The sequence below is a fragment of the Zingiber officinale genome, chromosome 9A (genome assembly GCF_018446385.1).
Source record: "Zingiber officinale cultivar Zhangliang chromosome 9A, Zo_v1.1, whole genome shotgun sequence".
NCBI lineage: Eukaryota > Viridiplantae > Streptophyta > Magnoliopsida > Zingiberales > Zingiberaceae > Zingiber > Zingiber officinale.
This window is the reverse complement of record NC_056002.1, coordinates 33999160-34060107: the sequence shown is the minus strand read 5'-3', so window position 1 is coordinate 34060107 and position 60948 is coordinate 33999160. Positions and strand designations below refer to the sequence as shown.

Sequence of the window (60948 nt, the reverse complement as noted above, 5' to 3'; positions counted from 1 at the left end):
AATTACAACTGAACACCTAAAATTATAAAGTTGGGAAATGAACGTTAAGTAAACAATTTAGATATTCCATCTCGACCTAATATCTTTGCATAGACATTCATGTATGATAAGCTGCTCCTTTGTCATTTACGAAGTGTTTTTGTTCAATATTTCATACTCCTTCAACTTCAAGCGACGATTCTTAGCTTCAGATTTGGACAATGCAGCTTTTGCCTTAATCTCCTCTACTTCGAGTTGTTTTTGTTTCAAATCAACTTCGGACTTCTTCACGCTTGTGTACTCAGTGAACTTTGTGATAATATTGTTGTAGTTTAGTGTCAGATCCTCCATGGTCGATTTTACTTTGTCTTTTCCCTTTCTTTTTGCTGCCTTCTGCCCCATTAGACGAGTATCTTCATAATCCAAGTCTATACTCACATCTTGGTTGGAGGAGGTGATGCTTGCTCCTGACTCTGAGGCCTCGTCTTCTTTGTCTCCACAAAGTGATCAGCGGACTGTGGAGTAAACATTGGGCGGTCTTTGACAATTCTCCACACATGTTCGAGATTGAATGCAACACCATTATTTTCGGATAAATATTTTTCGTACACAAACCTCAATATATCTTCATCACTGTGACCACTTCGATATGAACTATAAATACTATTGTAATTTGCGTTGAATCGATATACCTTCTTTTGGATTGTATTGTGCCAATGTGACCGTATAACATTTGTACTTCTGGTGTTTGAACTTAGGGGAAGATTCTCATTGTAGTAGCTTGCAACCCGTCCCCAAAAAGCATCCGCCTTTTGATCATTGTCGATTATTGGATCATCACTGATAGTGACAAAACTTCTCACTAAGACCTCGTCTTCAACCTTTGTCCAACTTGAACGCTTTTTTGTACCCTCAGCATTTGAAACCGCCTTTTCTAAATTAACCACCTCAATTGGGGATTCACGGTCGGAAAGTTGAGTCTCCGGGACAAAAATCAGAGTTGCAGGTTCATTCGACATCGAAGGAGTGAAAGACATACCAGTTGTGTGCGGGGTACCATATCCATGAACAGCCGACGGCGTGAAATACGGATGACTCATGTTTTACCAATATTCGGCTGGAAGCGGTTGATATGGACCTCGAGGGCCATAATTCAGATGATTCATAGAATTTCCAAAATCTTAGAAATTTTGAAGATTTTATGGAGGAAATGACATATTGGGAAATGAATGTGGGTATAGATAATTTGATGAAATTTGTGGATTTGGGGAAGATGAATATTCTTGCGAGTTGTTTGTTGAATTCAAGAAATTTGTAAAAAATGCCCTATTATTTTCATCCATCTCGGATAGAAAATAAGATGGTAGGAACTTGAAAAAAATATATGGGGAGAGAATTTAGAGAGTAGAATTGAAAGAGTAGTGAGTTGGAATGAAAATATGTGTGCATATTGATGGTTATTTATAGATGAAATTTTGAATTAGCTATTAACTAGTCGTTAAAAAGTAACCGTTAAATAACTAGCCGTTATTTAATTTTTAATTTAAAAATTTATATTTAAAAAATCTGTTATTTAAAAGAATCGTGGTGTAAAAATAAACATTTTTAAAAAAGTGTTACATTTTTAAAAAAATTAAAAACTAAAAAACGTGATCCCTGGCTTAAAAAAAAAAAGTTTGCACATGGGATGGGCCCGCCCTGGCCCACCCCATGAACAAGTGTTTTAACACCATGTCAGCGTCCACAACGCACCGTTAATGTATAGTAACATTATAACGCGACGTTAAACGTCGCGTTGTGGATGCTCTAAGAGATATGGAGTTGATGTCTTGTACTTCACTATTCGTCAATGGGTAGTACAAAATTAGAGTTGACTTTTTTGAGATTGTAGTTGACTTTCTGGGTTTTCAAACTGATGAGCGATGACCAAGGAGAGGACTTCTGGACATTATGAATATGAACATGATCTCGGTTTAAACTTTAATTAGAGCTGTTAATGTACCATTAAATCTGTTAATTATGATTAAACTCGGTTTAAACTCCAATATGATTAGAATATATTATGAAGTTTAGATATACTATTACGATCAAGCTTCGAAGACAACTAATTATTTTCTCATAAATTCATGAAATAATTTTTAAAAAGCTTTTTTTATTTGAAAGAAAAAAAAGCGAAACAATCAAAAAGAACAAAGAGATTGCAATCTTAATTTCAGGATAAAAACACTTACAATCTCACGACAACATTGTGATCGTAAAGTTTTCATTAAACACGCCAAGCTTTAAATAATTAAAATTTTGGATTAAACAAGTGACACGCATTAATTGATCAATAAGACCTTATTTACTTGTAATTAAGCGTCGCATCATATCAACCGGAAGTAGTTAAAACCGTTGGACTCCCGCCGTCTTCATGGACAACAATCCGTTGCTTCCTTCAGAAGCGCCGGGCGGGTGAAAAGCAGGAACCCGAGGGCGCGGCCAGTGACGGCGACGATGAAGACTCCGCCGTTGAAGGACATGACGGCGAGCATGAGGAGGTAGGCGGTGCCGACGCGGAGGGCGTGGAGGATGGTGTGGCCGAGCCCCGCCGTGACGCCGCCGCCGCCGCCGCCGCATACTTTTCCGGCCGGCGGAGGGTGGAAGAGGCGGAGGGTGTCGAGCCACTCGACAAGGAGGCCGAGGAGGAAGACGGTGATGAGCGCGAGGGCGTACATGCCGCCGTGCGTGCCGGGCCAGCCGGCGAACAGGATCTCGGAGTTCTTCCCCCAGAAGAAGGTCATGGCCGTGTAGTGCGTCGTGGTGCTGTTCATGGTCATCCCGCCGCCGCCCATTCCGCCGCCACCGTGATCCATGGACGCCGATGAGTTCCGAGAGATCGAGCGAGGACGTTAGAGTTGTGGCAGTTAAATTGCACCGGCGGGTGGTTGAAGAGGAAAACAGAGGAAGCCAAGAGATTGGATGAGGACGTCCTTGGTTTGCTTTTATTGAGTGGATTTTTTTTAATGAAAAAATAAACACCCCGTTGGCCGCCGTTATTCTTTTCTAGAAACAATATTTATTTTTTAAAAAATATTAAAACGCCCTATTATATTTGCTAGCTCAAAAAAACCTTTATTTTAATATTATCAAGTAGCTATGACCATAATTACTAAGTAAATTCATTCCCAGCCCCTTCACTAATCTATCTCAGAATCAACACGAACAAAATTATCATACATGAAACTATAGAGGAGTGATGTTTAAGAAGAAAAAAACACAGATGTACAAGATTATAAATGAATTGACTTATCCAAAACAAAGTTGTGTCCTTTAAAAATTTATCTTGTGTTCGACATTGCATGGCAAGCTCATCCTCTCTCACCTCAAAATGATCCTGTTCCATAGGAAAATTCTAATTTAATGAGGTCTTTCTATACCATTAAATAGATTGATCCAGCCCTCACGGGTTGGCCATTGACGTAATTAATATTTGTATGAATGTTTATTCTAATAGGTTTTAAGGTTAATTTTCAACAAGTACAAAATACATATTGAGTGTCTAATAACCTCCCCCATATAAAGTGTCGTTGTGTTAGGACAAATACTCTTAGGATTTATCTGTCTGTATTTTACCATGGGACTGACGATAGTGAGTTACTTGGGATGAGCAATATCAACTTTTGCTCCAAATACATTGATCCAAAGGCATCATTTTCTAGGAGTCCAAACTATATCATAGTATAAATCCTCTCCCTTATTTGTTGGGGTCAGTTTTCTCTTTTTCTTATTCATACTCCAATTCATAATTTTGATTCTAACCAAAGAAGATATTATTATGTAAAAAACCTATTTATCAATTTTGTTAAAGATGATACATATATGTTGAAAAAAATTCAGAAGACACCTTTAAGATAGTATAATATATACTTAGATGACTAATAAATATTACAGTTAGATAATGTGAAACTATAACAAATATTCGTATCAAATAAAAAAGACTGGATTAGTAATAATAAAATAAAATAAAATTTATTTAAATATAAATAATAATATACTAAGAGATAAAATTTAATGACATAAAAAAATCTATATAATCGATTTCACCTAGTATGATAAAATTTGAATGTTATTGTTGGAGTTAAAATTACTCAAATTTAATCAAAATTGATTTATAAGAGCCACTAAATCATGCATAATGCATGAAAGAGAGGTAGATTTTATTTTTAAGTGAATTAGTAACTTAAAATTTCATAGAATATGTATGAGTTACATAATCAAATTCATTAAAAAAAAGGTTTATCAAAATTGTAGGTTCTCAAGTTTGGAAAAGACAACTCTTTGTCATCCATCACGACCCCTAATTTAATTAAGAATATATTCGATGAGATAGGACTATGTGCTGCATGAATAATGTGTGCCCAACCCAAACTAATGTGACGTCAAACAGAATTTAAATTTCACAAAAACTGTTTGTTGGATGACTCAGAGGGCCTTTAATGAACTAAAATATTTTAGATTTTATTTATGGAGTTGAGCAAGTTAAGTTAGGAAGCCATGCAAATTGGATGAGTTATAGTTTGATCAGTCTTTAATGACCAATGGCATACCAGAGCTCATCATATTTTAGAAATTGAAACTGAACATGATTTAAAACAAGTTTCAACAACAAAAAGATACACCATAAACTTACTTTGATCATCTTGTTGATCATCTGGTTATAACTATGAATACAACGAACTTAGAGCATTAGGGCATTGAATTACATATACAAGTATCAGAATATCAACAAGCATGCCCTTCCATATTTTGAGAACACATCATGTAACAAGTAGTTCCTTTATAACCCAATAGATATCCTTCTTAGAGGTATCCCCTTCATCCCTTCCAAGAATACCGTCGACATACAGTACACTGAACGACCAGAAGCAGAGAACAAGACCAAAAAATGGATAGCACAAATGTTGAAAGTAATAGTTTAGTATCAGGCTGGGTAGAGTTTTAACCTCTATATACAGATAAGTTGGCATCGAAGATATTGCCTCAAAACTTGGTAGCAAAAAGTGCAGGTGTTGGAGAAATGACAATATCGCCATATGCCTCTTCTTGTTGTACATCTACGAACCCATAAGTCTTTAAAACCTACCGACAGAGATCTCAGAATAAGCACAAAGATGAAAGAATAAGGTTATGGAACACATTGATCATATCTGAACTGATCTAAGGATGTTCATTTTTTTTTTCTGGTCATGAATTTGAATACTATAATAAAGTATGGTCAGTATATGAAACCACTGCTAGTTATTGCAATCAGAACTGTGATGAATAAGAGTATATGGAACCCACACTAAACAATATCACTAATATACACTTTTAACTTGTTGGATGTCCATCTCACTCATTGATAGAACGCAATAGACATAAATAGATGAAAACATATCAAGTCATGTGGTCAATGAATCCACTGAATTATGTGAGAATGGATCTGTGTTTGAACAACAATGATTAGTTTTATTTTCCAATGAACCAATATGCAACTATCAAACGCACTTAAGGTAGAAATTTATACTTGCGCCTAATAAATTGAGTTAAAGAATTAATTACTGAAACAAAGATTAAACACTTAAAATGGCTAAGCACTTCTTATAAGTAAAACAAGTAGAAACTATTGGAACCGAAAGAATTTAATGTAGGATTTTGTTTGCAACCTTGCAATCCCAACATAAACCACATTAAAAACAAAGATATAGAATACTTATAGCTTGAAAGAAAAACTGGTAAGGGGTATACTAATCCAAAGATCCCTTCTTAAGAAATTACATCCCATGCGCTCTCCATAAAAAACTAACCTTGTCAATCAGGAGATGATACTAGATTGTTTTTGCCAATGTGATATTTGAAAGAGAATGTTTTAGAAGGTAACATTAACTATGAAAATAGTTAGTCATCATGGCCTCCTTTAACCCGGGTAACTTCATCACTAAAAGGCTATATCTTATACTCTAATGGAAGAATTAACAATGTTCTTGAATCATGTTAATGAAAAAGAAAAAATGCTCTCAGAATATATAATTACCAAACTTTCAAAGAACATTTGCGCGCATCGTCTTCTTGTTTTTCCTTCTAAGATATCATTTAAACTTAAAACTCCATGTTCTTTATCTTGACTCTGAGATGGTGATTGATTTTTAAGAAATTGTGCCACAGCCCTACACCATGAAGAAACTTTAATAACATAAGCATTGCTTTTCCATTTGTTTTAATAAAGAAAATATACATAGTATAAATCAAATTTCTCTTACCTAGTCCGCGCCGATAAAGTTCCAGCTTCATTTTCTTTATAACCTGCATGAGGAAAACTATTTTAAGATTTGAACTTCTGTGTAACAAAGAACGCAAAGGGAAAAAACATACTTATCTTACCTGATGATTGGATACTTGCATCAAGAAAATCAAAATCCTAAACAAATCAAGATCAAAGATTCAAGACAAGGTATATAGAGGTGCTTATTAGCAACAATCTTAAGAAAAGTAAAACATGGAAAGTAGTGTCATTGATATCCTTCTACTACGGAACTTACTTCCTCTCCAGATAGCAACACACTTGGAATTGTGGGCATGCTATTTTGAAGTGGTTCCTCCTCCAAAGAGAATAAACTAGCACCAGTTGCATAACTAGTTGCTTCAGTCCTAGCAAAACTTTCAACTGTGGGCAATATCTCTGTATCAAAAGTCTTATCAAAGTCACGAGTTGAACCTTCTATTGTGGTGTTAAAGGGAGTCATATCTACTCCTCCATAGGGTGATTGTATTGTTTCATTTATAGTTGCTCCAGTATGCATATCAAATCGAGGATTCTCAGGTATTAGATTCAACTCAACCTGTTGTTCTGGTTCAATATCAGTATGCATATCAAATCGAGAATTCTCAGGTATTGCATTCATCTTGTCCTGTTGTTCTGGTTCCATATTTCTGTCACAATGTCGCTCAATCTCCCCATCCAAATTATTTTGTTGCTCAGGCTCTTTTTGCAGATCCTTTGAGGTAACATGAGATAATTCATTTGCAAGCTCTGATGAAACTTCCATATGGCTAGAATTGTTGCTGTGAAGAGGAAAGGATCTAGAAAAAACCTCCTGGAGATAACTACACATCCCTGCATATATGTTTGACTTCAACTAAGGATCATATTATAACTCAAAATTGTAAAAATGACAACAACCAAAAAACTAACCGGATAACAATGGTTCATGTAATACTTTATCATTGAGGCGGTTACTATGGTACTTATAAAGATATAGCGCTGAACATGGAAGCTTCCTCCTCTTGCAAACAAATTTAGTAGTGTCTTCAAGTTGTTTTTTCATATCCCTAAAAAAACAGATTGTATGATGTATAAAACCAAATTGTCACAAGTAACATAAATATCTTCAAAAAGTGGAATCTGGAAGAAAAATTTAAGATAATTAATCTTTGTAGCACAATTTCATGCAACATGATCCTCATATTAAAGAGAAGAGAAAACATCTAAATTTATAATTTTTAGTAGAATTAAAAAATCCACAAAGTTAACTTTCTTGTAGCATTGCCCTAATGGAAAATTTGTTTATCAAGTGACAGTGATTAAGTTAGATTAGTTAGTTGATACAACGATCAAACCACAAAAGTTCTTCTGTAAAAAAATTTAGTGATACTTACGCATTTGCCAATACAATTTTCTCATCATATGAATGTATTTTCATTCTTCTCTTTCGTTTGAGTTCTCTGACAGGAGGTGAAGGTTGAAGCTCCAGCTCCAAGTAAGGCAAGACTTGACCTACCAAACAGCCAACAAACATAAAGAATAAGATGAATCACAGATAATACTATCATACATTGATGAAAATGACTCATTTTTAAGTTGATCAACCCTGAAATAATTGGAAAATATATATCAGAAAATAAAAAAAATCTAACCAGAAGATATCTCCCTGTTAGCAATGTTGGAATCAAATGTAGACATTGGTGATTTGGCATGAGATGTTGAAGGCAAAGGTTCCTCTCCAGAAACCAAAATATCTTCAAGTATTGGATCAAGACTATGCTTTCTCTTTGCTACTGATGTAGAATGATCATGTAATTCAACACCATTACTAGTATTATCCAACTCTAACTGGTTCTCAGGCTCCAAGTTATTTTGACGCATAACCTCAATTTCTTGAAATTCTTGAATATTATTGTTCACATCAAAAGTTTGAAAAGAATCATTGCCGTGATTATTTGAAACAGGGCCATCAAAAGATGCAGAATTTAGAGCTGGGCTGACAATAGCATCCAGACCACCATCAAATGGCGGCAATACACTGCATCAAAGTGTACTATTAGAAGAAGTGCACTAAAGTGTTTCAGTAAGAAACTTGACATAAGGCCTTACTCTTCTTCCATGGGCTCAGCATCATTTCTAATTTCTGGCTGTATTGATGAGTTTGTGCTGTTATCCTAAGTCATGGAATCCATATAAAAGCTTAAATATTTAGATTACTGGAATTATAAAAATATTGATACATGTAAAACATAAGATATTTGAGACCTTATCAATGAAGAAAGCTACATATTGATCTTGCCCTACTGAAGCTTCACCTAGTATAATAAAGCCATTGTTAGCAAACTCCTATCTCACACATCACCTTTTTTTAAATCAAAAAAATTTACTGACCTGCCAAAGTTATTTGCTCATAATCTTTTTGGTGATTGTCTAGGCCACTGTATCAAAATATGGGAACAAGGTAAACAATTATAAAGAGCTAACAACCACTTGAATTCCCTATACAATCTAATGTGAAAAATTACATACTCAGTAGGATTGATTGAATCATCCAACTCCAATGCATCAAGGTCAAATGTCTCAGGTAATGTTATAGACTCAAATGGAGCTTTATCTGCATTTGCTGGTAAATTGACTTGTATCGAAGCAACGGTCACCCTTATATTAGTCAACATTCTGTTACAGTCCTGGAACAAATAATTCACCTTCCACGAGTATATTCTGACAAGGCCAACCAGAAGATGCCCTGACAGTCTCAGAGCAATTGGAGCTCGTGGATACATAATCTCCTCTACCAAAGCACACAACAAGTTAAAAATAAGCATCACAAAACTGAAGTATAAGATCAGGCCATCCTATTGAAGGAAAATGACAATCTTTTCCTGAAGCAAAATTTTACAACAATGTTTTTTTTTAAAAAAAAAACAAAGAAAAAGAATCAGTAAAAAGAAAGTAAAACCAATGAATCCTTCATCAAATACCACGTTATAACCAACTCAAACATACATTTCTGATCCAACGTAAACATTCCATCAAATTAAAAGAAAACATAGAGCGTGAATCATACACCTTAAACCTGCTCTCGAGACAGCAGCAGGGTCATTTATCCATACAGACATTTTTTTGACGATATTGTAAATAAAGAACTCAGCTTCAGTGAAATCTAACCAAAACACACATAAAAATATAATTTTTCCATTGTATATAAGAACAAAAAAAAATAATAATGACCGCAAAAGATTCTTGTTATTTAAGGATTCATTTATTCAACTCGACAGGCGTCGAATGGGCAGCGACCGCGAAAGGAAACTCCGTAATAGACATCCAAAAGATGTAGATTCGAAGAAACCCATCGAGACTAAACAACCAAATCTAACCTAAACAATCGAGAAGGAGAGCCGTACGGGGTCCGATGACGATAAAAATCTTAGAGGATGGAATGACATGGAGATGAACCTGCAGAAGACCGGATGTCGACCCCGTCAACCTGAGTCTTCTTCATCTTCTGTAGGTGGGCAGCAATCCACACCATTCCAAGAGGACTCTTCTTCGCCAGCAACGAGTGAGAGTAGAACATCTTTGTTCTTCTTCAGCAAAGGATGAGGTTGGGATGGGCGGAGGCAGCGACGGGCGTCTGAGATTTAGCGTTCCCGTTCGATCGGGAGGAATGGGAAAGGATTAGGGTTTTCGGCGCGCCAAAATCGTAAGCGCGCCAAAACAAAATTAAATAAAAGTGTCCCAAAAAAGTTTTACTTTTACACCCCCACAATTTTCTCTATTTTTAAATTTTAGCTTCGTAATTTGATATATTACAATTCACTTAGATGCCTAAATCGGGCTAACGGCACATACGTGGCCAAGGGGAGGGAGCTCTTTTGATTTGTTTATGGAGCCGCTCTTTCAATTTATTTTTTATTAAAATGTTTTTATAATATTTTATTAAAAAAATGGAATCAAATAAGTTGTCGAGAATTTTTTTCTTTTTTTTTATAGTTAAGAGATCATAAGAGCTCTTGAAAAATTCCCATAATTATGAATATTTCAAGTCATGATTTGGACAGTGTCCAGTTCGAGCTAGGTGGTTTGTTTGATATTTAAGAAGATACTTATTTAATTTCATTTGTCTCTTTTTGACCCTTGTAATTTACTAATTTCAATTTAGTCCTTATAATTTACTCATGCATTTTACTAATTTAACATTTAAGTGAACTAGAATGGTTAAGATGAGATAAATACAAATGAAAGGGGGTCAAAACTTCGAACTTATTACAAACGTGTCATATAAATGAAAGATTTCCAGTGCATTCGACTAAATCATCATCTACACTAAGCTCGCGAAGTTGCTACTGTCTTTCTACGAGATCATTTCTAGCTCCTTTGAACAGGCCACCTTAGCGCGATCCCGATCGAGCTTAAATATCACATAGAGGGGGCTGTAAAATAAGCTACACAAGCCGAAAGGAATGATAGTCATCACCAGAAGACCCTTTGATAGTGCTAATGCACCTTGAGCGGAGCCGCCTGATGTCTCGAATGATTTTGGATCATAACCATAAATCTTCTCGGTAAGGTAACCTACTGCTGGTGCTGCAAATGAGGCGAACGATCCCTCGAATGCTCGATCAAATGCATAAATCATTGTGCGGTGCTTGGGTGGGACAACCTCTGCAAACATGGGGTTGTTGGCGCAAGAGGCACACCAGCTAATGCATAAGCCCATGAAGAACAGTGTGACGGCAAAAGCATTCCAGTTTTCTACAGACTGCTCGATTCGAGTAAGAAGAATCCAAGAAAAAGGAATGCCCATGAAGGCACTGAATTGAGCGCACATAACTCGGCCCGAGTCAGGGTAGTACTTGGAGATGCTGTCAGCTATGTATCCCCCTAGGAAGGAACCCAAAGCACATCCGACGGCGAAAAAGCTGTTTAACGCAGCTGAGCTGTTATTGTCGAATCCTTCAAGATAAGATTAAAAAAAAAGTATCATGTGAACAGAGAATTCATAAGTGAAGATCAGATAATTTGTTAGAATTCTGAAGGATTCTAGTGCACTGTATTCTGCTCGATCGTACCTATCAATTCAAACCACATTGTGAAGAAAACCATGGCTGTCCATGGTAATGAACCAACAATGCCTTGAAGGACAATGATCTGAAATGTATGCACTCTCATCACAGATTTCATTGCTAACCAGGAATTACTCCAGATCGAAGATACAGTTACGGTACCTTTCGGAACCAGGATGGCCCTGGAAAATATGCATTTTTTAGTAAGTTAATTTGCAAACTAGCAGAGAAAGCTGACATTTTCTTATGCAGCATCGAAGATAATCACTCGGTCGATACAGTAATCAAGAATCCATGCTACAATAAGCACCATCAGCACGTCTCAGGAATTAGGCATTAGAACAAAGAAGATTTCTTAAATTTTTTGGTTGAAACACAATTTGCATAAATAGAAGCGTAAGCAAAAGTTGGAAATGTTGTCGGCATGATCTATCCATCTATATCCGTTCCTAAGTCTTGATGCATATTTAGTCAAATATTATAACTGTAAATTTGGATGTCAAGCAAAAGAACTAAACCAAATGTCCTTCCGGAATCAGAAACTGAATCCGGAGATATGAGTATGAAGGTAAGATTGCAATAGAAATTAACCCTATGAAGAAAAGTAGATCCATTGTCAATGATAATTGGGTTTTTGATGATGAGTACGAAAAAGCTTTAAAGCCTTATATAGAACTCAAAAAGATTTCCCGTCAAGCTATGGATTTTTTAGTAATAGCAAAACCGTGTAGGCGCCGTTCTCAAATCTGACAGTGCCTCAATGATCCAGAGTCTCAGTCAATTTGCATAAAAATGGCCTCCTGAGGTTTCACCTCGCAATAACATTTTTCTAAATTACTTGTCAGCTTTTTTATTATAAAAAACTAGGACTGAAAGGATCAAAATGAATTAGCTTAGTTCACGGTAGGCAGTTCATATCGTTGAATTCAAAAGTTATCATTCCATGCTAGGTCTTAACAAGAATCAAAAATTAATTAGTGAAACTTTGCAGAACACCTTACGAGTTCCAAGTTAAATGAAGGATTACTTGGATTTTATCAAGCAACAATGGCCAACTGGGAACTGAGAAAATGCAGAAAGAATCAAGAAGAATTAGAAAAGCAGACTGATGAAACTGAATAGGTCAAAATTGTATCTTACCTTTCAGTGTCATCATCAGCACCATGAGCAGCCAAAGGATCTTTCCTAGGTTCAACAACAAACAGATATACCAGAGCTCCAATCAGCAAGCTCACTGATGCCATCATGATGAAAGCAAAACGCCATCCTGGTATTCCCCAATACTCGTGTCCAGCCATAATTGTAGCCAGAACACCACCTCCGATACCCCCTACTGCACCTACAAGGCTTAACAAGCCAAATCCAGTACCACGCACACCGTCCATATAACTATCTGCGATGAATGATTGCAGTGCAGGTATGACAATGGCCAACCCAAACCCATTTATTGCCCTCCAAAATGCAGCCTGCTCAAAACGCTGGCTCAAACCAACTGCAGCTGTGGACAAAGCCCAGAAGGCAGTACCCATTGCCAAAACAACAGGGCGGTCATGATAAAGGACTAGCACGCCTGCCACAGGACATGCTATTGACTGAACAAACTTTAGTATGAAAGTAAGGTATCCGAGCTCAATAGGACCAGCATTGAAGGCCTGACTAACTTCTTTATAAACTGCTGGTAATAGACTCTCATCGGCACGCTCCATAATAGAAGCAAGGTTGATGAGAATGAGAGACACAGAGAATCCAAATATCCTCCTTGACCTGTTTTAATAAACAATAATGTTAAGCTTTGGGTAACAATTAAACTTCCAATCTGTATTTGTTTTCTGACATGAAAATTATTCTAGTGCATATGCAGTTCATAAAAGAAGACAATGGCATGGTAGCTGACTTATTGTTGTCTAGAGCAAAAATGATCCTCCAGAAGGAAATGTTACAACTTTATAACCATAAAAGAAAACTTACTGATAGAAAGAAAATGGAAAATTTTGAAAAATAGTCCTTGATCATGTGTGGGATAATGCTTATAAAAGAGCAGTCATATATAAACAACAAGACTCTCAATTAGATGACTGAACAGCTACCCCGAGTCAATTTCGAGCACTCGGGGCCAGAAGTGATCCGAGTGCTTGGAATCCCACTCAGTCGTCACCTGGACTCGGGGTGTGCAACGTATCAGAACTGTGTATATATAACACACTAAAATAGTATAGGATGGTATTTGATGAAAGACACATAAATGTCTAAGGTAAATAAAGCTCAAATGAATCCCAATCATATGGTGTTTAGTAAACTAAAACTGAGTAATTATCTGTTAGGAGCACGGCTCAAAATTTCGTTCTCTGCCGGCGGAACGGGCGAAACTTACCATTCCGCACGCACACTGAAACCGGCACCAGGCCTGCGACGATTTCATCGTCGCAGGCACCGGAGGCGTCGCGACGTGACATTTCTGGCAGCACCGAGAGCATTGTTGGACGCTTCCAGTGGCGCCGAAAGAGTCGCGGGACACCTTCGGTGCCGCCGGAGATGTCGCCGGACTCTTCCGGCTCAGTCGGAGGCATCCGCAGGTCGCGAGCGCGTCGCGGTAGTCGATGCGTCGTAGTCGCGGGTGCGCGTGTCATGGGTGTGGCGTTACTGTAGAAAATTAACCCTAATTAAATCAAACAATTCCCACCTAACTGTGATATTTTAAAGAGACTTTCATAAACCTTAATTAAATTATCCTAATAAAATATAAAAAATATATTTAAATTTTTTAAAAAATTAATAAATTTTATTAAATAATATTCTGAAATTATTTGTACTGTTTTAAATTTTATTTTAAAATTCTAAAAAAATTATAAAAATTCTAATAAATCAAATTTATATTCTTATATATTGTTTAATTATTTTGTATTTTTTTACTATTTTAATGTTTAATTGATATTCTAAATTTTTTTACTATTTCAAATTTATATTATTTAAATTATTAAATAAATAAATAGTTAATTTATCTGATTATATATAAAATAGTATTTTGTATTAATTTATATAATTATAATTATTTAATCTGGAGATTGAAGAACTATAAAGGTTATTTAAGCAAAATATGACAAGAACCCTTGAATTTGATTCACGTCACTCCTTTTAGTATTAGTAATATAACATATTATAATATTATGATGTATCAATTTTAATTTTAGTTATTGATAGATAATTTTTTTTTAAAAAAACTATATTTAATTATTTTTTCTAACAATATGAAGTTGTTTAATAATGGTGAACTTATATAAAATCAATATATAACTTATTTTTAAATTATACACAATAAATATATTTATCTAATAATTACTATATATAAATAAAAAATACCAAAACCATATCGGCACGGCACAATACGATACCGAAACCGTATCGTTCCGGTCTGGGACCGAAACCTCAGCACGGGTGAAGATTTTAAACCTTGATTAGGAGTGTAGAATAAAGGGAGAAATATTATCCAGAAGCAAAATTTCTAAAAAAAATTATTATCCAGAAATATTATCCAGAAGCAAAATTTCTAAAAAAAATTATACAAGAGAGTTTCAATTGCCAAGTAGAATAAAGGGCAACCCGGTGCACGAAGCTCCCGCCATGTGGGGTCCCGGGGAAGGATCCATTGTACGCAGTCTCACCCTACTTTTTACAAGAGACTGTTTCTAGAATTCGAACCCGTGACCTTTTGGTCACATGACAACAACTTTACCATTACGTCAAGGCTCCCCTTCAATTGCTAAGTAGAATAGATGAACCAAAATATATGGCTTCAGAAAATCCTTAGCTTTCAGCTAGGGTTCAATTAACGGGGGTTTAAAGAGTCTCAAGTAGTGCAAATTTTATTACAATTCAACCTTCAAAGATATTTCAAGAAATTTAATAGCAGATAATATCATTGTCAATATAGTGATTAGAAGAAAAAAACAACATAGATTCTTGTTGGAAAGTGGAAACTAGTAAGAGAATAAAACTTAGATTCTTTGTTGGGAAGTGGAAACTGTTACAATATATAGTTTAGTCCTAAATGAGATGTTTTTTAACCAAGTTATGGTTTATGGTCCTATATATAATGTAAGTAGTATTCTTTTCATTGAACAATACTACGTTATTCTTCACTTGGATCACACAGTTCATTTCATCAGTTCTGGTTTTTCTAGTGTGAGGAGCATTGTGAATTGGGTAATAATAGCAGTACAACCTCTCCCTTTCTCCATGCCACTTTTCCTGCCCCTGTACGCCACTTCAAACTATATTTTTTTCAGCAAGCTTTCCTCCTTGATATCTCAGCCCCAGCATGAGCATTGTTTCCCTGTGCCTGTGCCACATAACGGCCTTTCTCTTGTAATCACTGGTTCTCCGCTCAACAGAAATTCTAAATCTTGACAAATATGGTCCATAAGTATTCATTGGAGATCTTATTTATAGCTTTTCGAAAGTGGTCTGGAGATAGTGATCATCATCCTCTATGGTTATCCTTTCAATTTAATTTAACAAGAACTCTTTCAAGGGTTTTTTTTTGTGTGATCAAGGCTTCATGAAGGAATTGAAATGCATGAAATACTAAAATACGAAAACCGTAAAACTTTCGTGTTCGCCGTCGGAAGAGCAATTACAAAATGAAGAGCTCTTCAATGGTCACAAACCAAATCCCAATAGTCTCCTTGAATGTTCCTCTTTTGACGATAAGCAAGATCAGATTTCTACTTCTCATTTCTTCCACTTGGACACAATCTCTCCCTAGAAACAAGTGAGGTATGTGGGCTATATACAAGTGACGTATATAGGCAGTTTTTGTAACTTCTACCCCATCCAACATCTCCCACTCGTCCAAGTCAAACCACTAAGACTAGTTAGTCACAAAGACTAAATAAGTCAAACTATATAAGAGTTTACTCACAAAGACTAAATCAGAACATCCAATTCATACTTAGAGAAAATGGTTCGTGCGGCAGCACACTGAGCGATAGTCGTTAAAAAGATTGTTGCATCTTACATAGCTGCTCTCCGAGTGAATAGTCTCTCTCTTGGTGGTACATATCCATTATCTAAGAAACATCCAATCTCTGGCACAACCATTATCTTGGAGATATCCATATCTTACTATTTATCCAGATTAAAAAATCTTTATTTACATCAATAGCATCTTTAATCCCTCATAATGACTATTATGTCAAGAGCATGCTCCATATTCAATATTCACAATCATTTCTATACATAACAAAAATGGATCGACTAGTGAATAACATCAAAAGATGTAAATCTATTTAATCTTCCTTTTTAGCTAGAATATATTCATTCTAAGCCGTCGCTTTCCTAGTTATGCTCCATAGACCGAATCATCCATAGCTAGAAACATACTAAAGTTGCAGTCACTAATAAAACTTTAAGTAAACAACTAAATAGTCACTTAGGGCAAAACTGAGATTAATTTATAATCTCAAGGGTCTTACATAGTGGAGAAGCAGAGATCCATTCTCCTACTACCCTTATTGTCGCAATAGCACATGTGGTATGAATCACATGCTACGAAATTATCCTCTTTATAAAAAAGAGAGTAAGCTTTCCTCAAATTTAACATCATACGGATTTTGATCTAGACATACCTAATGTTTAATCCTAAATTCAACTCATGAATTCAAATCTGACTTCCAACACGTTTAGTAAATGGTGGGTTCATTTACTTCGATCATTATTAATACATAACTAATCTTATCTTGACACAATTATCAAGACGACCTTAATTTATGAATATGTCTCTGTTCTAAGTAAGATGTCCCATAAGTGACAGTTTTACCTTTATTTGTACTTACAAACAAAGATAATTGTCCATGTGAGTGGACCAATCTCAACCTGCCAACATGTTCACTGAGATCTTATATGAATATAATAAAAACAACATATACAATAAATAAATTATGGCAAATCACACAATCAAATCACAATATCTGATTGTCAATATTGTTACATTCTACAAAGTCTTAAAGACTTTACATGTTCTCTAAGTGACTCTCTAGTCATTGGCTTAGTAAAAGGATCTACAAGTGTAGGGGCATACTCAAGAATTGCCTTCCTTTTAGCCACAATATTCTTTACAAAATTATACTTAATTTCTATATGTTTACCTTTGCTGTGAAAGTTATTGCAGCTTAACTGTCACAGGACATTGTAAATGGACTTCTAGTCCTCAACAATTTTCAAATGCTTCACAAATCTGTCCTCAGCAATCTTCATATGCTTCAGGAACCTTCTTAACCAGACTGCTTCTTGCACAGCCACTAAACATGCCACATATTTAGCTTCCATAGTTGACAAAGCTACACAAGCCTGTTTCTTACTGCTCCATGAGATGACGCTACCATTCAACAAGAACGCATAGCTTGATGTGAATTTTCTATCATCCCCAACCCAATCTACATCTGAATAGCCTTTCAGACTGTTATTTGATCCTTGAAAACAAAGACAATAATCTGTTATCGCTTTCAGATATCCGAATATCCTTTTCACCTCCTTCCAGTATCTTGGTTAAGCCAACAACATAGCTGATATCGGAACGTATACACATCAAATTACCAATAGCACTGACATATGATTTTTTGTTCATCTCAGCTATTTTCTCATGAGTTTTGGGACTCATACTCTTGCTCAAAACAGTACCTTTCACAATATGTGTATATATTACGTTGCAATTAGACATGCTGAAATGATATAACATCTTATTTATATAAGACTCTTGTAACAGATTCAAAAGTCTTTTAGAATGATCTCTAATGATTTTCATCCCTAAGATGTACTTAGCTTCTCTCATATCCGTTGTATCAAATTATGATGATAGTCACTTCTTAACTTCATTTACATATCCTATGTCATTTTCAGTTATCAGCATATCATCAACATATAATGATAAAATGACATACTTTCCTTTTTCCCTTTTCAGGAAAATGCAATGATCCTTATTGATCATCTCGAAACCATAAGATAAAATGACTCCGCTAAAGCTTATGTTTCATTGTCTTGACGCTTGTTTTTGCCTATATATAGATTTTTTATGTCTACATACTTTCTTCTCTTGGCCTTCGGTAATGAAACCTTTTGGCTGAATCATATAGATTTCCTCGTCAAGTATATTGTTAAAGAAAGCAGTTTTTACATCCATATGATATAATTCCAAGTCATAATGTGCCACAAAGACTAAAATAACTCGTATTGACACAAATTTCACTACGAGAGAAAATGTCTCTTCAAAGTCAATACCCTCCATTTGAGTAATATCCTTTTGCAACCAAACGAGCTTTGTATCTGTTAATCGATCCATTAGCTTTCCTCTTTATCTTGAGAATCCACTTATTCCCAATAGTCTTTCAGCCCAGAGAAAGATCGACTAAGTCCCAAACATGATTTTGATTCATAGACTCCATCTCTTCAACCATTGCAGCTTTCCACTTTTCACTAACTCTACATCCCAATGCTTCCTCCATAGATTAAGGTTCATCATCATAGGAGTGTCATCAATGTCTCATTCTCAATATCAAATCTCTTTTTAGGTTTGATTATACGAACACTTCTTTGTAAGTTGGGCTGTTAAGAAGTCAACTCATGACTTGGCAAATCACTTCCACTCGGTTGACTAGACTCAGGCATCCTTTTTGACACCTCTCTTGTTGATAATATCTCATCCTCCTCAAATAGAGGAACACTTTTATCTTGGCAAATCACTTCCACTCGATTGACTAGACTCAGGCATCCTTTTTGACACCTCTCTTGTTGATAATATCTCATCCTCCTCAAATAGAGGAACACTTTTATCAACATTATCTCTTGTTGAGAACTCTGTTTCGAGAAAAGTCGCATCTCTCGAATATATTTCGGAGATGGTTTCATCTTTTTACTCACCTATGAAAACATAACCTTTAGAGGTCTCAGAATATCTAATAAAGATATATTTCTTACCCTTAGGTCCTAGTTTTCCATACTTGTGAAAACTATCATGAACATAGGCAGCTAACCCCCAAGGTCTCAGATTACTACAATCTGATTTTCTGTCTTTCCATTGTTCATATGAGGTAGATGGAACTGATTTTGAAGATACTTTGTTAAGTATATAGGTTGCAGCTAATAATGCATCTCCCCAATAGGAGATTGGCAAATTGGCCTGCGTCATCATACACTTAACCATTTCAAAAAGAATCCTATTTCTTCTTTTAGCTATCCTATTTTGTTATGGAGCTCCAAGGATTGTCAGATGTCTAATAATCCCTCTATCATTACATATTGTCTTGAACATATCAAACAAATATTCCCCCCCCCCTCCCACACTATATGCGTAAAGTCTTAACTTTACATTTCGTTTGATTCTCAACTTAGTTCATATAACGAATGTGTTAGCTAGGAGCGGTATCGTTTCGACCGCGGGACAGCGGGATAAGGTGCTCTTGGATCGCTTAGGAGCAACTCGCGATGGTTAGATCGCGGGTAGGGGTACTGCCCCTAACCCCGCAAGGGGATTTGCTCCGCGATTGCGCCCGAAATCGCTAATCGGGACCGACGGGAAAAATTTACTCATAAAATCTGTAAAATTATGAAAAATTATAGAAAAATTACAGAAATATATAATTTTGAATTATATATTAATTTTGTGATAGTCATGGCCCAAAGACCCAATTCGATTGGACAATTGTGTTGTAATTCATAATACGGTCTGCGTGCCGTTATGTGATGTGAGTGCTTGTATTTTATTTTTATTTTATTTTCGCGACCTGCGCGTCGTGCCTTTCTATTATTCTGGTTGTAAATTAGATTTAGACTCGAATGTAACTCGAGTTTCAAAAATTGTAATGTACAAATTTGGAGCTGTGGAAGGTCCACTCGAGACGGAGTTACGAGGAAGGCGCGAGCAACACAAGGTGGTCAAAAGGAAGGCGCTTGAGAAGTTGACCTTAGGTTGACCATCCGATCTTCTCATTGGCTTGAGAAGATCGTAGTAGGGCCATGACTAATCATAAAATTTAATTAATTACTTATATGTATGTGATGCATGTTTAATTAAGTAGTTAATTAGTGCCTAGCGATTAGATTAGATCTAAATCGTGCACATGATGCACCCTTCGATTAGATTAGATTAGATCTATTTCGTGTATATGATACAACATCATTTAGATTAGATCTAAATCACGACAACTCAAAATGCCTACCATGCCGTGATACCTACCACTACCTCGATCGCATGATGTTGTCCAAAGCCGAGCAACACATACTATCTTGGTAGGGTGCGGAGGGACAATCTTGGTCCCTGCATCGGCGAGTACAAACTCAATTAGATTGAGTATTCCTAGTTTACTCGGTTGGATCGAGTACAACTATGTACATTCTTCCAATGGTTGAAAAGGTAGGGAAAAATCACATTTATATTAATTCTCGGGCTTAGCCAAAGCTAACTCGAGTTTTAATATAAATGCGATTTCATCCTATAAACAAGAGTTGCGTAGAGATGTAATTGGTAATCGTTACCTACCAATCATACTAAGTCTTGGCGTATTAGCCAAAGCTAACTCGAGGTTAGTATGATGTGGATCTTGTCCCGTGAATTATAGAATTCGGTGGGAGCATCATTTAGTTAAAGGCCTAATTAAATGATTAAGAATATGATACTTATTTCGCATTTATTTCTGTTGTAGAATTGTCATGACGTCGAACACGAACATCTTCTCTCTGCGTTCGTCCTTAAGAAGGACAAGCTCAACGGAGCAAATTTCCTGGACTGCGGGAGTATGAGAATAGTTCTTACTCGGGACGTGGTATGCGTTCGGGCAGCCATTCGGAGGCTCCTCACGCCACCGCCAGCGGGCGAGATGCTTAAGAAGCATCGAGATGGCGCGATTAGATGTGTCTGTCTTACGCTCATGACCACGAACTCGAGCTTGAAGCAACATGAGTTGATGAGCGCCTACGATATGGTTGAACATCTTTGTCACCTATATCAAGGACAAGTAAGGCACTGGAAGAGGAACTCAAAGAATACCGGAAGATCTTAAGAAGAAGAGAAATAAGATTTCTACTTGGGTATACATGTATAGAAGTCAACCTCTATTTCTTCATCGTGGGTATTAGATCCCGGATGTGCTTCGCACATTTGTACAAGTGCTGAGAAATAGCAGGGCATTGACGAAGGGTGAGATAGACCTACGAGTAGGCAATGGAGCACGGGTTGCTTCTATTGTTGTAGGAACTTACCATCTATCTCTTCCCTCCGAGCTTGTACTAGAATTAGATGATTGTTGTTATGTGCCTTGACTAAGAACATAATTTCGTTTCTTGTTTGGACAAGAAAGGATTTTCGTTTATAATAAAGAACAAATGTTGTTCCATCTATTTAAACGATATGTTCTATCAGTAGTGCACCTCCGATAAGACTATATTCTAGATCTTGAGAGCCTATCTATAACATAAATACCAAGAGGTTCAAGTCAAATGACACGAACCTCTGGCACTATCGCTAGGTCGTATAAATGACAAGCGCTATCCCACCATAAGGATGGTTTGCTGGACTCATTTGATTTAGAATCATACGAGATATGTGAGTCATGCCTACGAGGCAAGATGACCAAGAACCCCTTTAATGGGCATAGCGAGAGAGCGATCGATTTGTTAGGACTCATTCGTAGTGATGTATGTGGCCCTTTCGATGTCACTGCGAGAGTTATAGGTACTTCATCACGTTTACTAATGACTTTAGATATGATTATATGTACTTGATGACACGTAAGTCGAGTCCTTTGAAAAGTTCAAAGAATGAAGTACGGAACCAACGACAAGAGTATTAAGATACTTGATCGGATCGAGGTGGAGAATACCTTAGCCGTAAGTTACTATCTATCTGAGTGTGGGATTCTATCCCACTCACTCCTCTGGAACACCATAGTGGAATGGTGTATCCGAAAGGAGGAATCGTACCACTTATTAGATATGGTGCGATCTATGATGAGTCAGATCTTCCCACGTACCTTTGGGGCTATGCTCTGAACACAGCAGCCTTTATACTCAACAGTGTTCCTAAGGCCGTGATAAAGACACCATATAGGATATAGACTGGGAGAGATGCCGGTGTCTTTCGTGAGGATTTGGGGTTGTGAGGCTTACGTCGACGTCGAGTCTCGCATAAATTAGGACCCAATCCGACAAGTCTATTTCATTAGATATCCCAAGGAAATTAAGGATATTGCTTTACATTCGATCGGTGAGGTGGTTGTGGCGAGATCGGGGTCTTTAGAAAGGGACTTTGTTTAGAAAGACTAGTGGAGAGCGTTCGATCTTGAAGAAGTTCGAGATGCGAACAATAGCACTGATGGAAGTTGAATCGAACCACAAAGTGTTGTGGATGATGTTGTTCCACAAAGAGAGTTGAGGAACAACAACGAGTTCAAGTAGATATTCCTCTTCGCAGGTCCGATAGGGTACGTCGTCACGAGAGATACTCATTTCTCTTATCGACCACGATGACGTTGTGCTCATAGAGGATGAGCCTACCACCCATCGGAAGCTGTGATGAGAGAAATGGCTAGAGGCCATGAGATCCGAGATGGAATCCATGTACACCAACCAAGTTTGGACTTTGGTTGATCCACTGAAGGGGTAAAACCCATAGGGTGCAGTGGGTCTTTAAGAGAAAGACGTGGATGGACTTATTTATAAGGGTCGCTTGGTAGCTAAAGGTTTCAAGCGATTCATGGTATTGACTATGATGAGACCTTTTCTCCGATGCGATGTTTAAGTCCATTCGGATCGTACTTGCTATTGCGACCTACTATGAGATATGGCGAATGGATGTCAAAGCGTTTCGAATGAAACACGCTGAGGATGTGTACGTGACACAACCCGAGGGTTTTGTAGATCCACATCATACTAGTAGAATCTGCATAAGTCCATTTATGGACTAAGCAAGCTTCTCGGAATCTTCGATTCGATGATGCAATCAAACAGTTTGGTTTCATCAAGAGCGAAGACGAGCCTTGGTCTTCAAGAAGGTTGTAGGGATATAGTTGTCTACCTCGTATTGTATGTGGATGACGCTACTCATCGTTGGAAAGAACATCCACGTCTGTCAAGGACCGACTAAGGAGTTGCTTCTCGATGAAGGACTTAGGTGAGGCATCCCGTATTCTAGGATACAGATCCATAGAGATAGATCTAAGAGATTGTTTGGCTGAAGTCGAGTACATACATTGACAAGTACTCCTTCGGTTTGCCATGCAGAACTCCAAGAAGGGATTTCCGCCCACGGCGTGAGTCTTCGAAGACTCAAGGTCCCTCTTAGAGAGGAGAGACCGCACGTGGATCGATCCTTTATGCTTGACCGTAGGATCGATCGTATGCGCCATCTTATGTACTCGACCGATGTCTCGTATGCTTTGTGCATGACGAGCAGATCCAGGTGAAAGTCATTGGATAGCGGTTAAGAATATTCTTAAGTACTTGAGAAGGACTAAAGAATATTTCTTGATATATGGAGGCGATGATGAGCTAGTAAAGGGTTACTGAATGCTAGCTTCAAGACCCAGGATGATTATAGATCGTGATCGGGTTCGTATTTTGCATTAATAGTGGTGTTGTCATTGGAAGAGTTCGAGCGAGGATACGATGGTGATTCTGCGAAATCATTCTTTGCGTCGAGGCGTGAGGCGATTTGGATCCGCAAGTTCATCTGAACTTGGGGTGGTTCTAGCATTCTTGACCTCATTGAGCTCTATGTGATGGAGCTATAAGACGAAGGAACCTCGCTACACCGGACCAAACACATACTACTGGCCCATCTCATTCGAGAGATCGTGAGAGAGGAGATGTGAAGATTCTTGATACCTTGAGGCTAACATCGCAGATCCTTGACCAAGACTTTGGCGGGAAGAGCATGATGGTCACTAGGTCATTTGGGCTTAGAGCCTGTTTGATTAGTGCTGGTGGGAGATTGTTAGCTAGAGTTAGAGCCAATCATTCATGATTGTATTTTGGACTTATCGTATCATATTCTATATAAATAAAGGCATTTGGATTTTGATTATTGGTGGCCAATAAACTAAGTATAATAATGTCCTCGAGTAGATGGTTCTCACTATATTAATCGGTTAGTTGAACCGATAGTGAGATGATATAGGAACACTACTCTTAATCATTCTGAACATTCAGTGACAATGTTAATGCGATAAGACTAGCATGTAAGTCAACTCGATGACTTGATCTCAGTCATGGATATAGAGATATCAAGTTGACACGTGGGTATACATTGGAGAATGTATATTGAATGACCCGCCGTGAGAAAGTATCGTGGATCGTTATATGAGTGTCATATACTTTCTCAGCTATTAGTATGACTACTAGTCCTTGGACCGAAGTCACCATGGATCCCCATAAGGGGTTATGTACTTTGGTTTCGTCGTCACCCGTAACTATAAAGGCGATTATTGGGTATATAACAAATTACGCAGAGGGATGTGATGTAGATGGGATCTATCCTCCTATATGACGAGAGACATCGGTATTCTCGATAGAGTGAGACCACGAAGTCATGCCCAAATGAGTCGATATAGGATATTGAGCTCATTTGATTTAGTGAGTCTACTTGAGTTCAAGATTTAGATTGGTCGGGAGGATGATACATGCCTACGCGTTGATCGATCTAGATGTCAGGATAGAAGGACATTTGTCATATTTTGAGAGTCACGATTAGTAGTCACAAGGTGATGTCGGATCTCGACATTCTTGTAACTCGGGTAGTAATGATGTGTTGCTAGATACCGCTCATTACTTATGCTCTAAATGGGTTTAGGGGCATTGCCAACATTACAAGAACCTATAGGGTCATACACTAAGGACAATTAGATGGAGATTAGGTTCATATGATGAACCAAGAGGATTAGATTCATTTGATGAATTAAATTGGATTAAGAGTAATCCTAATTGGGCTAACTTGAGTTCGACTCAAGTTGATTCATGTGTTCAATGAGTCTAATTTAGATTTTGACTCATTGAATCAATTTAATTAAATGAATTAGATTCATTATATTAAGTTGGCTTGAATCAAATGGTTGGATTCGATCAACCATAGAAGAGATTTGGTCAAGTTTGACTTGACTTGAGAGGAAGATTAAAAGTCAAGTTTGACTTGACTTTATGCCACCTCATTGGTGAGTTGGCATTGATGTGGACCAATGATGTTACTCCACATCATCATGGGTGTCACCTCATGGAAGTTACAAAGTCATTCTCTTTAATGGCTTCACATTAATTGCAATTAATGCAATTAATTTGGGGTTACACATGGAGAAGTGGCCGGCCACATTTTTGAATGAAATGGATTCATTTTTCATTCAAGTTGTATTATTGCATCTTCTTCCTCTCAAGCTCTCCCTCTCCTCCTTCCTTGGCCGAACCACATAGGTGCTAGCACACCTTGATTTTTGGTCACCTCCACCTAGTGTGTTCGTGTGGATACGTGTAGAGAGTTGTCTACATTGACAACTTCGAGATCCGGCATACCTAGGACGAGCGGGATACGCAAAAGGGCACGCAACAATGGTAAAGATCTTTATCATGTAGATCTAGAAGTTTTGTAACTCGTACTCGTATGTTTTCGAATTTTTCTTCGCACGAGATCCGTTGGCTAGGGTGATTCGGGGTTTCCGCGACGCGAAAAAGCGGTTTTCGCGGCCCGAAAAACCCAACAGAATGAAGCAATCCAATACTTCAAATTTATGAGAAATCAAATACACATGACCGAAACGAAAGAAATCAACAATAAATGTAATGAAACAAGAAGCTCCATGTCTAGCCTTCACATTCATTAGATCACACGAATGAATTAATGCAATGGTGACTCGACTCTATTAGACTTACCAAAAGGTTTCTTAGTTGGTTTTCCAGCAAGACAATGCTCACATATAGACAAGTGAATCTTAGCCCGAGTGCCTAATAGACCCTCTTTAGCCAATTGATTTATACGTTATTATCCTATGTGTCCTAATCTATCATGCCAAACTGATATGCATAGATCATATACACTTTTATGCATGTTTTGACGTACATTCATGTACTTTATTTGTGCATTTCTATACCTCTTATCATACTTTCAACATAATTACTCTTTTTTGTCGGAGATCTGCGTTTTGTGTGTTTTCTATTGTCACTTTTGGGGCGAAAACAGCGCTCGTAGACGATCTGAAGAGCAAACGAGGACAGAAGACTCTGGCCGTGTGAATCCACACGGCCGTGTCAAAGAAGTAGAGAAGGAAAAGGCCATGGTCGTGTGTCTTCACACGACTGTGTGGCCTACTAGAGGAAGAGCAGAATACGGCCATGTGACTTCACACGACCGTGCCACCTGTCCAGAGACCAAGCAAGACACAGCTATGTGAATTCACACGGTCGTGCCACCTAACCCGAAGCTAAGAAGAAGGTGGCCGTGTGGATACCACACGACCGTGGCACAGGTCATGCCAGATTCGTGCCCAACACTATATAATGGGATCTCTTTCCCTTTTCAAGAGGAAGAAGGTTCTCCCTTTGGGAGATCCATCTTGGTGACGATCTACGTTCTCCACACTCTCCGTTCGACGATCCGAGGTTGTTTCCAACATCACATCGATTCCGTAAGCAAAGGATTAAATATAGAGCTCACTCGATGCAACCGAATAAGCATTCTTCTCCCTTCTTCTTCTTGTTGGGTTTGGATGCTTTCAATCCTTATGTCTTTGGATCATTTTCTTCTTACCATGGAATAGATCTATTATTTTATGATTAAGGGAGTAATTGAGGTATGGATTGATGTAAGAACTCATGGATATGCCAATTTCCTATCTAGATGACATTATCATGCCTTGTATCTATTTGATCTTATGTGAATTTGTTGTGCTTGAACTTAATTCTTATGTTTGATTGGATGTTTGTGTGGAATTGCTGATCCCGTAGAGGGGATGCCCTAGATTGTATGACCGAGGGGTCCTAGTGACAAGGGTAAACCGTTTCAGGATGTTTAGGGAAGCACCTTAAAAGGAAAAGCAAATCCCCATAAAGAAGTAGGGAATTGCACATAATTGTTATCTTTATCTCTATAGTTAATTGAGTATGAGTGTGTTCTTTTGATTTATGACCGAGGGCCCTTGACAGGGGTGACTCGTTACCGAAGATCATAGGAATGACTTCTGTTTAATAGCAAGGGATATCGATCCAAATAGCATGCCGACTTAACCACTGCATGGGAGAGCCGGTAATAAATCTAACTTCCTACAAGTACATATTAATTGAGGATAGCAATTGGTGGACCATGATATATTAATAAACATCACAATGAAACCGAACCCCTAGAACATTTCCCCAAGCCAAGTTTCCTCCTCTCTCTTTCCTCTTCTCAATCTATTTCCCTTTACTTAGCGCGTAACTTTTAACCGTCAATTATTTAGCTAATTCTCTGTGAGAGATCATCACTGGTGCTTATAATCAGCCCTGTGGGTTTAACGATCTTTTATATTACTGATGACGTAATCATGCTCTTGCGGTAGCGTAACACAAACCTCATTAATTATACCTGCATCACTAGTTAGAGCAATGTTCGAAAAACAATCCTTAATAGCACAATTAACATCTAGTTCTACATCAAGAACGATAAAACTATTTGTTTAAAAATCATATTCAATTAATATCAAATCAATCTTAAGTTCAACATATCGGCTGTAAAAATTAATACAATACCCTAAATCAAGAAGACATGTAACAGAAACAAGATTCGGTCAAATTTCAGGAGCATACAGGATATCATGTAGAAACAAAACACTACCACTATGGAGGTTGAGTTTGCAAGTGCTGACTCCTTTGACTTCAACCTTGAATTATTTACCACATAGATCCATTTGTTGTCAGCTGGAACCCGACGGTACTCTACAAATGTAACTCACTTCCGAGTTACATGGTTGGTTACTCTCGAATCTATAATCCACAAAAGATAAGAATCAGCTAACAATACTAAACTAGCAACAAAATGCTTAAGAAAAGAAGATGTACTTAGATTTACCTTTTTCGGCTCAGTGCACTCCCGAACGAAGTGACCTTTCTTATCACAATTAAAGCAAGTCAACTTGCTTTTAGGTTTCACTCCAATCTTCTTTCCCTTCTTCTTGATTATACCTGCCCCACAGTATCAGCTTCTTGCTTCTTTCCCTTCCCCTTCTTAAATCATTTTTTTTTCTTAGATCCAGATGATCCAACAAAACCGATGGCCACATAGGCCAATCCAAAAATCCTTGGGGATTCTCTTTCTCCACCTCCAATTCTACATGGTGTGAGACATCAATGAAAGTCTTGATACTTTTACTATAAGTTAGGGTTTGCTTCATGGTCTACAAGAATTTGAAACGGAACGAATAACTGTTTGAACTTGTTATACATTGGTCAACTCATGACCAGCAATTTTAAACTTCTGAATCATGTTCGACGTCTCCTTGAGATGTTGAACCATCGAAACATTCGGACGCTTCTTGTAACTGTTAAACTTGATCGTCAGCTATAGAAGCTTGCTCAGACTTACTCCACTATATTTCTCCTTAAGGACTACCCAGACTGCGTGAGCCGAAAGATACGACTCATACTTAAAAGTTAGGTCATCAACCATTGAACTAAACAATATGCCCTTTGCAGTGGAGTATTTTTTCTTCCATGCCTTATAGGCATCAAGATCTTGTTTGCTATGTGCAGTGGGATCATCTATAGGTTCTACCATAACCTGATTTATAGCTTCAAGAACTTCTTGTTCTTCAAGTACATACTATATATCCTGAGGTGCTAGATTTTATAGTTTTCTCCATTAAGTTTTTCTCCCATATTGAGTTCAGCTATACTGTTCTAGGTTGCCATAATCTACCATAAATAAACAAATTATTTAGATATTCATTATATATTACATGTACGTAATATTTTATCAACTCAATATAAATTTGAATTAGTTTACAAAATCAAGTGATAATTATATTTCCACTCATTATTTGTATTTTCCAATCTGACTATCATTGATGGATTATATTGCATACACCCCATCTAGTGAACTTCATCATTATTCACCTTTTTCTTTAATTAAATGAACTAATCATTTATAATTATAATCATAATGAACTAATCAAAGAGTATCTGCATTAATCATTTATCATGCATTATGTAGAGTAATAAGCATAAATATACATATGAATGAACATCTCATTAACATAAATATGTTGCATATTGTTAACATATAACAAACTCACCTAACCTAAACGGACTAATACTGTTTATACGCAACAACAGTAACAATAACAAAACTCTAACAAACTAGATAGGTTAACACCACTCCACTAGGACAGACACTAGTGTAGCAACCAACATTATCTCTTTCAACCTGGACTTATTTGGGGCAATCTCGGGTAGGACAACTTCAAGATTCTCCATTGGATCTACAATCGGATCCTCTTCAAGAACTTCCTCAAACTTTTCAGGATCCTCTTCATCCATATGGTGAAGCAGTTCCTCACATAACTCTGAATATGTGAAGCATTCTTTATGGTGCCCCCATACAGTCTACTACCACCTTGGGATACACCGACAATGAATGTATCAAAGCCCAAATTCAGTAATTGTCGAGGACGGGAAACGCTTCCCGCTCAAGTTTCTAGAATAATCCATCGAGCCATCAAATGTGTCCATCGACTCCATAAACAAGGTTATACTCGATCTCCTGAATTTGCTCTCGTCGCTCATTTCGTCGCACTTCATGATGAGTTAAGGTGGTAATCATCCGTGTCATATGTAAATTAAAATTAAATAAGTCAGTACAAAACCGACTAACCAGTACAAAACCGGCTTAATTCAATTTATACATATATAGAACCAACATTATTAATCAAGAATAAATAAATCTTCTCGATTTTCAGGAGTCTAAGTCGACTGAACCCATTAGACCGGTCGATTGGGAATCCAAATCCTAAGCTTGATCCATTGTCCTCGTTAAAACTAATCTAATTAGACAGGGATCTTCTATACCTATGTTTTGCTATTATTGAATCTAAGCTCATTTAAGTCAATCTAAAACTTATTGATCAAACTCAGCTCCGTTTGATCAAACCAATACCTATTGGATTAAGTCTGACCCATTAGAATAAGTCTAACCCATTTTATCAAATTTGACCCAATAGAACAAATTTGGTCATTTGATCATATCTGATCCAAGCCCAATTAATTAATCTTTGGATTAGACCAATTCTGATTTGGACCAAACTGGTTTAGTTAAAACAACTAATGGTTTGACCAAGACCAGGGTGTAAGTGAACCAAATTGGTCTTGTTAAACCAACCTAGTCTAGTTCAATGAACTAGTTAGTGATCTAATAAGCCCAATTACAATTAATATCCATGTACATTAAAAAAATAATTAAAGGTTTTTTTTTCATAATGGTGTTATGCCATGCATAAAAAAAAATGTGTTTTTTAAACATACATTTAAACAAAAAAAAAAAAGTAACCAAACTGATTTTTTTATATATCAATTTTTTTCTCAAATAGTAATTTTGTTCGACTTTCTTTACTACGCCCACGCCACAAGTCGCTTCCACACAACTACGACAGCGGTCGCCTGCCACGATGGCCAATCACCTGCCTACTAGGGCGGTCGCCGATCCTTTCCGGCGATGGACTCTCTTGGCCCGACGACGACGCTATTGGCCGTTAACACAAAAAAACTACAAGACACTATTTTCAGCTCACCCCCAGCCACTGGAACATCGCCGGCCAAACGGGAAACCTTCTCTGGATCTAGTATGTCGTTGTCGACATACCTCTGTGACACGAGCCTGGCTCCGGCCACGATTTCCCTGCCTGACATAGCATGCTGCTCTGTAGCAGTGATGTCACCGGCAAGCAACTCGGTGGCTTACCCTATTACCGATTTCGGAGGAAATTTCCGTGGGTTTGGCTGCTTCGTTCAAGGCCTAGCGAAGGTCGCAGATCACAACTCAGTCGTGGTTTTGCCCAGTGACATATTGTGATTTTAACAGTGCAGAAAAGAATTTTCAAATGCATAGGAATCATGCATTCCAATCTAATGGTTTGATACCAATGAAGGAATTGAAAAGCATGAAATACTAAAATACAAAAACAATAAAACTTACAGTGATCTGCAAGGATGAATCCTGTTATTCGTGCTCGTCGCCAGAAGATTCGAGCTCACCGTCGAAAGAGCAATTACAAAATGAAGAGCTCTTCAATGGTCGCAAACCAAATCCTAATAACCTACTTGGATGTTCCTCATTTGACGATAAGCAGGATCATATTTCAACTTCTCGTTTCTTCCACTTGGATGCAACCTCTCCTAGAAACAAGTGAGGTATGCGACTTCTCCCATGCCCAACACTTCAGTAGTACATCAAGTTCTCATGGAGATAACCCTCTCCTACCTAAGGGTTCATCTATGATTTTAGGGTGAGATTAAAAATTTTATTTCTTTTTTATTCATGTTTTAGATATATATATATATTCAAAAGAAAATAATGTTGACCCCACCTAATGGGATAAGGCTTGGTTGATGTTGTTGTTGTATTCAAAAGAAAATATGCCCTAGTGTTGAACTAAGGGTATTCTTGTATGCAAGCATATTTGAGATTCAAGATATAGAAAAATGTGTTGGTCCAATCGACCTCATTTTGATGTTATTTAACAATATGTTTAATGGAGCTTGGTCAAGGTTGACATAGTCAATTGAGAAGTCTAATCAGGTCAGGGTTGATCAAATGACTAGCAAGTGGTGAGTAGTCTACCAAGCGACTAGCAAGTCCAAGCAAGTCACCTTGACCTGATGCTTGTAAGAGGAAAATTCTAAGGAGAGATAACCCTAGGTACTTAGGAGAGGTAACCCTAGGTAAAGAGGAAAACCCTAGGTAAAGAGTAAAATCCTAGGGGAAGGTAATCCTAGATAATGAAAAGTCTTGGAGGAGTGAACTTTAGAGCCAGGCAATGGAACCTTAGAGGAGGTAACCCTAGGTACCTAGGGGGAGGTAACCCAAGGTAGTGAGAAGTCTTGGAAGAGTAAACTCCAAGCATGTGTGACCGCGATCGATAAGACCAGTGAATTTTGGTAAACCTAAGTATAGTTTTACCAATATTATTTTGCACTACTATTTGTTATTGTGCTAATTTAGAATTACAGAAAAAGTCTTAGTGGATCAGGCATTCAGACACTGGGCAGAGAAAGTCCAAACAGATTTAGAGGACTAGATGTTTGACAAATGAGTGAGGTAAGCTCCTGGAGGGAGTGCAGTGAGGTTGTGTCCCATAAGGGACAAACTTTAGATGCTGATCCAACTAAAGAAAAGGATGGAGGTTTCTACGTTGAGATCAGCAAAGTCCTTACTATCTTGTTTATACATTAATATATCCGGATAACTCTATTTTGCAAAAGCACTATTATTATTGTATTTGTGCTAAATCTGTTTTACAGATAAAACTGAGTTCCAAGTTGACCAAGGTTCGATCAACCGAACCATAGGATTGGTCGACTGATCAAGCCAAAATGGCATAACTTGCGAACTTGGCAAACAGGCAGATCGGTCGACCGATAATGAGAATAAGTCGAGTGAACCCAAAATGGAAGTTACAGGAGATCGAATCTTCGCTGGAATGGTAATTCAAGTGTTCAGTCGACCGATAGGCTTTATTAGTCGATTGAACAATGAAAATCACAAGATTTCGGATCAACGTAAAGAAAGAAGGCACAAGGTTCAGTCAACCGATAGAAGTATCAGTTGTAAGATACGATACTTAAATAATAAGTGTTATTAGAGAAATAATCTTATAACATTTTCTGTGATTTTTTAGAAATTTTTTGAGATTTAAATGGAGTCTGTATGATACGTTTTAAAGGGATTGATCTATTAGACTTAGGGAAACCTTGTTTGGAATACCCATTTAAGTAGGAGTTGATTGACTTAATTTAACCAAAGGTTATATTTGATTAACCTAGATATAAAATCAAAACCTAAGTCCTTCCCCTCATTTCTCCCAATCCTTCATCCTCCCCAACTCCTCGCGCCACCGCCTGACGTCGCACGATCCATTGTCGCTAGCCCCTCTCTAGCCACAAGCAAGACATCGCCCTTTACCTCTCCTCCCTGAACGATGGTCCCGAACAGAGGTCGATCAACGTGTCGGCTGCCGGCAAGCTACACCTCCCCGTGCCCTAATCACTATCTCCTCCCGATTCACCGCCTATGCCCTAATCTTTGCTCTAGATCGCTGACCGCCGACCCCGACCCTTCACTTAAGGCCAAATCAATGTCGTAGTCGATCATGTGAGAGCCGTCGATTTCATATGCGTCGATGCCCTTTGGCTATGCCAAGCTCGGACAACCATTGTCGTCGCTCTTACCGTTTATGCCGAACCCAGCTAGCGTTCGTTGCTAACCTGAGGCCGCCACTGTCCTTAAGGCAATCGCCTCCCTATTTCCTATTTTCAGTCGAGCACAGCCACTCCATCTAGTAATTTCACCGCCCTTCATCGGATTTGGACAACTTTCATTATATCTGGATTGCAACTCTTCTGGCAATTTCAGACCACTATTAAGCCGCTATCGGTGAGTTCGGGTAAAGGATTAATTAACGTTGGATTAAATCCTATTTGCTTCAATTGATAGAGTGAAATGCCTGAACAACAGTGATAGTATTGTATGATATTAAGGGAGATTGTCGGTGACCGTTTAGACGTTGATATGTACCCTAAGCTAAAGAAGACGAACATGGATCTCAATGGGATCACTCAGAGGTTGCTCTATCAAGGTCCTTATTTGATGCTTGTGCATTTCCTATGTTAGATTGTTTCAGTCTCGTGATTAGAATTGTGGATTAATATGAATAATTGATGGATTAAGTGGATTGGGGTTAGTGAGATGTTGATCAATGTAAGTGGATTAATAGGATGATATATTGATTTTAAATCCTTAGTTTTGCGTCGTATTCTGTATTGGTAGGATTCAAGCTGGATGTGATCTCATGGACTTGAAGACAATTGGAACGAACTACAAATAAAGGCGGGTACTTCTTGCCTTACTTCTTTAGTACTTTGACCTTAGTGCATGAGCTATATTTGGATAGTTGCTGAATTTACCTTGACTCTACTCATATTTTACCTGAGTTTGATACTTACATGCTTGACCTTAGATATGATCGTTTTGATATCTATACAGTCTCTCGTTGTTATCCATGATATTTAGTAAATACTAGATACCTTGTTTACTCGCATTGATTGCTGTATATACATGTACTCTGTTAAGCATACTGATTTTACTGTAGCATAGTTGATTGCTATATATATCTGTGGTGATGACTATTCGCATCTTGCTCATCATATCATTGTATGCATGTCGACAACTATGTCTCCCTTGTAGTTGAGAGAGTCGTTGGCCAGAGACGCACACTCAACCACTTAGGGGTAGTGGTAGCTGAAGTATATGTCGTTTGTCCTGTCATGCCTACTCGGCCACTCATGGATATTGGTAGTTGGAATTGCGAGCAGCAGGGGCCCCGTTGTTATATAGCTAGTCAGCTACTATGCAAATTGTCCACTCGGTCATTCAAGAGTAGTAGTAGCTAGAGTGTTGTACAATTGTCATTGTCCCGACCTCTTGACCACACAGGGTCATGGTAGCTAAGGGGTGGGCAGGAGTGACCATGCCATGCATATGCATATGATATTGTGTTTGCATATATTGTTGATTTATTGTATCTGTATGTCTGTGATATGTTACATATGATTGAAATATGTCTGTTGCATGTGCATCGACATTGGTTTACTTATTGGCAGTATGTATATGTCATATATATTGCTCTTGTAGTTATGAGCAGTATTGTTGCAGATCCTCACTTACACCTAACTTTCTATTACTTAATATATGAATTCAGGTATGGATATTTACTATGATGTCACTATTATTCTTGCTATTATTTCCCCATGAGACTATATACCTTTGAATCTCTAGATATATTATGTTCATGCACTATCTGTCTTATACCGCTGAGTCATTTAAACTCACCACCCCTATTTGTACTTTTATTTTCGCCAAGTAACAAGTAGATGGTACAAGGTCACTTGAAGTATCCTGATTGACAATCCCACGTCACATCCGAGGATGATTTTCTAGTTTTGCTTCCTGCTTTATTTGCATTATGAATTTGTGGACTTGTTGTAATAATTTGACTCGATTTTGGAGTTTAGCTCTTTGAATCTTGTATTTGCTTTGTTGTTGTTGTGCCAAGTCGGGCCGGCTTGCAATTAGTTGTTTTAGTTTATATATTTTACTTTATGTCTTCCACATGTTTTTATTCTAACCGTGTGGGCTACATATTATACTGCGTCGTTGTGTTTAATTCTAGTCGTGTGGGTTGTAGATACTATACTTGTACTACCTTGTGACATTGTATCCAAGTTCTATATGTTGTTATAAGGGTGGAGATGTTGTCCATTTGTCGAGCAGGGACTCCTCGGGACATGACATTAGTATACCTAAAGGATCAGTCGACCGAACTCTGCCTATAAAAGAAGCCCTCGAGAACCGAGCTAGACACAACTCTCTCATCCGATCTACATTGCTCTTGTTGTGACTGTCTGTGCAAGCTTCGACAACTCTGCTCCGACAACTCTGCTCCAAGGAATTCTCCAACAACTATGCTACATCTCTACTTAATTGTTGTTGGTAACTTTAATATTGTCTTGCACTTATTCTTTGAAGATAGTAGAACTGTTACTATCATCATATCATACTTGTACAATCTTGCTTCTTCAGAAGAACTAATATTAGTATTGCCCAACGAAAGCGGTCAAAGATCGCGGGCTTTGGAGTAAGAGTCGTCTGAGCTCCGAACCAAGTAAAAATAACCGAGTCTTTAGTGCTACTTTCTTTTTATTTCCGCTGCAATTCTTACTTGATTCGATTTTATGTTAATCATAAAGAAAATATTTTTAACGAGATTCCTCCCTCATCCAACAAAATGTATAAGAGCACTTTTGCTCAATTGATTTTCTAGTGAATATTCTGTGAGGATGGCTCACACCAAACATGACACGAGCCATGTAGTAGGAAGGGTGTCCAAACCAAGTTAAAAAATTATGCTAGTACTAGTTGTTGTGTTTTTCATTTAAATTCCTGCTGCATATTTCACACATCATCTATAAATGCATTTGAATATAACAATTGTCTTGAGTTTGTGATTGCGATGATTTGTCATTATCTATTCACTCCCTTCTAGTCGTGCCTTCACATTCCAATGGAATGAAGGCTCCCTGAAACTGAATCTTAAATCTAACTACCGAGACCGTTTGTGGTCATTCGCCTCTAGTTATACTTGTACTTATGGATCTAAAATTGTTCCCAATTCGACTAAATAAAAGCTAGAAGCCAAAAATATATTTACCCTACCTAACCAGCAGAACCTTTTCTTTAGCTTCCATAGGATGATGATGAGAGAATTACAAACACCTTAAGGTAAATAGAGAATTTCAATGACCATCTAAGAATAATTTTGAGATGGAAACAAAACTTCATCTGGTTTCATTTAAATTCCTCAGATTATGAGAATGTGCTTTATTATATTGGAATGACTTTCTCACGCGTCAAGCATCATCTAAGAAGGATAGATTGTCTTTTGTGCATTCAAACTTTCCTAATTTTCAGTATGCCAACAAACTCATCCATTTACAGCTACATCAAAATAGATTAAAGGGCACTGCTATGTGCTTTTTCTGGTATTGAAGGATGAAATTATAGCCTAACTTTTGAATTAAAACCTTCTCCACTTCCGTAGTGATGCCCTATCCTTTTTGGTACATTCCTTAAACGTAAATGCATCTGAATCAACCAACAAAGTAATTGAACATGCATATAAATCCACTGACACCATATTTGCAATCCAACTAACTTAAATAGACTCGACAGCATAAAGCACACTCCGCAAGAATGCTATGCAACAGCAAGCTGCATAGTTTCATGTTCTTACGAAATAATTAGTCAAAATCAACTCATTAATGCCATAGAATCTTCCCTGGCGTCAAAAATTCCAACTTTAGCTGGATCATATATCAGCAACTTAATTCCAATCCATCTCAACCAACAAAGAAACATTTAAAAAAAAATGAAAGAAGCATTACGCAGTTGCTCCCATTTAAACTTTGGGGCTTTAAATCAGCATCAAGATTCAAGAACAATCACTATTTTCGCAAATCCAATCAAAAGGAAGTCAACATTCTTGAGGAGAGTCGTAATAATCCAAAGCAGATTAGAAAAACAAACTGAAACATGTAAAAAGGGCGAGAGATGTAAGGACGAATTACTTCATTTTGCCGGGGGTGAAGGAGGATACCCCGCAAGGCGAGGAACAAGCTCTGTGCCTCATAAGAAGCTTCAAAACGAGGACTTTGAAGGGAACAAAAAAAAAGTTAGCTGAGTTGCGACGGCAACGCCTACGAAACCGCTCCGACCTATTCCATGGCGATAGATTTGGGTCTCGAGATCGGAGACGGCAAATAAAAAAAAAAAAAAAAGAGAGAAACGACAATCGAGGAAGAAACCGTAGCACGACTTGGAAATACTGATTTGTTAATTAACTTTACTGTATTCAGAAGCAAAACTAAATAAAGGCACAGAAATCAAAATCCATATGACTTTTATTTGTCTGGTGGGTGTACGATGCAAGCGTTTCTTAATTTATTAGATGAATCAGCACAAGAAGTAACCTGAATAGCAACTAATGGCCAGTAATTATTTATTTATAATTTATCCTTTTCGTGATAAATTAGTAGGGACACTGGAACAATTAAAAGGTGATTTTACACAGGAATAACAACTACAAAAAAACCCTTTTTTTTTTAATAAATTATCAAAACAATATCTCACTCATATATATTTAATGATGCAAATCAAATCTTAAAAAATAAAAAACCCTTCATTATATTTTTATAATTAAAAATAATGATTAAATTTTCCTTTACCAAAGTGATATAAATATTTTTCACCAAAGTAATTAGAATTATTTCAATAGGATCAAATTCATCAATAAAAATGATAATACGTCTTATATTATTAAAATTAGATATGATAATTTTCTTCGAATCTAATATTCGATGTAAATAAAGAAGAATATAAAGTGATTATCAATATGTGATATATAACCTAAATATTTAATTAAATAATATATATAAGATTTTTTTTCAAAATCTATGTTAATTCTAATATATTTTGGTTGAATGAAAATAATTGAATGGAAAAAAAATATTATTAATATAAAAAATATCTAATCTTTACTGAGTATGAATATAAATATAAATATGAAGATAGATATTCGATATCTAATAAATATGAAAATAGAGGATATGAAATTTGATTCAAATCCGATCTATTATCCTCCCTAATTTGAACAGCTTAAGCTATTAACAATTTTTATAGTGAATTCCACCATAAAAATTAAATAATTTTAATATATATATATATAATACTTATAAATAATGTTGAAATAAGGATTATGGGACTCATTTTAAAACTTTTTTAAATGGTTTATTTTTTTGACAATTATGCTAATTAAGGATGTCTTTTTAAATTTTTTTTCCTAAAGACTTAAATTACTTTTTATGTTTTATCTTAAAGTAGTTTCAATTAAAACTATATTATTTTAGTATAACTTGGGTGAAAATTGCTCACACACCGCTTGAAATAATATATGATCACCAACTTAAAATAATTTTGATATATTATCTTAGACTAATCTTGATCATCATTTTAGAATAATTTTATTCAAAATCATTTTAAAATAGTATTGCTAGTGTGTTTTTTATTATTATGTATTTTCAATCATTTTAAAATATATTTTGACATTAATAAAATCTATAAATATATTTTTAAATAATTGATAAAAAAAATGTCCTAATGGGAGGATAAACTTTCCTTTTACTTTATCGGTTCCTCGGATTCCGTGGACAAAAATATGAGAAATTTAAGAATAGTTAGGTTTACTGACCGAGATAAATACCAACAAGTCAATTGGTGAGGAAAGATTACAGGTCGTAGGCCCCATGGACGGAAACCAATGAGGCACAATAGTGACCAACATTTGACGGTGGAATGAATCGGGTAGAATCCGTGATGCGAAATGGGGAATCCGGGGAGTATTGATATGAAGCTTTTCAAGTTGTCGCTTTCCGGTGACTTTACGCAGCTCCAACAAATAGATAGCCAGTGTTTACTTGCGGAGGCGAGTCCAAAGGTGCAGGGGCTCGACTGAAATAGTTTAATATACTGTTTACCAAGGACATTAATTCTAAAGAAAGAGAGAAAAGAGTCTAAGTTAAGTGATCTGGTCCATCAAATAATGTTGCGACCTAGAAATCTCACTGCGGTGTTAGAGTGGTAGAAATCCATCTCGTAACTAAGAATGATGACATCAAAAACTTCTCGCTTTTTTCTCATGGTGTGGTAAAGCGTAGTCGGATCTGCACGAGTATCAAACATTAAATATTAGTCTTGATCTCGTACAAAAGTGAAAAGGTGAAAAGTTGAAGATATAATGATTTCATTGATCGATTATTGATCTTACTCTATTCTATAAAATAAGTAATGTCAGTGTCGAGATAGAGAAGGGGCCTTCGACATTGATCATCCAATACTCAAATCAATCTAGAATAGTTGAAAAAAGCGGAGCAACAGTAACTTTAGCACAAACAATCACTACAACAATTACTGTATTTTGGGACGAATTTATAAAAAAAATTCGTTGCAAAAGTTTTGGGGACGAAATTTTTTTTATCCCAAATAGGTTGATGCTAACTTTTGGAGCGAACTTATCTTTGTTGCAAAATTGGCAACGAAATTGGGGATGAAAAAAATTTTCGCCCCCAAATTCGTCGCCAAATTTGTAACAAAAATTTTTTTTCATTGTAAAACTTTATACAATTTTGCAACGAATATTTTTTTGTTGCAAACTTAGCAACGAATTTAGGATCGAAATTTTTTGTCGAATTTTGTTTTGTTGCCAATTTTGTCCCTAATTTTGCATATAATTTTCCAACGAATTGTAATTTTGTTGCAAAATCGGCAACGAATTTGGCAACAAAATTTCGCAACGAATTATATTTTCGTTGCCAAATCCGTCGCCAAATTTGCAACAAAAACCCCTACTTGTTGCAATATTGCATACAATTTTGGGACGAAAAATTTTTTTGTTGGAAACTTTGCAACGAATTTGGGGACGAATTCAGTGACGAATTGATTTTTGTTGCTAAGTTTGTTCCTAATTTTGCAACGAATAAGATATTTGTTGCAAATTTGACAACGATTTTGGCAATAAAATTTGGCAATGAATTACATTTTCGTTGGCAAATCCGTTGCTAACTTTCACACTTTATAACCTAAATATGTGGGGATTCTGGGACGAATCCTGGGATGAAATTTGCAACGAAAAATATTTTGTTGCGAAGTGACGATAGAATGGCAACAAAAATTATTTGTTGCCAAATTCGTTCCTAATAACAAAACTACATTCCAGTTATAACTGATTTCTACAATTCAATCCATATATACATATACAACAAATTAAAATAATACATTCATATACAATCAACACATCCTAATTAACATCCTAATTTTTCCACGCATCTGCGTCTGATGGATGACACATGAGCCTCTCTTCTGTTTTATGAGTTGCATGCCAAGTCATGTGTTCCGCTGTTGCCTTTGATGCATACAGTCTTTGTAATCTAGGAGTTAAAGGTAAAATAAAACAACTGGCTGTATGATTTACATCGTTGTTGACTCCTTCTGGTTGTCTTATACCTATCTTGATTACAGAATTTACAAACATCTACATATGCATCATCTCCCCAATATAACATACAACCATCTCTGCAAACATCAATTCTTTCAACCGGAAGACCTAAATCTTTCACCATTTTTTTCATACTGTAAAAATCAGGAGGCAAAATGTGATCACGTGGCAATGTATCGTCAAAAGCTTGAACAATATAATTAAAACAATCTTCGGAGACATTATGATCTGCCTTTATATTTAATAGTCTGGTGGTGAGAGATAATTTAGTTTGAGTATCACAACCGACCCATAATAGTTCATTTGCAGCACTCAACACTTCATGAAATTTGTGATATATTTCATCAAGACCTGGTACATCGGGCTCCTCCAACGGTGATGTATTAGAAACAAACATTTGTTCACCTGTTGGGGGAAAACTAGAACTTGCACCAAGCGTATTAGAAATAAAATTCTGACATCTTGCATCAATTACCATCCTCTGATATGGATTTAATTGTTCATAATAACTCTGATCCCCACTAACAGAGGCTTGGAAATTCCGTTCATAATCCTCATTAGATATGAACGATTCACCATGACATGTCCAATTATAATAATTCGGGGTAAAACCAAATCTACAAAAATATTCTTCAACTTTATTAGTGGGTAAAAATTTGTCATTGTGACACTTTCTACATGGACACCTTATCTTCTTGCCATCCATATACTTAACTTGACTAGATGCAAAATGCAAGAATTGTCTCAGGCCAGTGATAAACTCATTAGTTAACCCTTGATGATTAGGCAAATTCTTGTTATACGTCCAACTTCTTTCATTCTGCATTTTACCTGTATGCAATTATTTAGTTAAACATTATTAAAAGTTACTACAAATAAATCTTATCATTGAAGACCAAGCAACAAAGACCATCAGATCAAAATGAAGGAACACAATTAATCAACCAACTATAACCTAATTATTTAAAGTTAACTTAATATACAGATAAGAAAATGTATATTAATGTACTTATGAATACCGAAAAGAGGTGAACAAAAACGGTTGTCCTGATCGTACACTGAGATCACGACAAATTGAGACTTGCAAAACCAACACAATGAATTATAAGAGCACCTTCCAAATTTTAAATAAAAATTTATACAATATTAATTTCCATGCTGTCGCGCTTAGCGGGGGCAGCGGCGGCCATCCGGGGGCATCCACGGCCAGCATGGGCAACCACATCCCTCGCGTCCGACAGCGGCCACAGTGGGCAGCCGCTGCCACCCTACGTGTGTAGCAGCGGCCACGCCCCGTCACGGCCAGATTTGGCTAGTCACTGCCAAGGCCTTTCAAGTGGGCACCGCCTGACGGCAGCCACGTCCAGGCAATGGCCAGGCGCGACGACTCGCTCCTGCCGGCATCCACGGCCAGGCCACGGACAGGCGGGCCGACTCGGCCAGGAGAGGCGACTAGGCCAGGCCACGCTCAGGCGCGACGACTCGGGCCTGTCCGCAGCCACCTATGGCCACTCGCGCCTGCCGCCGACCACTCGCGCTTGCCGGCATCCACCCGCGGCTGTCACCGTCCACGCAGCCAGAGAGGGGAAAGGGGAGATGGGAGAGGCCGAGATAGAAGATGCATACCGCCACACGGTTCCGCCGTCGGAGATCAACACCCCCGCTGGAGTACAAAGCTGCCATCGAAATGAGCGTAGATCTGGGTGTTAGAGTGTATACTAAAAGCCTAGCTTTTGGTATAAACATTTATCTAGAAATAAGAATCACATTGGTCAAATGTCTACATTTATGATAAATGTAGTTGTTCAATTAATTTATATTGTAGATAACATGGTGTGTGGTGTCACACACAGAGGATCATGTTATCAGTGCCTTATAAATTATAAACAGTAACTCACGACCATAATGGAAAGGAACAAACCATTGGAAGGTCGTAGTGTAATTAGGTATTAGTTTATCTTAACTATATAATTACACTAGTACACTTAGAGTGTATTGAGTAGGACCATTAGAGGTCGTTTCTTTTATACTGACTTTATAAAGAAACAAAGATCTCAGTTATTATGGAAGTGTATGCTCTTAATCCTAATATAATAACAAGCACATATATTTGATATTTATTTCTTTAATTTATCAATGGGTGAGATTTAGTTCGATGAATCAATAAGCCCGATAAGTTGGGAAATGATATCACTTATAGTGTGTATTGTTGATTATAGAAGGAAACTGTGTCCTAGTGATCTAGGTTGAGAATGTCCTCAAGAGGAGCTCATAAGGATTGTCATGTTAAACCTGCGTGGACTTAGTCCGACATGATAATAAGGTTGAGTGGTACTACTCTTGGACTAAGATATTAATTAAATGAGTTGTCAGTAACTCGCTTAATTAATGGACATTTGACATCTTAAACACAGGGAGACTAACACACTCATAATAAGAAGGAGCCCAAAATGTAATTTGGGATTGGTGCGGTAGTTCAATAATAGTTCTTTAGTGGAATGAATTATTATTGATGGAATTAAGTTGTGTGTTCGGGGCGAACACGGGAAGCTTAATTTCATCGGGAGACCAAAACAAATTCCTCCTCTCGGTCCCTATCGTAGCCTCTTGTATATAGAGATTTATACCCACCACATACCCACCTTCTTACCCAACCAACAGGGGCCGGCCAAGCTAAGCTTGAAGCTCAAGATTAGGGCCGGCCAAGCCTAAAGGTTGGCCTTAAGGTGGCCGGCCAATAGCTTGGAGCTCGGCCACATCATATTAAAAAGGATTTTTTATTAAAATTATTTCTTATGTGGATATCATAGTTTTAAAAGAGAGTTTAAAATTAAATCTTTCCTTTTAAAGCTTTCTACAAAAGATTAAGAAAAGATTTGAAATCTTTCCTTATTTGTAGATTGAAAGGAGATTTTATTTTTAAGAAAAACTTTCCTTTTTAACCATGATAATAATTTAAAAGAGAAGTTTAAAAATTAAATATTCTCTTTTATTAGTTTCTACAAAAGATTAAGAAAAGATTTGATATCTTTCCTTATTTGTAAATTGAAAAGAGATTTTAATTTTTAGAGATAACTTTCCTTTTGGAAATTATCCACATGTTTAAAAGAAGAATTTTAATTTATAAAATTTCCTTTTTATTAACCAATCATGAAGGGATAAAAATTATTGGAGAAATTTTTATAAATTTCTAGAAACAAATTAGGAAGTTTTAATTTGTGAATTAAAATTTTTCTTGTTTTGGATTGAAGTGGCGACCATTATTATTAAAAGAAGAAAATTGTTTTTAATTAAAATAAATTTTCTTTTTATGACAAAAGAATTAAGGAATTTTTTATTAAAATTTCCTTATTTGTCAAGACCAAGGATTATAAAAGAGGGGGTAGAGGTGCCTTCACGGGTGATCAACTCTATTATTCTTCTCCTCTCTTTTCCTCCTTGGTGGCCGGCCCTAGCTTCTTCCTCTTCTCTTCTTCTTATGGCCGGCGGCAACCTCTCTTGGAGCTCTTGATGGTGGCCGGTTCTAGCTAGGAGAAGAAGGAGAGAAAGGTGATTTTGTTTCTTGCATCCCTTGGAGCTTGGTGGTGGTGGCTGGACCTCTACTTCTCTTGGAGAATTGTGGTGGCCGAAACTTGCAAGGAAGAAGAAGGTGCTTGGTGGTTCTCATCTCGGAAGATCGTTGTCCACACAACGTCCGAGGTTAGAAGAGGAATACGGTAGAAGATCAAGAGGTCTTTTTAGAAGGTATAACTAGTAATTTTTCCTTTTCGCATCATGCTAGTTATTTATGGAAATAATACCAAATACAAGAGGCTTACGATTCTAGAATTTCGAATATGTTTTTCAATGTTGTGTTCTTTTGTTTTTTCTTTTCCTTGTGATTTGATTGTTCTTTTCGGTTAACCTAAAGTTATTTTAGGAAATTAAATATTAGCTTTCTATAAAAGGTTTTGTCTAGTCGGTGGTGGTTGCTCCCATATCCAAGAAGGCCGTGTGCCTCGCCACGTCAGTACTGGGAACCAATTATGGAAATTAATATTTAATGGAATTAATAACTTAAGGTGATTTGGGTCGAACGTGTTAAGTTCCGCAGGAGACCCAAGTCAAAACCTAAAAGAACAAATAGATTAAGTTTTGGATCAAACGTGTTAAGTTCCGCAGGCGATCCAAAATTTTATTTAAAAGAACACATGGTAGCTAGGAAAAGGTTCAAACCTTTGTACAAAATTTTTGTACAGTGGAACCTCTAGGTTTTCCGAGAAGCAACCAACAATTAGTATCAGAGCTAGGGTTTTGCCTCTGTGTATTTGGTATTAGTTTAATTATGCACATGTCATACATAATTTAGGCAAGTTAATAGTAGGATGTGCTAACTTTGTGGATGCAGGATCCAACTATTATGGCTTTTAGTTATTATGTGTGTGATTGGACCCTTGGACATGTCAAGGGCATTTATCTGTGTGTGCATGATTGTATTAAAATACAGCAGGAGCTGTATTTAGTTTTATTAGGATTTTATTTTTGATCTAGATACATGTACATTCCTTTTATGGAATATAGGATCAAAAAATGTAAAATTCTATTTATGTCGCGGATCGAATCTTGCAAAGCGTGGAACCTTCTAAGGACCAGAGGCGCAGCGGAACTAGGAGCAAGATGGATGCGACAACTAGACCCGGTGGCGTTGGCCAAATATGGCAGCAGCTTGGGATGACAACACACGGAGGACAACCAGAGATAAAAGCCATAATAGTTGAAAATTAGATTTTTCTATTTATTGCTTTTATATTGTGCTGTGTGTGCATGTTAGTTTACAAGTTTAGTAGGCTAGCATAGTTAAAATTCCTCATTTATAAATAACTAAGTGGGAGAGAGATTTTTAAGTAAATCCCATGGTCTCCATTACTGGTTTGTAAGTGATGCAAACAAGCTTGCGCGTTGGCTCTGAGTGCCTTCCTCCATAACGGATGAGCTTGTTTGTGGATCACTAGAACAGACTTCCATTTTTGGATGACTATAGGAAGTTAATTAAGAGCGTGTGATCTTCCCCAACGGAAGGGGCATAATCTTATTAATGGACTTAGTGTCAAGTAATGGTATACACTTAGACACATCTAATAGTATCCTCCCCATCGGAGTCACTGCTATTATTTGTGTGACCAAATGAAACCAACTATTAATTTGTCATAAAACTAGATTGACAAGATAATAAAATTAAAGGGTTAAAACCCCTCTTACAAATGATTGATTTTGTATACGTCCACACTAACGTGGCATACAAAATTAACGGTGTTTGAGATAATTTTATTTGTCATAAAGTTACGTTGACAAGATAGTTAATGGGTAAAACCCTCCTCTTACAAATGATGAATTTGTATACGTCCACACTAACGTAGCATGCAAAATTCACGGTGTTTGAGGTGTTGGTGAATTTAAATAATATTGTTTGAGGAATCAATGTTATTTTAAATTCAAAGAGTTTTGACCAAATATTTGATTAAAGACAGATCAACTATTAATTTTATTCGTTATAAAGTAAAGTTGACGAGATAATAAAATTAATGAATAAAATCTCCTCTTCGATTTTGTATACACAAAATTCATCGAGATTTTAAGGAGTTGATCTTGACCAAATATTTTTGTGATTCTTAGGATGTTTGTCAATCCCTAGTAGTCATACTATAGAAAAGACTTAGTAGTCCCAATTGTAATGATTGGAAATAGGACTTGGACATTAAGGTAGGTCTTCTTAGAACTAAGAACAATTTAGGTGTATTTAATTCATTAGTTGAAACATGTCTAGTGGTGTTATCTACCAGAACCTGGAGTGTAGATACAAGATGCCATTAATCATGTCTGCAATTCAGGGTTCCAGGAAACCCGACAACTAAATGAAAGGTAAATCACCGTCCACATGGGCACTACTGTAAAAGTGGTAGCTGTTGCAGTGGGAGATGTTTATCCTTTGATAAGAATAAAATATGGATTTTAAGTAATTGTCTTTACGTACCAAGTTTAGAAAGAACCTGATTTCAGTTTCTAAACTATTATAGATATTGTGTCTATTTTGATAACAAAGTTGTTATCAAGAAAAATAGGAAAGTTATCTATTCTGGTATGATGGTTGACAATTTATAATCCAATAACTCCCACGATGCAACAAATGGAAATTAGTAACACATCTTCTAATTTTAAGAGAAAGCAACCTTCGGAAATGAACCAATTATATCTTTGGCACCTAAAGCTAGGTTATACTTAAGTAGGATTCATTGGTAGCTGATGAACTTTTGGGTTCATTGGTAGTGGAAATCTTTCCAACCTGCGAGTCTTACTTGGAAGGAAACTAACCAAGAAGCTTTTAAGTCCAAGGGGTATGGAGTCAAAGATATGTTGAAATCGGTTCATTCTGATTTGTGTGATTCTATGACTATCCAGACAAGAGGTAGTATTGAATATTTCATCTATTTTATAGACAACTATTCAAGATACAAATAAATTTATTTAATGTACCGCAAGACTAAGTACTTTGATTAGTTCAAAGAGTACAAGGCTGATGCGGAGAAATGTTAAAGTAAATGTCACTATGGTAAGATCGTAGTGGCAAGTACCTCTTGGGAGAATTTAGGAGTCACTTATCAAAAGTAGGGATTCAATCCCAACTAACTGCACCTGGTACACCCCAACAGAATGGTGTAGTAGAAAGAAGGTAAAGGACTCTTATGAAATAATTAGATAGATGATGAGTTATTCAGAAAATTACCAAATTTATTTTAAGGATAAACTCTGATAACGAAAGTGAACATAGTACCTTCCAAGTTAGAACTCTCTACTCATATAGAATTGCTGAATAGGTGAAAACCTATTTTGAAGCATATTCGGATTCAGGTAATCCAGCACATATGTTAAAGAGAGACAATGATAAGTTGGATAGGAGTTCACTTGTTTGTAAGTTATCCTAGATAAACAAAAGTAGGTTTATAGTCTTAAAAATCAGAAGGTCATTGTTAGCATCAATGACTGATTTTTTAGAAAATGACTATATAATGAACCACGTGCTCATAAGTAAATTTGTTCTTAAGGAAATAATAAAGGACATGTCTAACCTAGTACCAACTGTACAAGATGAGATACCACAAGGAAACTACAACATGTATCACAAATGATACACAATTGCAGAAAGTGCCTTGTCATAGTGGGAGGGTTGTTAGGCAACCTAAAAAGATTCAAGTTTTGGGAGAGTTTTTTGGACTTGATCCCTGGAGGACATGAACCTGATCTCCGGACATATGACGAAACACTCCAAGATAAAGATGCAACATCTTGGCAAAGAGTAATGAATAACAGAATTAGAATATATGTATTCTAATAAAATCTGGAAGCTTGTAGAACCACCAAATGGTGTAAAAGCCTTTAGGTGTAAAAAGGTCTATAATAGGAAAAAATGGATAGAAAGGAAGGTAGTAACTTTCAAAGCAAGGCTTGATGAAGGAGCCTTCAACAGGTCAAATTTGACCGTTAATGCTGCGGATAAAGTTTTATCCGCTGATCGAGCTGGAGGCGCCTTGAACCTTGTTGGAGGCGCCTTGGACCCTCGGTGTAACGACCCAATTTTTCCCATTTCAAGTCCTAAAGGTCCATAAAAATATTTGGAAACACTTTTAAAATATTCTAGAGATTTTTAGGGATATTTAGAGTATTTTTACGTAATTTTTGGAGGTCGTTAGTAGGTTTACAAAAAGAAAAGAAGTTTTGACAAAAACCGTTGAAGGTGAGACTCGAACCCAAGACCTCCGGCTGAACCCGACCTAACCGGACGCAACCAACCAACTGGGCTACGCGTGGATTGTTAATAAGTATGAAGCGGATATATATAAGTCATAGTAAAGGGCAAAGTTAGACCTAGGTTTTAAAAGGGATAAGTTAAGGGGAGAAGGGAATTATTTTTCCCGTGACCTAATCTCGCGATCCCTTCCTCTCTCGCGGCGGCGACTTCCTCTCGGGCGAAAACGCAGCCGCAGCTCGGGCTTCGCCTCCGGCAGTCGGACAAGGACACTTCTGTGAGATCTTCTTGGACCCGAGCTTCTCTCGTCGAAGGGAGCACGCGGACACAAAAGGGACGCCGAGATTTGAAGCTAGCCGAAACCCTAGAGTCCTCTTCTCCGATTGTAAGTCCAAGAAAGCAAGTAAGTACTACTCACCTGCGGTAGGAGTTGCTCCGAATCTTTGGATTTCGTTTCCTTGTCTTCGGATTTGTAATTTCCTTGATGTGAATCTGCCGTGAGTTCCCTGGTTGGATGAATTCGGTGGTGAACCTTGGATAAGTGGCTTCCTGGTTTCCGAATCATGCTTTGAAAGTGATTGAATCTAGGGGTTAGGATGACTGCCGTGGGTTTCAAAGAAGGATTAATAAATTGTTTAGTGTGATTGAGCATGTGGAATTGTGTTATAGACCCTTGCTGAGTTTGCAAATAAACATCTTCTGAGATTTATATTGGTTTCGGATTAGCATGTTTTTGGAATTGCCTGCACCAAGAGACAGTCTCTGTTAGTTTTCCCTTTAGAATTTGACATGCTAAGCTTTCTTTTTGAATATGCATGCCAGTTACTATAATATGCAGAATAATATGCTAAGTTTCCTTTAGAACTTGCTGTGTAGAAATTCTATGCTGTTGCCATGCTATTTCTGTGTATTTTAGTTGAGTTACCATGATTTAGGTTGTTGGAATTAGTTTTCCTTCCATGCTACTATCATGTTTTAGAATTTCTGAAGCCATTTTCTGTTGGAAGTGGTCTAGGATTAAAAGCACACCAAAAGCTTAATTAAATGCCAAGGCATTTTTAATATCAGAATAAGAAAGATAACAAGTAATTAAAACAAGAGGCTAGTACCCGACATCCAAGAGCTTGTCGTTAAACAAATCCAGGTGACCATTTCCGAGGTCTTGGCCTTGGTAGACCGAGGTCTGCTCTTTTAGGATTGGTGGCTCGCAACCCCAACCTATTAGGGAACGCGCATGAGATGGTACTAAGCCGGGGCCCAAAGAAAAGAAAAGTTAAGAAAGAAAGAAAGAAGAAGTGAGTAAAAGATAGGAATTAAAAGATTAATTTCTAACACAAGGATATAAGAAATGAAACAAGTTACATGCTTAGAATAAATAAAAAGTTAGTTGCTGAAATTCTGAGCTTATAGTATTAATTTCTTGTTATCCTGCTAGTTAGTGAGTATGACTTGTAACCAGTTTATTTTCTGTATACCATGAGCACATGCAGATTGCTTTTAGTTTCAGTACTTTTGCATTATATTTATGCATTGCGAGTTTTGTGAGATAGATTAGTACTTACTAAGCGTTTTCGCTTATAGATCTTTTTTTTCTCCCTCCTACCGCAGATAAAGGAAAAGCTAAGATATGAAAGGGAGGCGACAGGATAGTGGTGGTGATGAAAGAAGTGTGTGATGTTGAAGTGTGAAGCCTTGGGACCAAGAAAAAGTTTAATTGATTTCTTGTATCGCTAGAGATTAATCTATTTAACTTGTCTATTCCTTATGACCGGATTCCTTTGGTATAGCTGAAAGGTTGTTTTTTAATACTGTTTCTAGGCTGGGATTTAGTTGGAATAACTCTTGTTACTTGCTACTGGATTTGATTTTTGATCAGTTGTTGTGATGAGGTAGCTTGAGTGCTATACTGCCATGCATGTTAGTTATTCTTAGCCTTCAATTTGTTGTTGCCGTGATTAAATCTGTGCAAAATATGTTAGCCTCTAGTTTGATTGCAAGTTAAATCTGCTGCCATATACTTGTGAAGTTATATTGCTTGAATTGCCTCTTGCTTATATCCTTTTGATATGGTTGAAGTATTGTTTTTTGTTGGTTGCTGGAAGCTAGTCCCTTAGAATATGAGTTACGGTTTGGCTTTCATGGAAGCCGTAGCATGCCATGATTATTATTAAGTTAAATTCCTGCACAAGTCCTTAGCATGCAGTTACAGTTAGCTCGGTTTAATGTTTCCTTATTAATGGTTAAAGGTTTGGCTGTTAATGAATTGTTATGCATGCAGTATTAGTAGGAACAGCCATGACCGAATTATGCAAAGGAATATACGTGCATACAAGTTGAAATGCTATTATGGAAACATGCTAACACACTTTAGTATGATAGATAGGCTTGGTTGATGGCAGTACTAAAATAATTAGTAGTAATGCAGCATGTCTCCAAAAGTGAAAAACAAAGAATAAAAAGAAACAATACATATCATGTCAAGTTTATTACCTTTAAGTCAAGCAATATCGACTAGGTGGAATGAGTAGTTAAGTAACGGTCCCCTCAGAGTAGTAGTAAGGAGGTGGCTGTTACACTCGGGATAGACTTTCCAGGAGCTATATAAAGGCCCCTGGAGCTAGGAATTTAACAACGACTCAAGCAATTAATCCATAAGCAATTCCTAATAGTAGTTCTAAGCAATCAACTCAAGCATCCAACTTGTAATCAATTCCTAGCAACTAAGTGAGCGTTCTAAGTATAAAAAGGCTTCTCCGCCTACAGTAAAGGAGATTCTGCTAGTAGAGCTTTCATCGCCCTGGATTAACAACCTCCTTAGTTGTAACCAGGTTAAATTCTGTTTCTGTTTCTTTTTCTGTCTCCTTAATTTAGTTATTATTTTATTGCTAATTTAAATTTTGAGTTGAAATCCGAGGAGGGTATAGTTTCATTTTTTTGTTTTCAGCAATTCACCCCCCTCTTGCCAGTCTCCGCTGCACCAACAAGTGGTATCAGAGCATGATCGCCTCAGAAGGACTAACCGCCAACTGAAGCACTACGATCAAGACGATGGCCGGAGCGAACATCCATCCCCCGAAGTTCGACGGAGACTTCGCCACTTGGAAGCGCAAAATGGAGGTATTTTTTAAAACGGATTTTGATATTCTTATTATAATGAAATATGGTTTTGCAGTGCCGAAAGACAAAGAAGAAAACACATGGAGCAAGAAGGAGCAAGCTGATTTCATCGCCAACGGAAAGGCAGAGTTCTACCTGCTCAGTGTGCTACCGCCGCAGGAGGTAAATCGGATCAGAAGCTACGACTCAGCGAAAGATCTCTGGGAGAAATTCTTGGAGCTTCACGAAGGTACTTCCGAAGTGAAGCTAGCGAAGCGCGACATCCTCCGGAACCAATTAACGAACCTCCGGATGAACCAAGGCGAGAAGGTAGCGCAACTCCAAGCGAGAATCAAGGAGCTGATAACGCAACTAACGAACCTTGGAGAAGAGGTAACCAACCGGGATTCTATCCGATACGCGCTCAATGCCTTCCCGAGAACTCCAGAGTGGGCCTCCTTAGTAGATGCGTACTGCATCTCTAAGGACCTCGAGGTCAGTACGTTAGAACAATTATTTTCGACTTTTAAACTTCACGAATCTCGAGTTTCAGAACCCAACGGAGCAGAGAAGACAAGTCAGAACATTGCCTTAAAGGCAAAGATGAAAAATTCTGACTCCGAAGCCTCAGTTGATGAATCCGAAGCGGCACTACTGGTAAGACGCTTCAATAAGTTTTTCAGTTTTAATAAATTTAAATCGCAGAGGCATCATCGAAAGAAGAGGACGGTTCGTTGCTACAACTGCAACGAAGAAGGGCACATCAAGGAGGACTGCCCAAAATTGAAGAGAAAGGAGAAAGAAAAGGAAAAGCCAAAATACAAGAAACCAGAACCTCCAAGTACAAGAATCTGAAGGCTACTTGGTCAGATTTGTCAACCTCTAAGTCGAACATCGAAGAATTCTCAGGGTTAGCGCTATTAGCGAACCATCAACCGGAAGAAGACTCAAGCTCAGAGATGAGCATCGATGAAGGGGGAGGAACATCAGAAGAAGAAAGCATATGTGAAGGGGGAGCGTCATCAGACCAGGTAAGTAAGGTACGCAATCTAACCCCAACTCAATCTTTTAAATTTATCAAGTCTCTTTCTAAAGAGTTAGATCAATTAGAAAAAGAGAATGCTGAACTAAAGTTGAACCTAGCAAGAGCATGCCCGTTAGAAATGTATGATCATCTAAAATCAGAAAATGAAAATTTGAAATTAGAAATTGAAAAACTGAAATCTGATGCATGCTTAAATCAATTTCCAAATTCAAAATTAAGAATTTATGGTAAATTAAATTGGTATATAAGGAAGCATCAAGGTCAACTTAGGAAAATACCAAGAAATTATGTACCCCCTAGATTTTTGAATAATCCTGTAGGAAGGAACCTCTATTGGGTTCCAAAATCTGTGCTTAATTAATTTTTTCAAAAATTAAAAGCTTACAGTGAGACAATTAAACATTGAAATTCTTTATGGAAGCTTTATCTAAGGAAGTGGTTGTTGCTCCAATAACCAAGAAGGCCTAGTGCCTCGCCATGACCTGGAAGCTAAAATATTGAAAGAAAATGTTTAATTAACTTTCTGAAAAAGCATTAAACAAGAATTAAAGAATGCTTTGAAAGTTTATCAAATATTTGACTTAGAAAATTCCTTAAAAATTTTTCTTGAATATTCTAACTTAGAAATTTTTTAGTTTTGACTTAGAAATTTATTTTATAAAAAGTTCATTCTTGTTTAGAATTTTACTTGAAAATATTTTACTTAAGACCCCATTTTTGCTGTGATCAAAGGGGGAGAGAAAAGTACAAGTTTAGGGGGAGTTAGAAAAATTTAAAATTTCTGTTATTTTTTTTAGTGTTGCAATTTTACTAATTGCAAAAATTATTCGTAACTTGTTAGTTTAGTAATTTCTTCTTTAAAATTACTGTTAATGTCTATTTTTAACCCTAACTTGAACTTGGGTTGATGCACATCAGGGGGAGATTGTTGGACCCCGTGGTAGTTTTGATGTGATCAACCAAGTTTGTTAGGTCCTGCTGTGTTTGATCCCTGTGTCTGAGTGTGCAGGAGCTTAGGAACACAGGAAGTCGAGCGGAAGATGCAGCTAGCGAGAAGGACGGCACGGGAAGGGAGCCGACGGGCTCGGTGCGTCCGAAGGACGAGAGAGCTGCGGAAGAGTACTCCGGTGGGCGTGAAGAGCGTGTGCGGCGTTCGAGGGACGTTAAGCCGGGACGGAAGGCTGCTCGAGGAGAAGGCCGAGAATTGGGTTCGGGTGAGCCCTATTCCGGTTGGCCGCAATCACCCAAAAGAACGGAGCGTCGGAAGCTGGAAAAACCAAGCTGGAATCTGTGCTGCCAGCTTGGAGGCACCTCCAGCAGGCTTGGAGGCGCCTTTAACAGGTCAAATTTGACCGTTAATGCTGCGGATACAGTTTTATCCGCTGACCGAGCTGGAGGCGCCTTGAACCTTGTTGGAGGCGCCTTGGACCCTCGGGATAGACTTTCCAGGAGCTATATAAAGGCCCCTGGAGCTAGGAATTTAACAACGACTCAAGCAATTAATCCATAAGCAATTCCTAGCAGTAGTTCTAAGCAATCAACTCAAGCATCCAACTTGTAATCAATTCCTAGCAACTAAGTGAGTGTTCTAAGTGTAAAAAGGTGTAACACCCCAAATTTCCTCAATTAGAGTCCTAAAAGTAATTTAAAAATATTTAAAAATGCTATAGAAATATTATAGGGATTTTTAGAAATTTTTAGAGTATTTTTATGTAATTTTTGGAGGTCGTTTGATATTTTTACAAAATGAAGGAAGTTTCGACAAAAAAATGTCCAAGCCTAGAATTAAACCCATGACCTTTGACTCGGTCAAAACCCGGCTGACCAGGTGTGCAAACAGATTTTTTCTGTTTAGAAAAGGTAGCGAATTTATTTAAGATAGTTAACAGAATATTGAATTATAAAAGGGATAAGTTGATCTTGGATTTGTTTGTTTAGAAAAGGTAGCGAATTTATTTAAGATAGTTAACAGAATATTATAAAAGGGATAAGTTGATGTTGGATTTGTTTGTTTAGAAAAAGTAGCGAATTTATTTAAGATAATTAACAGAATATTAGATTATAAAAGGGATAAGTTGATGTTGGATTTGTCTGTTTAGAAAAGATAGCGAATTTATTTAAGGAGTTAACAGAAATATTAAGTTATAAAAAGGGATAAGTTGATGCTCTGTTTTCCCGTGACTTAAACCATTCTCTCCTTCTCTTCTGCGTACGATGGCGGAGCTCGAGCAGAAAATGAAAGGGAGTTAGGGCATCATCTCCGGCGGTCGACCAAGGTCCTAAAAGCCCTTTTTGTTCGGTTGTGAGTCCAAGAATCAAGGTAAGTGCTTCTCACCTGCAGTAGGAGTAGTTTCGGACCTTTATTCTTCTTGAATTCGAAGCATAAGAAGCGCTTATAGTGCAGATTTTTAATTAAGCCTATAGTGCAGATTTTAATTAAGCTTATAATGCAGATTTTTATGTAGAGCTTATATTGCAGATTTTAATTAAGCGCTTATAGTGTAGATTTTTAATTAAGCCTATAGTACAGATTTTAATTAAGCTTATAGTGCAGATTTTTATGTAGGCTTATAGTGCAGATTTTAATTAAGCTTATAGTGCAGATTTTTTTTGTTTGCATAGTATGCAGAAATAGTATAGCATAGAATGTAGAATCTTGATTAGAATAGTATGCAAAATTTTGATTAGCATAGTATGCAGATTTTTGTTTATGCATTTCAAAGTTAGAATTTGTTTAAACATTTCAGTTTTTAAAGAAGCATTCTTTTATTAGAGGTATTAACAAATATAAGAAAGATAAAAAAAAAGAAAGAAAAAGGCCAAGGCCTTAAGTAGATCCCAAAGTCAAGACTTTAGGGATTTTGGCACACAAGGTGCTCATTAAAATGCTGAGGCATTATATATTAGAAGTATTAAAAGATAACAAGTATTTTACTTTTATCAGTGGCACTGTACTGGACTCTCAGTAGTCCTTGGGCTGGGCTCCCATAGTCGGTCCCTAGGTTTAGATAACCTAGTATGCAGGACTCTCAGTAGTCCTTGGGCTGGGCTCCCATAGTCGGTCCCTAGGTTTAGATAACCTAGTATGCAGGACTCTCAGTAGTCCTTGGGTCGGGCTCCCATAGTCGGTCCCTAGGTTTAGATAACCTAGTAACCCTACTAGATTCGGGACCAGCTATCTCAGGTCTAGTTAGGGATGCGCGCATAGCAAGTACAGTTGTCGGGCCCAAGAAGAAGTTGATTATTATTTTGAAGTATTATAAGTATAAGTTTTTGAACAAAAGAAATAAGTTTCACATAAGTATAAAAGTATAAAAGAATAAGCTTAGAACAAATGAATTAAGTTTCACTTTGTTTCAGAATCAGCAAGTTTAGTTCCCTTTTATGCTAGCATGTTATTTAGATTAGCTTACTGTTCCTTGCTATTAGAAGAGCATGAGTAGCTTCACATGTTTCACACTTCAGTATGTTTGTTTATTCACTAGTAGATGAGCATGAGTAGATTTCCTTTTGAGCATTCAGTTTTAGATTTCTGTACATATGCATATTCGTGTTTTTGTGAGTTAGATAGCGCTTACTAAGCAAATTTTGCTTATAGTTGCATTTCCTCTTATTGCAGATAAAGGAAAGGAAAAGTTATAGCAAAGGAAGGCGACAAGGAGGTGCGGATGGATGTGTGATGCCTGGACTATAAAAGCCTTGGGACCTAGCATAAGAATTTATTAAGATTGCCATTTATTAAGAATGTATTAGATGAGTCATTTAGTCTTCCGCTGCTAGTTAATTTTATGTTTTGAGTTCTCTGAGAGTTTTAGGAATTTCTATCAACATGTGAACAAGGATAGTTAAGTAAAGTTAGTAGTCCAGTAGCACTCCGCCCTCACAGTCTGGTAGTGAGGAGGGTGGGGTGTTACAAAAGGCTTCTCCGCCTACAGTAAAGGAGATTCTGCTAGTAGATCCTTTCATCGCCCTAGATTAACAACCTCCTTGGTTGTAACCAGGTTAAATTCTATTTCTGTTTCTTTTTCTGTCTCCTTAATTTAGTTGTTATTTTATTGCTGATTTAAATTCTGAGTTGAAATCCGAGGAGGGTATAGTTTCATTTTTTTTTGTTTTCAGCAATTCACCCCCCTCTTGCCGGTCTCCGCTGCACCAACAATATAAGCTTTCCGTGTTTTTTTCTTTTTTTTTTTAAAATATTTTCAATTCTGGGGCGAATCCAGGATTCATCCCAGATTTGGGGACGAATTCAGGATTCGTCCCAAAATTTTTTTTAAAAAAAAGGAAAAAATTGTAAGGCTTACATATGGACCTAAAGACATCGGAATTTCATGAAACAAGTTTCAATGCATTTGTATCATTGTTTTGATCATAATTATATATTTATAAATATTTTAAACCAAATATATTGATTGTTTGAATTTTTTTATCCTAATTTGACTTAATTTGATTTAAAAATTTGAATCACTCAAAATATTAATTAAAAATTATAGATGATGGTATATTTAAGATCAGGACAATAATACGAATCCATAGAAATTTCTTTCATGAAATTTCGATGTCTCTAGGTCTATATATAAGCCTTCCGTGTTTTTTTCTTTTTTTTTTTTAAATATTTTCAATTCTGGGACGAATCAAAGATTCGTCCCAGATTTGGGGGTGAATCCTGGATTCGTCCCAAAATTTTTTTAAAAAAGGAAAAATCGTAAGGCTTACATATAGACCTAGAGATATCGGAATTTCATGAAACAAGTTTTTATGCGTTCGTATCATTTTCCTGATCGTAATTATATATTTATAAATATTTTTGACCAAATATATTGATTGTTTGAATTTTTTTTTATCCTAATTTGACCTAATTTGATTTAAAAATTTGAATCACTCAAAATATTAATTAAAAATTATGGATGATGGTATATTTACGATCAGGACAATAATACGAATCTATAGAAATTTATTTCATGAAATTTCGATATCTCTAGGTCTATATATAAGCCTTCTGTGGTTTTTTTCTTTTTTTTCTTTTAATATTTTCAATTCTGGGACGAATCCAGGATTCGTCCCAAAATTTAAAAAAAAAAGAAAAAAATTAAAATGCTTACATATGGACCTAGAGACATCGGATTTTCATGAAACAAGTTTCTATGCGTTCGTATCATTGTCCTGATCATAATTATATATTTACAAATATTTTTGATCAAATATATTGATTGTTTGAATTTTTTTATCCTAATTTGACCTAATTTGATTTAAAAATTTGAAACACTCAAAATATTAATTAAAAATTATGGATGATGGTATATTTACGATCAGGACAATAATACTAATCCATAGAAATTTATTTCATAAAATTCCGATGTCTCTAGGTCTATATATAAGTCTTTCGTATTTTTTTCCTTTTGTTTTTAAATATTTTTAATTTTGGGACGAATCCAGGATTCGTCCCAAATTTTTTTTAAAAAAATATCGTACGACTTACATATGGACCTAGAGACATCAGAATTTCATGAAACAAGTTTCTATGCGTTCATATCATTGTCCTGATCGTAATTATATATTTATAAATATTTTTGACCCAATATATTGATTGTTTGAATTTTTTTATCCTAATTTGACCTAATTTGATTTAAAAATTTGAATCACTCAAAATATTAATTAAAAATTATGGATGATGGTATATTTATGATCAGAACAATAATACCAATCCATAGAAATTTATTTCAAGAAATTCAGATGTCTCTAGGTCTATATATAAGCCTTCCGTGTTTTTTCTTTTTCTTTTTAAATATTTTCAATTCTGGGACGAATCCAGGATTCATCCCAGATTTGGGGACGAATCCTGGATTCGTCCCAAAATTTTAAAATAAAAGAAAAAAAAATCGTAAGGCTTACATATGGACCTAGAGACATTGGAATTTCATGAAACAAGTTTCTATACGTTCGTATCATTTTCCTGATCATAATTATATATTTATAAATATTTTTGACCAAATATATTGATTGTTTGAATTTTTTTTATCCTAATTTTACCTAATTTGATTTAAAAATTTGAATCACTCAAATTATTAATTAAAAATTATGGATGATGGTATATTTACGATTAGGACAATAATACCAATCCATAGAAATTTATTTCATGAAATTCCGATGTCTCTAGGTCTATATATAAGTCTTCCATATTTTTTTTTTTAAAATATTTTCAATTCTGGGACGAATCCAGGATTCGTCCTAGATTTTGGAACGAATCTAGGATTCTGTTGGTGCAACATCCCTCAGGTCAAGGTTGACCTGGTTAACCAAGCTGAGTCTTGGTTTGGGTTTAGATGTTTGACAATAAGATATTGATTGAAGAAGAGTCAAGTAGGTCAAGGTTGACCGGATACTTGACTGGGAAGTCCTAACTGGGATGTTAGGCAGAATGAAAGTCCTGGCGAGTGAAGCCAGGCAGAAGGAAAGTCCTGGTGAGTGAAGCCAGGCAGAAGGAAAGTCCTAGTGAGTGAAGCTAGGCAGATGGAAAACCCTAGTGAGTGAAGCCAGGCGAAAATACTAGTGAGTGAAGCTAGGTGAAAGTCCTGGTGAGTGAAGCCAGGCAAGGGAAAATCCAGATGGATCAAGGATGATCGGACATCTGGTATTGGGAAGTCCAAGTAGGTCAAAGGATTGACTGGATACTTGGCACGAGGAAATCCAGATGGGTCAAAGGGATTGACCAGACATCTGGTGGAAGTCCAAGTAGGTCAAGGGAGTGACCGGATACTTGGCACGAAAATAAAAGTCCAAGTGGGTCAAAGGGATTGACCGGACACTTGGTGGGGAGACCTAGCAGGTCAAGGGAGTGACCAGATGCTAGGCATGATGTACCAACAGGTCAAGGTTGACCGGATGTTGGTTTGAGAGGCTTGGGACTTGGTTTTGGGCAAAAACCAAGAGCTGGATCTGGATCGATCAGTGGATCGATCCAGGATCTGGATCGATCGGTGGATTGATCCAGACCTTTCCCAACGAACAGAAAGCCTCTGGATCGATCAGTGGATCGATCCAGAGGTCCTAATCGATCAGTGAATCGATTGGGACGATACTGCTTCGCGCGATAAGCGCTGGATCGATCCATGGATCAATCCAGGCATTTTTCCATAGCACAGAGGCGCTCTGGATCGATCCGTGGATCGATCCAAAGCCTCCCCGATCGATTGGGAATAATCGAATCGATCGGGATCCGACCGTTGGCATCGATAAAGGCCGCAGGCGCACGATTCCTTCATAAAGCGCTTCACAGATTCATCTCCGATCTTTCGCCAGCTCCTCCACAGTGCTCTCAAAGCTCAGATCGCCAGTTCTTGAAGGATCTTGGGAGTTCTCCAAGTCAAGAGGCGGATCAAAGCCAAGAAGAAGAAGGTAGGGTTAGGGTTTTACACTCATTGAAAGCTTGTAAGCTTGTATTTCTTGTATCCCTTTCTTCTCTTCTTGTATTGAGTCTTGTAGGGCTTCTCCGCCCTTGGTAGTTACCATAAAGGAGAGTTTCATTAGTGGAGGGTGTGTGTGTTGGTGTGGATCCTTGGATTAGTCACCTCTTGTGAGGTGGATACCAAGTAAACCAACCGTGTTAGCGTTGTGTGATTGTTTCTGTATTTTCCGCTGCGCATATCTTTGAAGAAACAAGCAACGAAGCACACCGAGCACGCGACGAGCTATTCACCCCCCCCTCTAGCTACTTTTGGTCCTAACAAGTGGTATCAGAGCGAGGCCGCTCTTCACCGGAATCATCGCCGGAAGGGTCAAGCACAACAAGAAGAGCTAGAGGGTGAAGAAGTTGGGGCAAATTC

At 37.1% G+C, this 60948-nt stretch overlaps 4 protein-coding genes across 7 annotated transcripts; all 4 read right to left on the bottom strand.

Annotated features, from left to right (window-relative positions):
* Window positions 1-413: 413 nt before the first annotated feature.
* Window positions 414-1079, bottom strand: LOC122019137 (glutathione S-transferase T3-like). Its single transcript, XM_042576635.1, has one exon. The coding sequence runs from the start codon at window positions 1077-1079 to the stop codon at window positions 414-416; it is 666 nt and encodes a 221-aa protein (XP_042432569.1).
* Window positions 1080-2289: 1210 nt separating this feature from the next.
* On the bottom strand, window positions 2290-2875 carry LOC122021773 (copper transporter 6-like). The gene has a single exon (XM_042579930.1). The coding sequence runs from the start codon at window positions 2832-2834 to the stop codon at window positions 2391-2393; it is 444 nt and encodes a 147-aa protein (XP_042435864.1). The 5' UTR covers window positions 2835-2875; the 3' UTR covers window positions 2290-2390.
* A 1769-nt stretch (window positions 2876-4644) lies between these two features.
* Window positions 4645-9953, bottom strand: LOC122018805 (sister chromatid cohesion 1 protein 3-like). 2 transcript variants are annotated; one of them, XM_042576218.1, is made up of 14 exons: window positions 9719-9953; window positions 8792-9053; window positions 8654-8700; window positions 8528-8577; window positions 8372-8436; window positions 7915-8300; window positions 7657-7774; window positions 7193-7329; window positions 6540-7114; window positions 6382-6418; window positions 6261-6303; window positions 6035-6167; window positions 4965-5100; window positions 4645-4872 (listed from the first exon to the last, which is right to left on the bottom strand). In XM_042576218.1, the coding sequence occupies exons 1-13, from the start codon at window positions 9837-9839 to the stop codon at window positions 5002-5004; spliced, it is 2073 nt and encodes a 690-aa protein (XP_042432152.1). In that variant the 5' UTR covers window positions 9840-9953; the 3' UTR covers window positions 4645-4872; window positions 4965-5001. The 2 variants fall into 2 exon arrangements, with proteins under 2 accessions (XP_042432152.1, XP_042432151.1); XM_042576217.1 differs by having other exon boundaries at window positions 4645-5100.
* A 514-nt stretch (window positions 9954-10467) lies between these two features.
* LOC122019796 (putative glycerol-3-phosphate transporter 2) lies at window positions 10468-37996 on the bottom strand. Of its 3 annotated transcripts, none has more exons than XM_042577327.1 (5): window positions 37723-37996; window positions 28166-28314; window positions 12469-13092; window positions 11335-11510; window positions 10468-11218 (listed from the first exon to the last, which is right to left on the bottom strand). In XM_042577327.1, the coding sequence occupies exons 3-5, from the start codon at window positions 13032-13034 to the stop codon at window positions 10617-10619; spliced, it is 1344 nt and encodes a 447-aa protein (XP_042433261.1). In that variant the 5' UTR covers window positions 13035-13092; window positions 28166-28314; window positions 37723-37996; the 3' UTR covers window positions 10468-10616. The 3 variants fall into 3 exon arrangements, with proteins under 3 accessions (XP_042433261.1, XP_042433260.1, XP_042433259.1); XM_042577326.1 differs by lacking the exon at window positions 37723-37996 and adding an exon at window positions 28400-29559; XM_042577325.1 differs by lacking the exon at window positions 28166-28314.
* Between the last annotated feature and the right edge of the window lie 22952 nt (window positions 37997-60948).

What these genes read in the sequence shown, in the direction of transcription:
- LOC122021773 (XM_042579930.1), bottom strand. Translation starts at nt 2,834, where the DNA reads ATGGATCACGGTGGCGGCGGAATGGGCGGCGGCGGGATGACCATGAAC.
- LOC122018805 (XM_042576217.1), bottom strand. Translation starts at nt 9,839, where the DNA reads ATGTTCTACTCTCACTCGTTGCTGGCGAAGAAGAGTCCTCTTGGAATG. An exon ending in AAAATTGTATTGGCAAATGC is followed by an intron (nt 7,330 to 7,656) that starts GTAAGTATCACT and finishes CTGTTTTTTTAG; the next exon opens with GGATATGAAAAAACAACTTG. An exon ending in TGCAAGTATCCAATCATCAG is followed by an intron (nt 6,304 to 6,381) that starts GTAAGATAAGTA and finishes TTCCTCATGCAG; the next exon opens with GTTATAAAGAAAATGAAGCT.
- LOC122019796 (XM_042577325.1), bottom strand. Translation starts at nt 37,784, where the DNA reads ATGAGGCACAGAGCTTGTTCCTCGCCTTGCGGGGTATCCTCCTTCACC. An exon ending in GCTGATGATGACACTGAAAG is followed by an intron (nt 11,511 to 12,468) that starts GTAAGATACAAT and finishes CATATTTTCCAG; the next exon opens with GGCCATCCTGGTTCCGAAAG. An exon ending in AATGTGGTTTGAATTGATAG is followed by an intron (nt 11,219 to 11,334) that starts GTACGATCGAGC and finishes CTTATCTTGAAG; the next exon opens with GATTCGACAATAACAGCTCA.
- LOC122019137 (XM_042576635.1), bottom strand. Translation starts at nt 1,079, where the DNA reads ATGAGTCATCCGTATTTCACGCCGTCGGCTGTTCATGGATATGGTACC.